Below are 71,483 nucleotides of genomic sequence, written 5' to 3'. Positions count from 1 at the left end.
ATGAAACCATTTCTACTTTAAAAGGTGTTAATGATGATTTAAATGTTAAACTAGTAGTGGCGAATAAATCTAACTCTTGTGTAGAACATGTTATGATTTGCAATAGGTGCAAAGATTTTAATATTGATGCTTGTAGTGAACACCTAGCTTGCATTTCTAAATTAAATGATGAAGTGGCTAGTCTTAATGCCCAACTTAAGACTAGCAAGAGTGAATTTGACAAGCTAAAATTTGCAAGGGATGCCTACACGATTGGTAGACATCCCTCAATTAAGGATGGTCTTGGCTTCAAGAGGGAAGTCAAGAACTTAACAAGCCATAAGGCTCCCATCTCCGCCAAGGAGAAAGGGAAGGCACCTATGGCTAGTAGTGCTCAAAAGAATCATGCTTTCATGTATCATGATAGGAGACAGTCTAGAAATGTTTATAGAAGTTATGATGCTTTTGATTCTCATGCTATGGTTGCTTCTAGTTCTTCTATTATGCATGATAGAAATTTAGCTAGGAGAAATGCTATTAATCACATGCCTAGAAGAAATGTTGTTCATGTGCCTAGGAAAACAAATAGTGAACCTTCTACAATTTATCATGCTTTAAATGCTTCCTTTGCTATTTGTAGAAAGGATAGGAAGATAGTTGCTAGAAATTTAGGGGCAAAATGCAAGGGAGATAAAACTTGCATTTGGGTCCCTAAGAATATTGTCACTAACCTTGTAGGACCCAACAAGAGTTGGGTACCTAAGACCCAAGCCTAAATTTGCCTTGCAGGTTTATGCATCCGGGGGATCAAGCTGGATTATCGACAGCGGATGCACAAACCACATGACGGGGGAGAAGAAGATGTTCACCTCCTACATCAAGAATAAAGATTCCCAAGATTCAATCATATTCGGTGACGGGAATCAAGGCAAGGTTAAAGGCTTAGGCAAGATTGCAATCTCAAATGAGCACTCTATTTCTAATGTATTTTTAGTTGAGTCACTTGGATATAATTTGTTATCCGTAAGTCAATTATGTAATATGGGATATAATTGTCTATTCACTAATGTAGATGTGTCTGTCTTTAGAAGAAGTGATGGTTCATTAGCTTTTAAGGGTGTATTAGACGGCAAACTCTATTTAGTTGATTTTGCAAAAGAGGAGGCCGGTCTAGATGCATGCTTAATTGCTAAGACTAGCATGGGCTGGCTGTGGCATCGCCGCTTAGCACATGTGGGGATGAAGAACCTTCACAAGCTTCTAAAGGGAGAACACGTGATAGGTCTAACTAATGTTACTTTCGAAAAAGATAGACCTTGTGCAGCTTGTCAAGCAGGGAAACAGGTGGGAAGCTCTCATCATGCCAAAAATGTGATGACAACATCAAGACCCCTGGAGTTACTTCATATGGACCTCTTCGAACCCGTCGCCTATCTAAGCATAGGAGGAAGTAAGTATGGTTTTGTTATAGTTGATGATTTTTCTCGCTTCACTTGGGTATTCTTTTTGCAGGATAAATCTGAAACCCAAGGGACCCTCAAGCGCTTCCTAAGGAGAGCTCAAAATGAGTTTAAGCTCAAGGTGAAGAAGATAAGGAGTGACAATGGGTCCGAATTCAAGAACCTTCAAGTGGAGGAGTATCTTGAGGAGGAAGGAATCAAGCACGAATTCTCCGCTCCCTACACACCACAGCAAAATGGTGTGGTAGAGAGGAAGAACAGGACACTTATAGACATGGCGAGGACGATGCTTGGAGAGTTCAAGACCCCCGAGCGTTTTTGGTCGGAAGCCGTGAACACGGCTTGCCACGCCATCAACCGGGTCTACCTTCATCGCCTCCTCAAGAAGACTTCGTATGAGCTACTAACCGGTAACAAACCAAATGTTTCGTATTTCCGAGTTTTTGGGAGTAAATGCTACATTCTAGTGAAGAAGGGTAGGAATTCCAAATTTGCTCCCAAAGCCGTAGAAGGGTTTTTGTTAGGTTATGACTCAAATACAAAGGCGTATAGGGTCTTCAACAAATCATCGGGTTTGGTTAAAGTCTCTAGCGACGTTGTATTTAATGAGACTAATGGCTCTCCAAGAGAGCAAGTTGTTGATCTTGATGATGTAGATGAAGAAGATGTTCCAACGGTCGCAATACGCACCATGGCGATTGGAGATGTGCGGCCACAGGAACAAAATGAGCGAGATCAACCTTCTTCCTCAACAATGGTGCATCCCACAACTCAAGATGATGAACAGGTTCATCAAGAGGAGGCGTATGATCAAGGGGGAGAACAAGATGATCATGTATTGGAGGAAGAAGCGCAACCGTCACCTCCAACCCAAGTTCGAGCAATGATTCAAAGGGATCATCCCGTCGACCAGATTTTGGGTGACATTAGCAAGGGAGTAACTACTCGGTCTCGATTAGTTAATTTTTGTGAGCATTACTCCTTTGTATCTTCTATTGAGCCTTTCAGGGTAGAGGAGGCCTTGCTAGATCCGGACTGGGTGTTGGCCATGCAAGAGGAGCTCAACAACTTCAAGAGAAATGAAGTTTGGACACTGGTGCCTCGTCCCAAGCAAAATGTTGTGGGAACCAAGTGGGTGTTCCGCAACAAACAATACAAGCATGGGGTGGTGACAAGGAACAAGGCACGACTTGTGGCAAAATGTTATGCCCAAGTCGCAGGTTTGGACTTTGAGGAGACTTTTGCTCCTGTGGCTAGGCTAGAGTCCATTCGTATTTTGCTAGCATATGCTGCTCACCATTCTTTCAGGTTGTTCCAAATGGATGTGAAGAGCGCTTTCCTCAACGGGCCAATCAAGGAGGAGGTGTACGTGGAGCAACCCCCTGGCTTCAAGGATGAACGGTACCCCGACCACGTGTGTAAGCTCTCTAAGGTGCTCTATGGACTTAAGCAAGCCCCAAGAGCATGGTATGAATGCCTTAGAGACTTTTTAATTGCTAATGCTTTCAAGGTTGGGAAAGCCGATCCAACTCTTTTTACTAAGACATGTGATGGTGATCTTTTTGTGTGCCAAATATATGTCGATGACATAATATTTGGTTCTACTAACCAAAAGTCTTGTGAAGAGTTTAGCAGGGTGATGACTCAAAAGTTTGAGATGTCGATGATGGGCGAGTTAAGCTACTTCCTTGGGTTCCAAGTGAAGCAACTCAAGGATGGGACCTTCATCTCCCAAATGAAGTACACGCAAGACTTGATCAAGAGGTTTGGGATGAAGGACGCCAAGCCCGCAAAGACTCCAATGGGAACCAACGGACACACCGACCTCAACAAAGGAGGTAAGTCCATTGATCAAAAGGCATACCAGTCTATGATAGGGTCTTTACTTTATTTATGTGCTAGTAGATCGGATATTATGCTTAGCGTATGCATGTGTGCTAGATTTCAATCTGATCCAAGGGAGTGTCACTTAGTGGTCGTGAAGCGAATTCTTAGATATTTAGTCGCTACGCCTTGTTTCGGGATCTGGTATCCAAAGGGGTCTACCTTTGACTTGATTGGATATTCAGACTCCGACTATGCTAGATGTAAGGTCGATAGGAAGAGTACATCGGGGACGTGCCAATTCTTAGGAAGGTCCCTGGTGTCATGGAGCTCTAAGAAACAAACTTCCGTTGCCCTATCCATCGCTGAGGCCGAGTACGTTGCCGCAGGACAGTGTTGCACGCAACTACTTTGGATGAGGCAAACCCTCCGGGACTTTGGCTACAATTTGAGCAAAGTCCCACTCCTGTGTGATAATGAGAGTGCTATCCGCATGGCGGATAATCCTATTGAACACAGCCGCACAAAGCACATAGACATCTGACATCACTTTTTGAGAGACCACCAGCAAAAGGGAGATATCGAAGTGTTTCATGTTAACACCGAGAACCAGCTAGCCGATATCTTTACCAAGCCTTTAGATGAGCAGACCTTTTGCAAGTTGCGTAGTGAGCTAAATGTCTTAGATTCGCGGAACTTGGATTGATTTGTAGCATACATGTGTTTATGCCTTTGATTATGTTCCTTATGCAATTTGTTGTTTATTTATGGTGCTCAAGTTGTACAAGCACTCCCCGGACCTCACAAGTCCATTCGCAAGTGATGCACAAATTTAGGGGGAGATGTGCTACAACTTGACCCTTTGAGACTAACTGTGTGCTTGAGTTTGCTTAATTTAGTCTCAAAGAAGGTTGAAAGGGAAAAGGTGGACTTGGACCATGCAAGACTTCCACTGCACTCCGATGAAAGAGTAACTTTTTCCAAGTTCATCTTTGTACTCTTATTGCCTTTTTACTCTTAGTTGGAGATTTTGGTGAGGCAATAGGGTTAGAGGGCCAAAATTGATCCCATTTTGGTGCTTGATGCCAAAGGGGGAGAAAATAAGGCCAAAGCAAAAAATGGATCAGCTATCACTTGAGCATTTTGAAAAAGTAGAGTTAGAGTTTTTGTTTGTCAAAATACTCTTGTTTGCCTCTTATTGTCAAAAGTTGGTCTCTTGTGGGGAGAAGGCTTAAGTATGGGAAAAAGGGGGAGTTTTTGAATCCTTGATCAATTTCTCATGAAATATCTCTCTTTATGTTTCAACAAGTGTGTTTGACTTAGAGATAGGAAATTGAGTTTGATTTGCAAAAACAAACCAAGTGGTGGCAAAGAATGATCCATATATGCCAAATTTGAATCAAAACAATTTTGAGTTCTTATTTGAATTGATTTTGCATTTGTTCTACTTGCTTTATGTTGTGTTGGCATAAATCACCAAAAAGGGGGAGATTGAAAGGGAAATGTGCCCTTGGGCCATTTCTAAGTATTTTGGTGATTTAGTGTCCAACACAAGTGCCTAAGTGTTAAATGGTGGACAAAGTATAAATCAAGTATAAAGGTATGTTTCTCAGACTTAGTACATTGTTTTAGAGACTAATGTATTGTGTCTAAGTGCTGGAAACAGGAAAAATCAAGTTAAAATTAAAGATGACTTAGTTCAGCCAAAGTCAGCTCTGTCTGGGTGCACCGGACTGTCCGGTGGTGCACCGAACAGTGTCCGGTGCGCCAGGCTGGCTCAGGCGAACTTGCTGCTCACGGGAAGTGATTAACGGCGTACGACTATAATTCACCAGACTGTCCGGTGTGCACCGGACTGTCCGGTGAGCCAACCGTCGGCCGGGCCAACGGTCGGCCGCGCGAGACACGTGGCCGAAGCCAACGGTCGGAAGGGGGCACCGGACTGTCCGGTGTGCACCGGACAGTGTCCGGTGCGCCAACGGCTCCAAAGCGCCAACGGTCGGCTTCACCAAAGAAGGAAAGAAATCCGCACCGGACAGTGTCCGGTGGTGCACCGGACTGTCCGGTGCGCCAGGTGACAGAAGGCAAGAATTGCCTTCCTGGAATGCTCTCAATGGCTCCTAGCTGCCTTAGGGCTATAAAAGGGACCCCTAGGCGCATGGAGGAGAACAACAAGCATTCTCTAAGCATTCCTAAGCACCAAGACTTCGATTCCGCGCATTTGATTCTTTGTGAAAGCAACTAGAGCTCCATTTGAGTTGTGAACTCGCCGGGTTGTGTTGTGAGCTCTTGTTGTGACTTGTGTGCGTGTTGGTACTCCGATTTCGTGTCTTGTGTGTGTTGCTCATCCCTCCCTTACTCCGTGCTTCTTTGTGAACTTCAAAGTGTAAGGGCGAGAGGCTCCAAGTTGTGGAGATTCCTCGCAAGCGGGATATAGTAAAGTGAAAGCAAAACACCATGGTATTCAAGTGGGTCTTTGGACCGCTTGAAAGGGGTTGATTGCAACCCTCGTCCGTTGGGACGCCACAACGTGGAGTAGGCAAGTGTTGGACTTGGCCGAACCACGGGATAAACCACTGTGCCATCTCTGTGTTGATCTCTTTGTGGTTATCGTGTTGTGCAAGTTCTCCTCTCTAGCCACTTGGCTTATTCGTGCTAACTCCTAATCAAGTTTTGCGGATTAAGTTTCAAGTTTTTTTCAGGATCACCTATTCACCCCCCCTCTAGGTGCTCTCAACACTCCCTTTGGTCGGATTGAAATCTAGCACACATGCATACGCTTAGCATAATATCCGGTCTACTAGCACATAAGTAAAGCAAAGAACCTATCATAGACCGGTATGCCTTTTGATCAACGGACTTACCTCCTTTGTTGAGGTCGACATGTCCGTCGGTTCCCATTGGAGTCTTTGCTGGCTTGGCGTCCTTCATCCCAAACCGCTTGATCAAATCTTGCGTGTACTTCGTTTGGGAGATGAAGGTGCCGTCCTTGAGTTGCTTCACTTGGAATCCAAGGAAGTAGTTCAACTCGCCCATCATCGACATCTCAAATTTTTGAGTCATCACCCTGCTAAACTCTTCACAAGACTTTTGGTTAGTAGAACCAAATATTATTCATTGACATAAATTTGGCACACAAATAAGTCACCATCACATGTCTTAGTGAATAAAGTTGGATCGGCTTTCCCAACCTTGAAAGCATTAGCAATTAGAAAGTCTCTAAGGCATTCATACCATGCTCTTGGGGCTTGCTTAAGTCCATAGAGCGCCTTAGAGAGCTTACACACGTGGTCGGGGTACCGTTCATCCTCAAAGCCAGGGGGTTGCTCTACGTACACCTCCTCCTTGATTGGCCCGTTGAGGAAAGTGCTCTTCACATCCATTTGGAACAACCTGAAAGAATGGTGAGTAGCATAGACCAGCAAAATGCGAATAGACTCTAGCCTAGCCACAAGAGCAAAAGTCTCCTCAAAGTCCAAACCTGCGACTTGGGCATAACCTTTTGCCACAAGTCGAGCCTTGTTCCTTGTCACCACTCCGTGCTCGTCTTGCTTGTTGCGGAACACCCACTTGGTTCCCACAACATTTTGCTTTGGACGAGGCACCAGGGTCCAAACTTCATTTCGCTTGAAGTTATTGAGCTCTTCCTGCATGGCCAACACCTAGTCTGGATCTAGCAAGGCCTCTTATATCCTGAAAGGCTCAATAGAAGAGACAAACGAGTAATGCTCACAGAAATTAGTTAATCTAGAGCGAGTAGTTACTCCCTTGCTAATATCACCCAATATCTGGTCGACGAGATGATTCCTTTGAATCGTTGCTCGGACTTGAGTTGGAGGGGCCTGTGGTGCTTCTTCTTCCATAACATGATCATCTTGTGTTCCCCCTTGATCACACGCCTCTTCTTGATGACCCTGTTCATCATCTTGAGTTGGGGGGTGCACCATTGTTGAGGAAGAAGGTTGATCTTGCTCTTTGTGTTCCTGTGGTCGCACATCTCCAATCGCCATGGTGCGTATTGCGGCCGTTGGAACATCTTCTTCATCTACATCATCAGGATCAAATTGCCCTCTTGGAGAGCCATTAGTCTCATCAAATACAACGTCGCTAGAGACTTCAACCAAACCCGATGATTTGTTGAAGACTCTATATGCCTTTGTATTTGAGTCATATCCTAACAAAAACCCTTCTATAGCTTTGGGAGCAAATTTGGAATTCCTACCTTTCTTCACTAGAATGTAGCATTTACTCCCAAATACACGAAAATATGAAACGTTTGGTTTGTTACCGGTTAGGAGTTCGTACGACGTCTTCTTGAGGAGGCGATGAAGGTAGACCCGGTTTCTGGTGTGGCAAGCCGTGTTCACGGCTTCCGACCAAAACCGCTCAGGCGTCTTGAACTCTCCAAGCATCGTCCTCGCCATGTCTATGAGCGTCCTGTTCTTCCTCTCTACCACACCGTTTTGTTGTGGTGTGTAGGGAGCGGAGAACTCATGCTTGATTCCTTCCTCCTCAAGGTACTCCTCCACTTGAAGGTTCTTGAACTCGGACCCGTTGTCGCTTCTTATCTTTTTCACCTTAAGCACAAATTCGTTTTGAGCTCTCCTTAGGAAGCGCTTAAGGGTCCCTTGGGTTTCCGATTTATCCTGCAAAAAGAATACCCAAGTGAAGTGGGAAAAATCATCAACAATAACAAGACCATACTTACTTCCCCCGATGCTGAGGTAGGCGACGGGTCCGAAGAGGTCCATATGAAGTAGCTCCAAAGGTCTTGATGTGGTCATCACATTTTTGCTATGATGAGTACTTCCCACCTGTTTACCTGCTTGACAAGCTGCACAAGGTCTATCTTTTTCGAAAGATACATTGGTTAGACCTAACACATGTTCCCCCTTTAGAAGTTTATGAAGGTTCTTAATCCCAACATGTGCTAGACGACGATGCCACAACCAGCCCATGCTAGTCTTAGCAATTAAGCATGCATCTAGACCGGCCTCTTCCTTCGAAAAACCAACTAAATAAAGTTTGTCGTCTAGTACACCCTTAAAAGCTAATGAATCATCACACCTTCTAAAGACGGACACATCTACATTGGTAAATAAACAATTGTAACCCATATTAAAAAGTTGACTAACGGACAACAAGTTATACCCGAGCGATTCAACTAAGAATACATTAGATATGGAATGCTTGGATGAAATAGCAATCTTCCCTAGTCCTTTAACCTTGCCTTGATTCCCGTCTCCAAAGATGATCGAATCTTGGGAATCTTTGTTCTTGACGTAGGAGGTGAACATCTCCTTCTCCTCCGTCATGTGGTTTGTGCATCCGCTGTCGATAATCTAGCTTGAGCCCCCGGATGCATAAACCTGCAAGGCAAATTAGGCTTGGGTTTTAGGTACCCAACTCTTGTTGGGTCCTACAAGGTTAGTTACAATAGCCTTAGGGACCCAAATGCAAGTCTTGTCTCCCTTGCATTTGGCCCCCACCTTTTTAGCAATCACTTTTTCATTTTTACATGAAAGAACAAACTTAGTATTGCAAGTATGAAAGACAGTGGTAGATCCATTATACACTTTCCTAGGAGCATGAGACACAGTATTCCTCCTAGATCTACCATTAAAGTTTGAACTTGAAGCAATCATGGCATGTGAGTCAAAAGCATTATAACTCCTACTATAATGAAAATTCCTAGTATATTTTCTATCATGGTACATGAAAGCATGATTCTTTTGACTACCATTGGCCATGGGGGCCTTCCCTTTCTCCTTGTTGGGAATGGGTGCCCTTTGACTTGTTAAGTTCTTGGCTTCCCTTTGATAGCCAAGCCCATCCTTAATTGAGGGATGTCTACCAATGGTGTAGGCATCCCTTGCAAATTTTAGTTTATCAAAATCACTTTTGCAAGTCTTAAGTTGGGAATTAAGACTTGCCACTTCATCATTAAGTTTTGTAATGGAAGTAAGGTGCTCAACACATGCATCAACATTGAAGTCCTTACACCTATTACAAATCACAACATGCTCTACACAAGAACTAGATTTATTTGCTACTTCTAGCTTAGCATTTAAATCATCATTAATACTTCTTAAGCTAGCCACAGTCTCATGACAAGTAGATAATTCACAAGAAAGCATTTCATTCCTTTTAACTTCTAAAACAAAAGACTTTTGCACACTTACAAATTTATCATGCTCTTCATATAAAAGATCCTCTTGCTTTTCTAAAAGTCTATTCTTTTCATTTAGAGCATCAATCAATTCATTGATCTTTTCTATTTTTGCTCTATCTAATCCTTTGAACAAGCTTGTGTAGTCTACTTCATCATCACTAGAATCCTCATCACTAGAAGTAGAGTACATAGGAATTCCTCGAGCATTTACCTTCTTTTCCTTTGCCATTAGGCAAGTATGGCGCTCGTTGGGGAAGAGTGACGACTTGTTGAAGGCCAAGGCGGCGAGTCCTTCATCGTCAGAGTCAGACGACGAACAATCCGAGTCCCACTCTTTGCCAAGGTGTGCCTCGCCTTTAGCCTTCTTGTAAACCTCCTTGTTCTCTCTCTTCCCACTCTTTTCTTGTCCCTGGTCACTATCATTATCGGAACAGTTAGCAATAAAATGACCTTGCTTACCGCACTTGAAGCAAGAACGCTTTCCCTTTGCCTTGTTCTTGTTTGAGTACTCCTTGCGTCCTCTTAGTGCGGTCTTGAAGCGCTTGATGATGAGGGCCATTTCATCTTCATTTAGTCCGGTCGCCTCAACTTGCGCCACCTTGCTAGGTAGTGCCTCCCTGCTACTTGTTGCTTTGAGAGCAACGGTTTGAGGCTCGTGGATCGGCATTGGGCCATTCAATGCCTCATCAACATATCTTGCCTCCTTGATCATCATTCGCCCGCTTACAAACTTTCCGAATATTTCCTCGGGCGTCATCTTGGTGTACCTAGGATTTTCACGGATAGAGTTTACAAGATGAGGATCAAGGACAGTGAAGGACCTTAGCATAAGCCGGACGACATCGTGGTACGTCCATCTCGTGCTTCCATAGCTCCTGATTTTGTTGACCAGGGTCTTGAGCCTGTTGTACGTTTGGGTTGGCTCCTCCCCCCTGATCATTGCGAACCTTCCTAGTTCACCTTCCACCAACTCCATCTTGGTGATCATGGTGGCGTCATTCCCCTCATGTGAGATCTTGAGGGTGTCCCAAATTTGCTTGGCATTATCCAAGCCGCTCACCTTCTGATACTCTTCCCTGCACAAGGATGCTAAAAGAACAGTGGTAGCTTGTGCATTTTTGTGAATTTGTTCATTGATAAACATGGAATTATCCGTACTATCAAATTGCATTCCATTTTCTACTATATCCCATATACTTGGATGAAGAGAGAATAAGTGGCTATGCATTTTGTGACTCCAAAATTCGTAGTCCTCTCCATCAAAGTGTGGAGGTTTACCAAGAGGAATGGAAAGCAAATGAGCATTGGAATTTTGCAAAATACGAGAATAATCAAAAGAGAAGTTTGAATTGACCGTTTTCTTTTTCTCATCGTGGTCGTCCTTAGAGGAAGAAGAAGACTCGTCGCTGTCGTAGTAGACAATCTTCTTGATGCGCTTCTTCTTCTTTCTGTCTCTTTTCTTATGGCTTGAGCCAGAGTCCGAGGGCTTATCCTCTCTTGGCTCGTTGATGATGGATTCCTTTGTCTTGTTGTTGACCACCATCCCCTTTCCCTTAGGATCCATCTCTCCGGGCGACTAGTCCCTTTCTTGAAGAGAACGGCTCTGATACCAATTGAGAGCACCTAGAGGGGGGTGAATAGGTGATCCTGTAAAAACTTAAAACTTAAAGCCACAAAACTTGATTAAGTGTTAGCACAATGAAATCAAGTGGCTAAGGACGAGCTCTTGTGAAACACAATAGTCACAGTGAGAACAAGCACAAGAGACACGATGGTTTTATCTCGTGGTTCAGCCAAGTACAACACTTGCCTACTCCACGTTGTGGCGTCCCAATGGACGAGGGTTGCACTCAATCCCTTTCAAGTGATCCAAAGATCCACTTGAATACCACGGTGTTTTTCTTTCTTTCACTATATCCCGTTTGCGAGGAATCTCCACAACTTGGAGCCTCTCGCCCTTACAAATGATGATCACAAAGAAGCACGGATGTAAGAGAGGGAAAAGCAACACACACAAGTCTCAAAAGCAACAGCACACACATGCACACTAGTCACAACTTGAGCTCTAAGTTCACACATGGAGTTCTCAACTCAAGAGGAGCTCAAATTGCTATAACAAAGAATCAAATGCGCTAGAATGAAGTCTTGGTGCTTAGAGATGATCAAAGAATGCTTGTGTATCTCCTCCATGCGCCTAGGGGTCCCTTTTATAGCCCCAAGGCAGCTAGGAGCCGTTGGAGGCAATCAGGGAAGGCAATTCTTGCCTTCTATCGGGTGGTGCATCGGACAGTCCGGTGCACCACCGGACAGGCACTGTAGCATGTCCGGTGCAGATTGCATTCCTAAACTGGCGCAGCCGACCGTTGAAGACTTGGAGCCGTTGGCGCACCGGACACTGTCCGGTGCCCCCATCTGATCGTTGGCTCGGCCACGCGTCACGCGCAGATTGCACGACCGACTTTTGGCGCAGTCGACCGTTGGCTCACCGGACAGTCCGGTGCACCACCGGACAGTCCGGTGAATTTTAGCCGTACGCCGCCGCCGAATTCCCGAGAGCGGTTAGTTGACCAGAGGCCGGCCTGGCGCACCGGACAGTCCGGTGCACCCAGACTGCACTGAGTCTTGGCTGTTCCAGCCAAGTCTTTTTCCTTTTGTATTTTCTCTGATTCTAGCACTTAGACAAATATGTTAGTACACAAAAACTAATGTACTAAGTCTAGAATCATACATTTGTGTTGATTTACACTTCATCCACCATTTGGCACAATTTAATACTTAAACCATTTGTGTTGGGCACTTAATCACCAAAATACTTAGAAATGGCCCAAGGGCACATTTCCCTTTCAGTTTGTAGTCCTTCCCCCTCCTTTGCTTGAGGATTTGGCGAAAGCTCTTGATGATGAGCGTCATTTCCTCGTTGTCGAGCTTGGAGGCGTCGATGGGGAGCCTACTTGATGTGGACTCTTCTGTCTTCTCCTCCATCGCTTTGAATGCGACGGGTTGCACCTCGGGTGTGGAGGTGCCGCCTTGCTCCAAGTTGACGATTTGTTTGGAGCCTTTGATCATCAATTCAAAGCTCACAAACTTTCCTATAACCTTCTCGGGAGACATTAGCTTATATCTTGGATCACCACGTATTAATTGAACTTGCGTAGGATTGCGAAAAACGAGTGATCTTAGAATAACCTTGACCATTTCATGTTCATCCCATTTGGTGCTCCCGAGGTTGCGCACTTGGTTGACCAAGGTCTTCAGCCGGTTGTACATCGCTTGTGGCTCCTCTCCTTGGTTGAGGACGAATCAGCCGAGCTCCCCCTCGATCGTCTCCTGTTTGGTGATCTTGGTCACCTCGTCCCCTTCGTGCGCCATCTTGAGGACGTCCCAAATTTCGTTGGCTGTCTTTGACCCTTGCATCTTATTATACTCCTCTCGACACAAGGAGGCGAGGAGTATAGTTGTGGCTTGGGAGTTAAAGTGTCGAATTTGGTCGGCCTCGTCCGAATCGTAGTCCTTGTCCCCTACCTTCGGTACCTGCGCTCCATACTCAACAATATCCCATATGCTTTTGTGGAGTGAGGTTAGGTGATGCCTCATTTTATCACTCCACATACAATAATCCTCACCATCAAAAAATGGTGGTTTGCCTAGGGAAACAGAAAGTAATGGAGTGCGTTTAGAAATGCGAGGATAGCGGAGGGGCATCTTAGTATACTTCTTGCGCTCATGGCGCTTAGAAGTAGTGGACGACGAGTCAGAGCCGGAGGTGGAGGGCGACGAAGAGTTGGTCTCATAGTAGACCACTTTCTTCATCTTCTTCTTGTCGCCTCTCCGATGAGTCTTGCTAGAGGAAGAGGATTCCTCCTTTTGCTTGTGGCCAGACTCCTTCAAATGGGTTCTCCCCGAGCTTGCGGACTTGTCGCCGCCGGTCACGATCTCCCTCTTGGCGTGATCTCCCGACATTATTCGAGTGGTTAGACTCTAATGAAGTATCGGGCTCTGATACCAATTGAAAGTCGCCTAGAGGGGGGTGGATAGGCGGAAACTGAAATTTATAACTTTAAACACACTACAAGCCGGGGTTAGCGTTAGAATAAAATCTAAGTCCAGGAGAGAGGGGAAAACAAATCAACCACGAAAGTAAAGCGGATGACATGGTGATTTGTTTTACCAAGGTTCGGTTCCAAAGAACCTAGTCCCCGTTGAGGTGGTCACAAAGATCGGGTCTCTTTCAACCCTTTCCCTCTCTCAAACGGTCACTTAGACCGAGTGAGCTTTCTCCTTAATCAAACGGATCACTTAGACCCCACAAGGACCACCACACACTTGGTGTATCTTGCTTTGATTACAAGTCACTTAGAGAACAAGAATGAGGAAGAATAAAGCCAACCAAGCAACAAAGAAACACAAGAATGATCCTCTCACAAGTCCTAAAGAATAGAATTGAATTGGGGACTTTGATCAGATCGATGGCTTTGATTTGTGTCTTGGAGTGTTGTGTTTTGCTCCTGTATTGAATGGAGTGTGATGAATGCTTGGATGGTTGGAGTGGAGGTGGTTGTGGGGTATTTATAGCCCCCAACCACCAATTCAACCGTTGGGGCAGGCTGCTGTCGATGGGCGCACTGGACAGTCCGGTGCGCCACTGGACAGTGTCCGGTGCACCAGCCACGTCACCCAACCGTTAGGGTTCTGACGGTTTTGACCGTTGGAGCTTTGTCTTCATGTGGCACCGGACAGTCCGGTGCCGCACCGGACAGGTACTGTGCACTGTCTGGTACGCCTCTGGCTCTGCGCTCTGACTCTGCCGCGCATTGTTCCTCTCATCAGGTACTTTTGCAGTCGATCGTTGCACGAAGTAGCCGTTGCTCCGCTGGCACACCGGACAGTCCGGTGAATTATAGCGGAGCGGCACTGCTGAAACCCGAAGGTGAAGAGTTCGCATCTGTATGGTCCTGGTGCACCGGACACTATCCGGTGGCACACCAGACAGTCCGGTGCGCCAGACCAAGGTGCTCTTCGGTTTCTTTTGCTCCTTTCTTTTTGAACCCTAACTTGATCTTTTTATTGGTTTGTGTTGATCCTTTAGCACCTGTAGAATATATAATCTATAGCAAACTAGTTAGTCTAATTGTTTGTGTTGGGCATTCAACCACCAAAATCATTTATAGGAAAAAGGTTTAAATCATATTTCCCTTTCATATGTCCAACGTGGATCAATGGTTGTTGATTTGTACTCTAGGGTTGGTGTTATTGGTCTAGTAGTTACTGCTTCAAGGAAATGTAGGTGAGCAGATAAATGCATGCTTAAAAGTTGTACTAATCATCAGAAAATTAAGGTGATGGGCCATACTATGAAGCTATGGGAGAGGGAGTTACTGAGGATCGTCTGAGAGGAATAACGAAGATCTCTTTGAACCAATTTGGTTTCATGTCTATAAGATCAACCATGAAAGTCATTTTCTTAATAGGACAAGTGATGGAGCGGTATAGAGAACAAAAGAAGGATCTACACATGTTTTTTATTAACTTGGAGAAGGCTTATGGAAAAATATCAAGGAATGTTATGTGGTGGGTTTTGGATAAACATAAAGTTCCAATGAAGTACATTATACTTATTAAGGACATGTACACCAATATTGTGATTAGTGTCCAAACAAGTGATGGAGACACACATGACTTCCCAATTAGAATAGGGCTACATCAGGGATTAGGTTTTTGAGCCCTCATTTTTTGCCATGGTGGTGGATTAGGTCACAAGAGACGACATACAAGGGGATATCCCTTAGTGCTGGGGACTTGTTCTCAAATGCTATGAGTTAAGAACAAGGCAACATAAAAAATGTTAAATGTTAATGCCCTTCGTCCCTCGAGACATTATTTCCCTTAGGATATAATGATCTTCAGACGAAGGTTATGAAGGACATACCTTCATCATTGCAGCGTACTATAATAAAAGGAGAATCATATGAAATGTAAGAAATAACACGAACAATTATGTATCATTATTAGCTCATTTCTATTTTATTATCATGGAAAAATAGAAATGATATCAAATTACAAATGTACCTTCGGTTTGAAAGAAGGTGAAGGTACAAGCGTGACGCAAAAGCAAATGCCAAGTCAGCGTGAACAGTACGGGGGCACTGTTCATCTATTTATAGGCATGGGACGCAGCCCATGTAAAATTACACCCATGCCTTTTACATTTGCTAATGACTCTATAGTGATCCATCGAGGTCTAAATAGCCTTTTCCCTTTTAAGTTAGTTCCCTTTTCTGCTATCATGCCGAAGCTCCCTTGCGCATAGCTTCGGCTCTGCGTCAACCTTCGTATTCTTTGTGCTTCTCACACTGTGGTTCTGATCTGAGTCCGAAGGTACCTGTTCATGTATTACACTCCAGAAACATTGTTAAATCATGTTTTGAGGACCTTTGGAAGACGAAGGCCCCCAACAGTAGCCCCTCACAATATTAATTTGTTAAAATAACGAATTTAGATTGCGATATGGTTGAAGGCCCTAAGCCGAAGGTCCGAAAAAATACCTTCCCTTTGCTAGAATAGCAACATTCAATGACAGACGGGCCCCTCCAATTTGGAGCGCACTGGGCGTATAAATAAGAACTCACCCCGAGCACATTTGGTACGCTGTCTGCCGCCTGCTTTGCTTGCTCAATTTTTTAGCTCTTGCCTACCAACGCTTGCTTGGTTTCTTAGACTTTCTAAACTTTGGCTTTAAGGACACATTTTCACCATTTCCGAAGAGAAGATGTCTCAAGACAAAAAAAAGTTGTTGCTGAGACGAAGCTAAGTGAAGAGGAGAAGCTCCTTGAGGAGAAGACTGCTGGATTTATTGAATCAATAGCAAAGACAAATACAGAAAAGATTACTAAGGAGATTCTAGAAGGCTTATCTGAAGATACTGATGACAGCGACAGTTATGATGCGGAAAGTGGGGGCGAAGACTCCGAAGATCGGCCCTGGCGACCAAGTCATGCAGTTTTCGGAAAATCAACTATTAAACAGAGTCATCTTGATAATATGAGAGGAAGGTATTTTCGAGATATGTCTATTGTGAGGGCTGACATTGGAGACAGGACTGTTCCTGTTCCCGAAGAAAATGAAGTCATGATCTACCGAAGCTTCTTCAAAGCTGGGCTTCGGTTCCCCTTAAGCAGATTTGTGGTTGAAGTTTTAAAGATATATCAGATTTTCCTTCACCAGATTACTCCCGAAGCAATTATCAAAATGGAGATCTTTGTCTGGGCCGTGAGGAGTCAAGGTTTGGATCCAAGTGCAAAATGTTTTGGCAGCATGCACGAACTTTCGTATGAGACAAAGCCCTGGGGTAAAGAACAGTATCATAACAATTTTGGTTGCTATAGCTTCATTGCTCGTTCTGGCTCAAGCTGCCCAGTGCCAACTTTTCGGAAGAGATGGCTCGGAGACTGGATGAAAGAATGGTTCTATGTGAAGAATTATTTAAAGGCAAGAGAAGACATTACAGAGATCATCATGCGCCCCCATCTGGTCTCGCTTCGGCCTTCAGAAACCGAAGGTAGAAATTGATGAACCAGCCGAAGGATGTCGAAGGGCCTTCGGCACAGTTTGCTCTTTCATCGGGATAAGGGATTTAGTCCAAGAACATGTGGCCTACAGGATATGGCCATTGATAGACAACTGGGAAATGCCAAAAGAGACCATCAGCAACCCTAACGAAGGTGGTTTAGTTCGATTGAAATATACCTTCAGGTTTGGAGACCAATTTATCGAACCAGACGATGACTGACTAAAGTGTGTTGAAAATACTAGTGATGAACTACTTGGAGCATAGTCCAAGTCTGAAGATAACACACTATCCGCGGCCTTCGGGAGCCGAAAAAAGAAAAGGCTAAATAGAGTTTTTGATGCTATTGGATTTGTGTACCCTGATTATCGCTACCCGCCGCGGGGGCAAAAAAGAAAGGGTGCAACTTCTGGGAAGGCTGCTGCTTCAGCCGCTTCAAGCGAGCCCGCGCCGAAGAGGAAAAAGGTGAAGGTTCTTACTCACCGACCGCGCTACATTGAACCGGCCATAGTGCCTGAATTTGGCGGTGAGACCTCTTTGGTATTGAAGCCAAAGGACCTGCTCTTACGTAGAGGATTGAAGAGCCGGCTGCAATGCCGAAGGCTTACAAAATTGAAGAACCGAGAACCGAAGGGACGAAAACATCAGAAGTTCTAAGCCCTTCGGCAGGAGTGGAGGCGCTAAAGACTCAAAAAGATCTAGCAGCAACCCCCAACAGAAAAAGGATGGCTAGTGTATTGGGTGTGCTGGAGACGATAAAAACTTCAAGCTCTACTCCAGGAAAAATTGCCAAGGCTTCGAAAACACAGATTGAAACCGAGACAAAGTTGACCGAAGTCGAAGCTATATTGAGCCAGGCTGACGCCGAAGCTGGGCCTTCAGTGCCCGCCAAGGAGAAATCCTCGGAAACTGGAGAAAAGGCAGCGGAAGAAGAGGGTATAGAACAGATTTTGCCTGAAAAAGCCGCCACTCCTGCTCCCGAAGCGTCTTCCGAAGTCCTTGATTATATTATTCGACACGCTTCGGGAAAAAGATTATCTGAACAAGAAATTTTTGAAGCTAAACACTATGCCCGAGAACTGAAATACCCGAAAGGGGCCTTAGTGTTTAATGGCACAGACAAAGATGACTTCTTATATTGCCTCCCAGACAACAAAGAATTATCTGTCTGCCGGGAGATGGCCAGAAGTATGGGCTTTCTGAAGCTCGAAGTTGGCCTTTGTGCCATGACGAAGGACGATCTCGCGGATAGCCTTGCGTACAACAGTCTGAAGGTACGAAAATTGTGAATTTCGAATTTTATGAATTTCGAACTAGTCTTTGGTTCTTATATCGATCCATTCATTCTTTCGTGTAGGGCTTAATACTTAGCAACGCCTTAAGGGCGCAAAAGAATGCCGAAGACGAGAGTTGCACTATTGCTCTCAATAACCTTCAAACAGAGGTTATTAAGCTGAGGATCGAAGCTTTGGAAAAAGACAAAATTCTACTTACATTGGTGGACAAAGTAAAGAGGGATGAAGCTAACTTCAAAACCCAATCTGAAGCCCAAAAAATTGAGATTGAAGACCTTCGGAAGCAACTAGCCGAAGCTAAAGAGAAGTGCGCAGTCGCAGAAGCTAAACGAGGAATTAGCGAACAGTGGACAAATCATTTAGAGAAAAACGTTGAAGAACTTCGCATATCCAAGGAAAGATGCTTTGAAAAATCTATGGACTGCGTGAAAAAGATAAAAACTAGCTTCGCCAACGTTGGCGCATATTCAAGCGAGGACAACTTCATAAGAGGCGATCCTGAGGGCCCAATTGAGTGGATCAGCAGTGAAGCCGAAGCTTTTGAGGAAATTTTGAGTGACCGCGGGGACGTCTGTGCCTTCTTTGGCGCGAGAGGAGTTGCAGCTATTTTGGAGAAAGCAGAGTGCGAACATGTTAAAACTTTGGCCCAAGCCAAAGCTGCTTTCTCTGTTGACGATACAAAGGACCCCTCGGCCGAAGCAAGCTTAATAGGCGGAAAAAATTTACTGATGTCTGGGAAAATGGCGGCCGTGGGATGGCCCATGAAATAATAAAGAAAAGTGAAAAAGATACTCATGACGCTAGAGAAGCAACGAAAGCAGCTGAAAAAGCTGCGGAACTCGAAAGGCGGATAGGTATTACTTAATGGCTTTTAACTTTGTTGTTTATTTTTATGACTTCAAACTGATTTACGTTTTCTACCGCAGTTGAACTATCTCCTCCCCCAGAGCCCTTCGAGTCATTGGCCGACCCAGAGGCAAAGGAATCAACAGAAATTATTAACATGGCCAAAATTATTGTAGATGAAGTCGTTACCCAACTGCTGACCGAAGCTGCAGATAACGTTTTGAAAGAAGAAGAGTAGCTATTGTAAAAACATTGCTAGAATATTAATGTAACATTTGCTGGACTATGCTTGTAATATTTGGTGCTCCTAGGTTTTGAATGTAATATATGAATGGTTTTGTAATTCATTTCTTTGCGATGCATGGAACTTTTATGTACATACCGTTTTTGAGCCTTCGGCGAAAAAACACCTTCCCTTCTTTTCATGCTTCGTAAAGAAGAGTCTTTATGCTTCGTAAAAAATCCTCTCATCGTGGCAAAAACATTAATGCTTCGTCAACAATAGATTTTTTCCTCCAAATCAGAGCTGATGAAGCTATATTTCTTCAAAACTTATTTTGTGCTTTAGCACAATTTCACTTTTTCGAAGCATTCTCCGAAGGTCAACATTGTATCCCCTTCTTGTGCCATTGATGCAATATGATGTATGATGTTATGTTATGCGAAATGATGTGATGATGTTATGCTATGCAAAATGATATTTGTGCCGAAGACACACACTCACATACCCATAGTGGAATACACAATGTCTTTGCCGTTTATTTTTCGGCTTCACCGCTTATTTTTCGGTGTATCAGCGCTGACTTTTCGCTGTAAGTTCTGCATTCCCTTAGGAACGTCTTTTGAACTTCTTCGCCTTCTATTTCGGCGGTATTCGCGTTGACTTTTCGTGCTTCGCCTTATATTTCGGCGGTATTTGGCTCTGCATTCCCTTTATAAACGACTTTTGAGCAGAAAACTTACACTGCGCTCCCTTGGGAACGACTTTTTGTAGCTTCGGCAAACTTACGTTGTGTTCCTTAGAACGACTTTTTGTAGCTTCGGTGATACTTGCAATGTGATTTTTAGCCTCGCATTCCCTTAGGAACGACGTTTGTGCTTCAGTGACTTTTTGAACTTCGTGAGTCTGTGGAGAAGATATATTTTACTTATGGCATGAACGAAGCTATTACAAGAAATTGAAAATGACAAAAGAACTAGGTTTTCAATAATTGTTTCTTATTAAAAAAGAAAATGACAACGAATGTAAAAACTGTTCCAGGGGTAGGATATCTCTTAGTAGATATGCTTCGATTCTGGCACAGTACTGTTGACTGTGCGAGCTTCGAACTCCTCCCTGAAATCTCGCTGTTGATGGGTCTGTTGGCTCCCTTCTAGCTGTAGGCCTCGTGAATATGCAGGTTGTAGTGGTGGCGGAGGTGGAGGCTATGGCCAGGATGCCTGTGGCTGACTAGCCAAAGCAACAGACGCTGCAGGATGGTTACCCACATACTCTGGTATGTAGGGTGAGTGATACGAAGCAGTATGCATGACCTGCTTCGGCTGGTTCTGATGAGCTGTGGCTTCTGCTATTTCCTTTTGTTTCTGAATGGTGACATGGCACATCCTTGTAGTATGGCCCTTGTCCTCACCACAGAATAAGCAATAAATTTTCCTAGGTTGATCCCCAAACCTTCCTCCGAAGCCCCTGGCGCCTCTGCCTCTTGGAGCTGGCGGCCGAAGATAGCTTTGTTGCTGCCCCGAAGCTTGCGAGGAATATTGTGGCCTCTGTTGTTGACTTCCTCTGTCGTCACCCTGGGTGGAGTGGATTGACCTGACATGCCTTGGGTGGATTCTCCCTCCGAAGCCCCTGGTCATCTCAGAGAACCTGTAGGCTGCCTCCCTTCTTTGACGAAAGTCATTGTCAGCGTGGATGTATTCATCCATCTTTTGAAGTAGCTTCTCCAAAGTCTGTGGAGGCTTTCTAGCAAAATACTGGGAAGTAGGTCCTGGACGAAGCCCCTTGGTCATGGCCTCAATGACAATTTCATTGGGCACTGTAGGCGCTTGTGCTCTCAGACGCAAGAACCTTCGGACGTATGCCTGGAGATACTCCTCATGATCTTGCGTGCATTGAAACAGAGCCTGAGCTGTGACTGGCTTCATCTGAAAGCCCTGGAAACTTGTCACCAGCATGTCCTTGAGCTTCTGCCATGAAGTGATAGTCCCTTGCCGAAGAGAAGAATACCACGTTTGAGCCACATTCTTAACTGTCATGACGAAGGACTTGGCCATGACAGCTACATTGCCTCTGTATGAAGATATAGTTGCTTCATAACTCATCAAAAACTGCTTCGGGTCTGAATGCCCATCATACATTGGAAGCTGAGGTGGCTTGTATGATGGGGGCCACGGGATAACCTGCAGTTCTGCTGCCAAGGGAGAAGCATCGTCAAAAGTAAAGGTACCATGATTACAATCATCATACCATCCATCGTCGTTGAACAAGCCCTCTTGATGATGCTCCCTGTGTTGGGGCCTTCGATCTTGCTCGTCTTGAGCAAGGTGACATACTTCTTCGGTGGCTTCGTTAATCTACCTTTGAAGGTCGGCTAGTCGGGCCATCTTCTCCTTCTTCTTTTGCACTTGCTTATGAAGCATCTCCATGTTTCTGATTTCTTGGTCCAACTCGTCCTCCTGGGGTATTGGACTAGTGGCCTTCCTCTTCTGGCTTCGGGCCTCTCGAAGAGAAAGGGTCTCTTGATTTGGGTCCAGTGGCTGCAGAGCAGCAGCCCCTAGTGCTGAAACTTTCTTTGGTGGCATGACAAAGGTCGATGCTTGCCGAAGGTGGTCGAAAAGAGTTCACCGGAGGTGGGCGCCAATGTTGGGGACTTGTTCTCAAATGCTATGAGTTAAGAACAAGGCAACACAAAAAATGTTAAATGTTAATGCCCTTCGTCCTTCGAGACATTATTTCCCTTAGGATATAATGATCTTCAGACGAAGGTTATGAAGGACATACCTTCATCATTGCAGCGTAATATAATAAAAGGAGAATCATATGAAATGTAAGAAATAACACGAACAATTATGTATCATTATTAGCTCATTTCTATTTTATTATCATGGAAAAATAGAAATGATATCAAATTACAAATGTACCTTCGGTTTGAAAGAAGGTGAAGGTACAAGCGTGACGCAAAAGAAAATGCTAAGTCAGTGTGAATAATACGGGGGCACTGTTCATTATAGGCACGGGACACAGCCCATGTAAAATTACACCCATGCCCTTTACATTTGCTAATGACTCTATAGTGATCCATCGAGGTCTAAATAGCCTTTTCCCTTTTAAGTCGGTTCCCTTTTCTGCTATCATGCCGAAGCTCCCTTGCGCATAGCTTCGGCTCTGCGTCAACCTTCGTATTCTTTGTGCTTCTCACACTGTGGTTCTGATCCGAGTCCGAAGGTACTTGTTCATGTATTACACTCCAGAAACATTGTTAAATCATGTTTTTGAGGACCTTCGGAAGACGAAGGCCCCCAGCACTTAGTGTATGTTTTTTTTGTGGACGATGTAGTGCTAGTTGATGAAAGTCAGTCAGGAACTAATAGGAAACTAGAGTTATAGTGAGAGACTCTAGAATTCAAAGGTTTTAAACTTAGTAGAACTAAGATAGAATATATGAGATGTGATTTTGACACTACACATGAGGAAGGAGATGTTAGTTTGGAAGTTAAGTAGTGCCTAGGAAGGACACATTTAGGTATATATTTAGGATCAACGTTATAGAGAGAGGGGAATATTGATGAATATGTTAGTCATAGAATCAAAGCAAGGTAGATAAAGTGGCGTCAAGTATATGGTATTCTATATGACAAGATGTTACTACATAAGCTAAAAGGTAAGTTTTATAGGACGCCAATTAGACCCGCTATGTTGTATGGTGCAAAATGTTGGCCTACAAAAAAGATATGTTCAGTAGATAAGTGTTACAGAAATGCATATGCTACATTAGATTTATGGCCATACAAGAAGGGACCTAGTCCAGAATGAAGATATATGTGATAGGCTAGGGGTAGCACCAATCAAAGAAAAGCTTGTTCAACACTGTTTGAGATGGTTCAGACATGTCCAATAATGGAGACCTCTAGAGGTGCTAGTGCGTAGTGGGATCCTAAGATGCGATAGTAATAAGAGCGAAAGAGGAAGACCAAAGTTGACATAGGAAAAGACAATAAAACAAGACTTGAAAGGATGGGACATACCTAAAGTTTTAGCCTTGAATAGGAGTGCATGGAAAACAACTATCTATGTTCCTAAAACATGACTTGTGGATTCTATTGGGGTTTTAACTCTAGTCTACCCCACTTACTTGTGGTAAAAGGTTTTTTGTTATAGTTGACCCCCGACCCAATAGATTAGGATATTTTTGATAAGCCTTTCAAAGTAAGGGCCCCTTTGGCAGGACTTCTCCCTACCAGCTTCTGATGTGGCTTCTCGTTTTTTACCATAAGGTGTATCAAACACCAATTTTGCAAATAATTTTTAGTAAAAAGCACTTCTCCCTTTTGTACTACAGAGGTGAAGCCAAAAAAACTAGCTTCCCCAGCTTTGGCTCTTGTTTTTTTTGCACAGAAAAACCTCCCACCATATACATGGAAAATACGATCTTCAACCTATGTTTCCCATCGACCAACGATGAATCCTCTATGTCGTCACGTTCCCTAGCGGTTGGTGATACCCCCGCACCTGCCCTCGTGGCCCGTGGCCAATGCTACCACGGAGCCGACCATGCACACCTTGTATCCGACTGTGGTCACGTTGAAGGAGATCGCGACATCCTACCACGCGCATGGTAGCGGGACGCCATGGCAGGCTAGGCCAAGGTGTTGCAAGGCACGGGCAAGCATGTTCCAGTGTAGATGCCCTCTCCAATGTAGATGTCCGCGGAGTTGGTCATGGTAGATCGGGTCCAACTCTCAGCGGCCAAATTCCCGCACCTATAGGGTAGAAAAATAACTTTATAAGTTTAACTATATGAGTGCACGTGCGTTGCAACGGGAACATATAATACCACGATAACTTATATACAAAATGTATGTTATAATGTTATGAGAAAAGATTTCATAATCCATTTGTGATCCTGACCATACATAAATTTTGTTATTTTAATCTAGCTATTTCACCACTACATAGCAACCATCAATACCATGCAGACTTCAATATATGCCACGATTTGCTTGGTCTCGTCATTGGAGAGCACGTCCCACACACACCAGAAGAAGTTTCCTCGTACATCGTCAATCATCAGGCACGCACCACCATACACGCTTGCTTAAACAAAAAGGCAAGTGTGTGTTTGCGAAGAGAATTAAAGTCAGACTGACACAAAAGCTATCCCCAACAGTGGCGAGGATGACGAACTGGTCATTGTCGTCGGTCTTCCTCTACGTCACCTCCAGCGCCGAGATGACGCCACAGTCCTTAATATAGTAGTCGTCAAACGCGCACGACATGGCGAGTCCCGATGACTTTTGGCTGGGCTGCCAGACGAAGTGCATCCGGGCTCATCAGTGAGGCAGTACACCTAGTCGTTGCACCACCGGATGCGCTACTCCTCTGCATACATCATGTTCGAGGACACTCACACAACGTCACCAACGGTTGTAGTCCCAGCACACAAGAATTCATGGCCGGTCAGTAGCGACTTATGTGGCAGGTCGGGCTTCAGGTGGATGATGAGCTAGACGGCGTGATGGTGTCGTCGTCGGATGTGATGCCTAGAACAACCCGGGAGTCACCAAAGTTAGCGACGACCATGAGGTCCCCTTGGTTGACAATGGACAGCACGGTGCAGCCGCTCTGGACCGCGTCCAAGCGGCGGCTATGCCGGAGCTTGTCATCCACAGCGACGCATCCTACATGCGACAACGTAGGACTGCCTTTTTGTTTACAGCGACAATGTATGTTATAATGTTATGAGAAAAGGTTTCATAATCCATTTGTGATCCTGGCCATACATAAATTTTGTTATTTTAATCTAGCTATTTCACCACTACATTGCAACCATCAATACCATGCAGACTTCAATATATGCCACGATTTGCTTGGTCTCGTCATTGGAGAGCACGTCCAACACACACTGGAAGAAGTTTCCTCGTACATCGTCAATCATCAGGCACGAACCACCATACACGCTTGCTTAAACAAAAAGGCAAGTGTGTGTTTGCGAAGAGAATTAAAGTCAGACCGACACAAAAGCTATCCCCAACGGTGGCGAGGATGACGAACTGGTCATTGTCGTCGGTCTTCCTCTGCGTCACCTCCAGCGCCGAGATGACGCCACAGTCCTTGATATAGTAGTCGTCGAACGCGCACGACATGGCGAGTCCCGATGACTTTTGGCTGGGCTGCCAGACGAAGTGCATCCGGACTCATCAGTGAGGCAGTACACCTAGTCGTTGCACCATCGGATGCGCTACTCCTCTGCATACATCATGTTCGAGGACACTCACACAACGTCAGCAACGGTTATAGTCCCAGCACACAAGAATTCATGGCCAGTCAGTAGCGGCTTACGTGGCAGGTTGGGCTTCAGGTGGACGATGAGCTGGACGGCGTGATGGTGCCGTCGTCGGATGTGATGCCTAGAACAACCCGGGAGTCGCCGAAGTTAGCGACAACCATGAGGTCCCCTGGTTGACAATGGACAGCGCGGTGCAGCCGCTCTGGACCGCGTCCAAGCGGCGGCTGTGCCGGAGCTTGTCATCCACAGCGACGCATCCTACATGCGACAACGTAGGACTGCCTTTTTGTTTACAGCGACAATGTATGTTATAATGTTATGAGAAAAGGTTTCATAATCCATTTGTGATCCTGGCCATACATAAATTTTGTTATTTTAATCTAGCTATTTCACCACTACATTGCAACCATCAATACCATGCAGACTTCAATATATGCCATGATTTGCTTGGTCTCGTCATTGGAGAGCACGTCCCACACACACCGGAAGAAGTTTCCTCGTACATCGTCAATCATCAGGCACGCACCACCATACACGCTTGCTTAAACAAAAAGGCAAGTGTGTGTTTGCGAAGAGAATTAAAGTCAGACCGACACAAAAGCTATCCCCAACAGTGGCGAGGATGACGAACTGGTCATTGTCGTCGGTCTTCCTCTGCGTCACCTCCAGCACCGAGATGACGCCATAGTCCTTAATATAGTATTCGTCGAACGCGCACGACATGGCGAGTCCCGATGACTTTTGGCTGGGCTGCCAGACAAAGTGCATCCGGGCTCATCAGTGAGGAAGTACACCTAGTCGTTGCACCACCGGATGCGCTACTCCTCTGCATACATCATGTTCGAGGACACTCACACAACGTCAGCAACGGTTGTAGTCCCAGCACACAAGAATTCATGGCCGGTCAGTAGCGACTTACGTGGCAGGTTGGGCTTCAGGTGGATGATGAGCTGGACGGCGTGATGGTGCCGTGGTCGGATGTGATGCCTAGAACAACCCGGGAGTCACCAAAGTTAGCGACGACCATGAGGTCCCCCTGGTTGAGAATGGACAGCGTGGTGCAGCCGCTCTGGACCGCGTCCAAGCGGCGGCTGTGCTAGAGCTTGTCATCCACAGCGACGCATCCTACATGCGACAACGTAAGACTGCCTTTTTGTCTACAGCGACAATGTATGTTATAATGTTATGAGAAAAGGTTTCATAATCCATTTGTGATCCTGGCCATACATAAATTTTGTTATTTTAATCTAGCTATTTCACCACTACATTGCAACCATCAATACCATGCAGACTTCAATATATGCCACGATTTGCTTGGTCTCGTCATTGGAGAGCACGTCCCACACACACTGGAAGAAGTTTCCTCGTACATCGTCAATCATCAGGCACGCACCACCATACACGCTTGCTTAAACAAAAAGGCAAGTGTGTGTTTGCGAAGAGAATTAAAGTCAGACCGACATAAAAGCTATCCCCAACGGTGGCGAGGATGACGAACTGGTCATTGTCGTCGGTCTTCCTCTGCGTCACCTCCAGCGCCGAGATGACGCCACAGTCCTTGATATAGTAGTCGTCGAACGCGCACGACATGGCGAGTCCCGATGACTTTTGGCTGGGCTGCCAGACGAAGTGCATCCGGGCTCATCAGTGAGGCAGTACACCTAGTCGTTGCACCATCGGATGCGCTACTCCTCTGCATACATCATGTTCGAGGACACTCACACAACGTCAGCAACGGTTGTAGTCCCAGCGCACAAGAATTCATGGCCGGTCAGTAGCGACTTACGTGGCAGGTTGGGCTTCAGGTGGACGATGAGCTGGACGGCGTGATGGTGCCGTCGTCGGATGTGATGCCTAGAACAACCCAGGAGTCGCCAAAGTTAGCGACGACCATGAGGTCCCCCTGGTTGACAATGGACAGCGCGGTGCAGCCGCTCTGGATCGCGTCCAAGCGGCGGCTGTGCCGGAGCTTGTCATCCACAGCGACGCATCCTACATGCGACAACGTAGGACTGCCTTTTTGTTTACAGTGACAATGTATGTTATAATGTTATGAGAAAAGGTTTCATAATCCATTTGTGATCCTGGCCATACATAAATTTTGTTATTTTAATCTAGCTATTTCACCACTACATTGCAACCATCAATACCATGCAGACTTCAATATATGCCACGATTTGCTTGGTCTCGTCATTGGAGAGCACGTCCCACACACACCGGAAGAAGTTTCCTCGTACATTGTCAATCATCAGGCACGCACCACCATACAAGCTTGCTTAAACAAAAAGGCAAGTGTGTGTTTGCGAAGAGAATTAAAGTCAGACCGACACAAAAGCTATCCCCAACGGTGGCGAGGATGACGAACTAGTCATTGTTGTCGGTCTTCCTCTGCGTCACCTCCAGCGCCGAGATGACGCCACAGTCCTTGATATAGTAGTTGTCGAACGCGCACGACATGGCGAGTCCCGATGACTTTTGGCTGGGCTGCCAGACGAAGTGCATCCGGGCTCATCAGTGAGGCAGTACACCTAGTCGTTGCACCACCGGATGCGCTACTCCTCTGCATACATCATGTTCGAGGACACTCACACAATGTCAGCACCGGTTGTAGTCCCAGCGCACAAGAATTCATGGCCGGTCAGTAGCGACTTACGTGGCAGGTTGGGCTTCAGGTGGACGATGAGCTGGACGACGTGATGGTGTCGTCGTCGAATGTGATGCCTAGAACAACCCGGGAATCGCCGAAGTTAGCGACGACCATGAGGTCCCCCTGGTTGACAATGGACAGCGCGGTGCAGCCGCTCTGGACCGCGTCCAAGCGGTAGCTGTGTCGGAGCTTGTCATCCACAGCGACGCATCCTACATGCGACAACGTAGGACTGTTTTCAGAGGTCGAACTGGTAGTCGTCAAGCTTCTTCTCGTCGTAGATGAACGACGCTAACGCGAGCGCCTCCTGCTAGTGGTGTTTGTTCGGGTTTCCAAGTAAGAAACATGGATTCGTTCTTGTTGCTAGTTTATGTAAATGACTCACAAGTTAGATCCATAGAAAAAATGTTACAGAAAAAATGTCACGCATGCAAAAAAAAAAAGTTAGTTGTGTCGGCGTTTCGAGACCGGGGGGTCCCTGGGCCGACGAGTGAAATGTCGCTGCGTGCCCCAGCCCAGATGGGTCGGCGCGAGGCCGAGCGCGAAGGGGGGAGAAAGGTGGCCAGAGACGGGCGTGAGAGAGGTGGAAATCCCGCGGCCTTCGTGTTCGTCCCGCGCCCAGGTCGGGTGCGCTTGCAGTAGGGGATTACAAGCGTCCACGCGGGAGAGGGAGCGAGCGGCCTCACGCGAGCGCCTGTCTCGTCCTCGTCCCCGCGCAGCCAACCCCCTGTAAGAGGGCCCTGGTCCTTCCTTTTATAGACGTAAGGAGAGGATCCAGGTGTACAATGGGGGGTGTAGCACAGTGCTACGTGTCTGGCGGAGGGGAGCTAGTGCCCTAAGTACACGCCGTCGTGGCAGCCGGAGAGGTTTTGGCACCCAGTTGGTGTGATGTCGTGGCTGTCGGAGGAGCGCTGGAGCCTGGCGGAAGGACAGCTATCGGGGCGGTTGAGTCCTTGCTGACGTCCTCTTGCTTCCGTAAGGGGGCCGAGAGCCACCGTCGTCAGGGAGTGTGTGGGGCGCCATCATTGTCTTTCTAGCGGAGCGAGCCAGATGGGACGCCGGTCTTATTCCCCGTAGCCTGAGTCAGCTCGGGGTAGGGTAATGATGGCGCCTCCTGTTGACGTGACTGGCCCGCGCCCTAGGTTGGGTGATGTGGAGGCTCCTCCGAGGTCGAGGTCGAGTCTGTCTTCAGTGGCCGTGGTCGAGTCCGGGCCCCTGGGTCGGGCGAGGCGGAGACCGTCGGCTGAAGCCAGGGCTGAGTCCGAGCCCTGGGGTCGGGCGAAGCGGAGTTCGTCGTCTTCTGGGGCTGAGCCCAAGTCCGAGCCTTGGGTCGAGCGGAGCGGAGTTCGCCGTCTTCCGGGGCTTAGCCCGAGTCTGAGCCCTGGGTCGGGCGGAGCGGAGTTCGCCGTCTTCCGGGGCTTAGCCCGAGTCGGAGCCCTGGGTCGGGCGGAGCGGAGTTCGCCGTCTTCCGGGGCTTAGCCCGAGTCCGAGCCCTGGGTCGGGCGGAGCGGAGTTCACCGTCTTCCGGGGCTTAGCCCGAGTCTGAGCCCTGGGTCGGGCGGAGCGGAGCTTCCTATGGCGCCTGCGGCCGGGCCTGACTGCCTGTCAGCCTCCCTCTGTCAAGTGGCACCGCAGTCGGAGCGGCGCAGGTGGCGCTGTCTTTCTGTCAGGCCGGTCAGTGGAGCGGCGAAGTGACGGCGGTCACTTCGGCTCTGTCGACTGAAGGGCGCGCGTCAGGATAAAGGTGTCAGGCCACCTTTGCATTAAATGCTCCTGCGATTTGGTTGGTCGGCGTGGCGATTTGGTCAGGGTTGCTTCTTGGCGAAGACATGGCCTCGGGCGAGCCGGAGATATGTTCGCCGCTGGAGGGGGGCCTCGGGCGAGGCGGAGATCCTCCGGGTTCGGCTGCCCTTGTCCGAGGCTAGGCTCGGGCGAGGCGTGATCGAGTCCCTCGAATGGACCGATCCCTGACTTAATCGCACCCATCAGGCCTTTGCAGCTTTATGCTGATGGGGGTTACCAGCTGAGAATTAGGAGCCTTGAGGGTACCCCTAATTATGGTCCCGGACAGTAGCCCCCGAGCCTCGAAGGGAGTGTTAGCACTCGCTTGGAGGCTTTCGTCGCACTTTTTGGCAAGGGGACCAGCCTTTCTCGGTTGCGTTTTGTTCCGGTGGGTGCGCGCGAGCGCACCCGCCGGGTGTAGCCCCTGAGGCCTCGGAGGAGTGGTTTGACTCCTCCGAGGTCTTAATGCCTCGCGTAATGCTTTGGCTGGTCTGGTCGTTCCCTCATGCGAGCTGGCCGTAGCCCGGGTGTACGGTCGGGTCCCAAGTTCTTGGGCTGGTATGTTGACGCTGTCAACGGTTTGGCCGGAGCCGGGTTTGCGAGAGCAGCCCCCGAGCCTCTGCACATGGCGAGAGGGCGATCAGGGGCAGACTCGACTTTTTTACATACGCCCCTACGTCGCCTTTCCGCAAGGAGGGGGGAAGCGCCATGTTGCCCTCGGTGGGCACCGAACATGGTGTCTCCGGTGAGCTGCAGGCGGGTAATCCGAGCGGACGTCCGTGCCCCATTTGCTAGGGGTCGGCTAGAGGCCCAGAGGCGCGCCCAAAAATACCTGCGGGTGATCTGCCGGACCCAGTCCCCTGTCGACGGGGTCCGAGGGCTCGATGCCTCCCTCTGATGGGATTCCGTTACAAGATCGTTCCCGCTGGTCTCAGAAATGTCCTAGGGTACCTCGGGAGCGCAGCCCGAGCCTTGGTTATGTATCGAACGTACCCATGGTCATCCCTCGCTCTGTGTCTGAGGCGGCTGTGAACCCTTCGGGGGCCAGCCTTCGAACCCCTGATCAGTAGTGGGCGTGGAGCCCGAGTAGCCTGAGGCGGCCGTTGAACCCTTCCGAGGGGCCGGCCTTCGAACCTTTGACCAGTAGTGGGTGTGGAGCCCACGTGCTCTGAGGCGGCTGTTGAACCCTTCCGAGGGGCCAGCCTTCGAACCTCTGATCAGTAGGGAGGCTCGGAGCCTGGTTCCTTCACGGGGAAGGATCCCTTTTGGGGTATCCCCCTTTCCCGGTCCCTATTGTAAGAGAGAGAAAGAGGAAAAAAGGAAAAGGATACGAAATCGAACGACGCGGCGTAACTTTTTTTTTGACGCGGTCATTATGGCGAAGGTGTAGCGTCGCTTGCTTCTCCTGCCAGAGGCGCCGCCTGTCCCGCCGCGGAGTTAATGCGACGGGGCGAGTGGTTCGCGGGGCGGCCGTTGCGCGTGCGCGGGCCGTTCGAGGAACGGAACACGGGCGCGTCGTCTTCACGCCATGAGAGAGGGTTCTCTCGCTGTCCTCGGATGGGACGTAAGCTTGGCTGACGACGTGACCGCTGCTCCTGCCCGCCTGCCACCGCCATTACTGCCGGTCCATTTTTGGCTGCATTGACCGTCGCGCCAGGCTGGCGCTGCCGGGTCGTGCGCTGGGTCACCTCGAGTCACGGTATCGGTTCCGCAGCCGAGGAGGCACGGTAGTGGCGCAAGTGGCGGTGCAGTTGCTTGCACGAAGCATCCGGCGCGCCGGTTGCATGACGCGTGGGCCTGGGCCTCCATGCTGGGCATGCTGGAAGTCGGAGGAGTGCGCCCACTTGGCGCGGTTGCATGCCGCCTGCACGGCTGCCCGCCCTTTCGCCCGCTGGTCTGGGCAAAAGTGGAGAGCCGCTTGTAATCCGCTGGGCGATTGCACGCACCACGCGTGGCGGTTTGGCTTCTTCTGCTCTGGGCTGGCTTGCATGACGTGTGGGACCCAGCCCCCGCGCCGTAGGGGGAGGACCTTGGAGCGTGTCGGAGAAGACTCAGCCCCCAACGGTTGAGGACGCAAGTAGGGAGAGTCGCCTTTAAAAGGAGGGTGACCCCCTTGAAAGGCGACCATGTCTTCGCGCTCCCTTATGCATCGTGCCTTTCCGCCTTCCAAGCCCCCGGATGGGGGATACCCGCAATCTTTCCGCCTTGTCGTTGGGGGAACGCAACTCCGTGGGAGTTGGTACCTTTCAGCCATCGTTCGGCTTCAAGGATTTCATCATGCAGCCCGGTTGCGCCCCTCCGCCGGCGGTCACCCAAGATGGTGACCTCCAGTTCGATGGCGGGGGAAAGCAAACCGGGTCGCGGCCTCTGCCCCTCCCTCAGCCTCAAGGATTTTCATCACCAGGGCTGAGGAGGGGAGTGTGCCGAGTTGGGGTCGACCCCTGCGTGGGCGGTGGCCCGCTCCTTCCCTCAGTGATCGGGGGGAAGGGCGGTTGTCGTCCGTGGCGCTGGCAGCTGCCGCGTGCCTGGCTCTCGGACCCGAGTGGCTTCGGAGCCGCTCTCGGCGCCGGCTTCCGCCACGGCAGCTGGAAGAGGTTCTTCCGCCGACGAGATAGCCAGGGCCGCCCACGGACCAACCTCCAATTCTACGGCCTTCTGCCCGTCCTTGCCTCACGAGTTTGGGCATGGGCGGGGGCCTCCTGGCAGCAGCATCCGCCCTGAGGTCATCGCTGCTGCTGTTCGGCCCCCCGGAGCAGAAGTCGTCGTCGTCGCCGCTGCCGGAGCGGGCGACGGTGCGCCGTTCGTCGGTCTTCCGTTGCTCTGCAGCCCCCCCCCCATCGAGTGGGGTTGTTTGTACCTGCGGAGGTGGAACCGGAGTTCCGTTTGTAATGGCACTTTGAATGCCAGTGTTTTTGTTCATTGTGGCTGTCGAGGCCTAAACATGTATGTAATTTCGGCACGGAGCCGTGTTTTTCCTTATTTTCGAGCACTAAGACTCGCCTGTTGGTTGTCCGAACTGCTTCACCAAGCGTGAGTCGCCCCGTGTAAATGTGACGAGTGAGGTATCCGTATCCCGGAGGCGTAGGAGTCCCTCGGCTCAATCGGCCTTGTTGTCCGAGGCTTCCCTTGCTTAGTTAAAGGAACCCCTCAGTCGCTCTTCGATGAGCCGAGGCTAGGGGTAGTGGTGTCAGCATGGACAGAGGCAGAGTTGGCTCAAAAGGAAGACTTGGTTGGCCGGAGCCTGGCCAGGTCGTCCGCTAGCGGGACCGACGTCGGAGTTGATCTTCCGAGGTCTCGGGCCGGGCTGATGTCTTCGGGGGACAGCTGGCCGAGGCCTCGGGGCGACCAGCCGAGGCGCCTGCCCGAGCCGGATTCTCGGAGAAGACCCTGGCGGCGATGGCCCGGGTGTGGTGATGACGCCGTCCTTCGGAGTGGAGATCCTCGGACCGTGTCGCCGTCCGAGGCTAGGTCGGACCTCGCCGAAGGTGTTGTCGACGCCGAGGGTGCTGCGGCTCCCTCAACTGTCTGGATCCGAGCCTGCAGGATCGGATTATCTTGTAGTGTGTGTTTTCTGCGGTCACCGAGGCCAGAACACACCCTCGCCTTGTTGTAAAGTTGCGTCTCTTTTCCTCTTGTTTCGAGTATCTAGACTTTTTTATCGGTAACAGAATTGTTTGTGCGGGCGAGAGTTGCTTCTCACGGAAGGTGATGAGTGAGGTATCCGTATCCCGGGGGCGTAGGAGTCCCTCGGCTCGGTCGGCCTTGCCGCTTACGCGCACTCTTACTCGTCCATGGGGTTCTGTCACCGACGCAGACGAGAAGGCTCGAAGAATCGCTCTGGCAGAAGAGCTTTCGAACGTGAAGACTTGTTCGGTCCGCGGAATCACTTATCCGAACGTGAGTTACTTATCACAGAAGGTGATGAGTGAGGTATCCGTATCCCGGAGGCGTAGAAGTCCCTCGACTCGGTCAGCCTTGGCTGCTTACGCGTACTCCGTCGTTTTCAGGATCCACTTTCGAAGTAGTCGAAAAGCACGAAAGACATTCTAGCAGAAAGGATCTTTTTTCGAGGAAAAAATTCGGCGCAGAGGGGGTTCCCCCCCTTTTAGCCCCCGAGGGAGGGTCGGGCTTTGCCGAGGCGAGGCCGACCCTTCCTTGATGACTAAACTATGCGTGGGAGCGAGGTATATGAACGACTTGAAAGCATCTTAAGGGTAGAAACGACGTAGCTGTTGGATGTTCCAAGCGTTGTTGTAGACCTTGCCTTAACTGTTGGCCAGCTTGTACGTTCCGGGCTTCAGAACTTTGGCGATGACGAACGGCCCCTCCCAAGGGGGCGTGAGCTTGTGCCGCCCTCGGGCGTCTTGTCGCAGCCGAAGCACCAGGTCGCCCACCTGGAGGTCTCGGGACCGGACCCCTCGGGCGTGGTAGCGTCGCAGGGACTGCTGGTACCGCGCCGAGTGCAGCAAGGCCTTGTCCCGAGCCTCTTCCAGCTGGTCCAGTGAGTCTTCTCGACTAACTTGGTTGCTTTGGTCAGCATAGGCCCTCGTCCTCGGGAACCGTATTCTAAGTCTGTGGGCAAGATGGCCTCGGCCCCATAGACTAGAAAGAACGGCGTGAAGCCCGTGGCCTGGCTCGGCGTTGTCCTCAGGCTCCAGACTACCGAGGGGAGTTCCTTCATCCATCGCTTGCCGAACTTGTTGAGGTCGTTGTAGATCCAAGGCTTGAGTCCTTGTAGAATCATATCGTTGGCACGCTCTACTTGCCCATTCGACATGGGGTGAGCCACGGCGGCCCAGTCCACCCGGATGTGGTGATCCTCGTAGAAGTCCTGGAACTTTCTGCCGGTGAACTGGGTGCCGTTGTCAGTGATGATGGAGTTCGGGACCTCGAAACGATGGATGATGTTGGTGAAGAACGCCACCGCCTGCTCGGACCTGATGTTGTTTAGGGGTCAGACCTCGATCCACTTGGAGAATTTGTCGATGGCGACCAACAGGTGCGTGTAGCCCCCGGGTGCCTTCTGCAAGGGGCCGACGAGGTCCAGACCCCACACAGCAAAAGGCCAGGTGATGGGTATCGTCTGCAGAGCCTGAGCGAGCAGGTGGGTCTGCCTTGCGTAGAACTGACACCCCTCGCAGGTGCGGACAATTCTAGTAGCGTCGGCCACCGCCGTCGGCCAGTAGAAGCCTTGTCGGAAAGCATTCCCGACAAGGGCTCGAGGCGCTGCGTGATGGCCGCAAGCCCCCGAGTGTATCTCTCGCAGGAGCTTCTGACCTTCGGCGATGGAGATGCATCGCTGGAGGATGCCTGAGGGGCTGCGGTGGTAGAGCTCCTTCTCATCTCCCAGCAAGACGAACGACTTGGCGCGCCGCGCCAACCGCCGAGCTTCGGCTAGGTCGGGGGTGGAGATATTGCAGGTACGGGGTCTGCCAGTTTTGATCAGGCGTGACCCCGCTTCGCTCCCCCCGACGTGCAGCGTCTCGCCCTCGGGGGCCGAGGGTACCTCGGGCTGAAACGAGGGTGCCTCAGACCGTGCCGAGGGTACCTCGGGCCGAGCCGAGGGCGCCTCAGACTGTGCCGAGGGTACCTCGGGATGGGCCGAGGGGGCCTCAGGCTCGGGCGTGTCGTCGATCTTGACGGAGGGTTGATGCAGATCTCGGGAGAAGACGTCCGGGGGAACCGTTGTCCGCCCTGAGGCTATTTTAGCCAGCTCGCCCGCAGTCTCATTGTAGCGCCGGGCGATGTGGTTGAGCTCGGGCCCGTAGAACTTGTCTTCCAGGCGCCGAACCTCATTGCAGTAGGCCTCCATCTTCAGGTCGTGGCAGTGGGAGTTCTTCATGACTTGGTCGATGACGAGCTGCGAGTCACCGCGAGCGTCGAGGCGTCGGACCCCTAGCTCGATGGCGATCCGCAACCCGTTGACCAGAGCCTCGTACTCAGCCACATTGTTGGACGCCGGGAAATGGAGGCGTAGCACGTAGCGTAGGTGCTTCCCGAGGGGCGAGATGAAGAGTAGGCCTGCGCCGGCTCCTGTCTTCATCAGCGACCCGTCGAAGAACATGGTCCAGAGCTCTGGTTGGATCGGAGTTGTTGGTAGCTGGGTGTCGACCCATTCAGCCACAAAGTCCGCCAAGACCTGGGACTTGATGGCCTTCCGAGGGGCGAACGAGATTGCTTCGCCCATGATTTCCACCGCCCACTTTGCGATTCTACCTGAGGCCTCTCGGCACTGGATGATCTCCCCTAGGGGGAAGGATGACAATGTTGGGGACTTGTTCTCAAATCCTTAGAGTTAAGAACAAGACAACATAAAAAGTGTTAAATGTTATAGTCCTTCGTCCTTCGAAGCATTATATCCCTTCGGGAAATAATGAGTTTCAGACGAAGGTCATGAGAGACATACCTTCGTAAACATAACAAGTGATGACGAAGGACTCACGTAAAGCATGGAATATAATATAAGCATCATCATTGAATCATTTCTATTTTATTAACATGGAAAAACAGAAATGGTTTCAAATTACAAATATACCTTCGGTCTTGAGAGAAGGTGAAAAGTACGAGCGAGACGCAAAAGCGAATGTCAAGTCAGCGTGAACAGTACGGGAGTACTGTTCATCTATTTATAGACGCGGGACGCAGCCCACGTAAAATTACATCCATGTCCATTACATTTGTTAATGGTTTATGGAAATCTATTGAGGACCCCGAAGTCTTTTTATCTTTAAGTCGGTTCCCCCTTGTGCTATCGCGCCGAAGCTTCCCTGCGTACAGCTTCGGCTGCCCTCGACCTTCGTCTGGCTCAGCCTTCGTCCTGGTCGTGCTCCATATCCATAATTCTGAATCCGAAAATACCTGTTCATATAATTCACTTGGAAAGCATTGTCAAATCATGTTTTTGAGGACCTTCGGAGGACGAAGGCCCCCAACAGTAGCCCCTCGCAATATTAATTTGTAAATAATAAATTCAGATTGCGATATGGACGAAGGCCTTGAGCCGAAGGTCCGAAAAAACACCTTCCCTCTGCTAGAATAGCAACATTCACTGACAAGCGGGGCCTTTTTAACTTTCAACGCCCTAGGCGTATAAATAAGAACACATCGTGAATTCATTTGGTACACACGCTTGCCTTTTGCTTCGGCCCACTAAAAATTTTTAGCTCTTGTTCATTGAGATTTGCTGGTCTTTTTGACTTCGAAGCTTCGGCCTCGGGAACAAATTTTTAGTGTTTCCGAAGATGTCTGAAGACAAGAAGATCCCTGCTGAGACGAAGCTGAGTCTCGAGGAGGAGAAGAATCTGGGGTTCCTGATAGCGATGGCAGAGACTAATACAGAGAAAATCACGAAGGAGATTCTCGAAGGTTTGTCCGAAGATACTGATGACAGCGACAGCTATGATGTAGAAAGTGATGGGGAAGAGGCCGAAGATCGACCGTGGCGACCAAGTCACTCAGTTTTTGGGAAAACAACCATCAAGCAGAGTCACATTGATAATATGAGGGGGCGATACTTCCGAGACATATCTATTGTGAGAGCTGATGCCGGGGAAAAGACTTCTCCCACCCCTGAAGAGGATGAAGTTGTGATTTTCCGAAGCTTCCTCAAGGCTGGGCTTCGATTCCCCCTGAGCAATTTTGTTGTTGAGGTACTGAAAACATTCCAAATCTACCCTCATCAACTCACTCCCGAAGCTATTATAAGAATGGGGATTTTTGTCTGGGCTGTGAGAAGCCAAGGTTTGGAGCCAAACGCTAAAAGCTTCTGCAACATACACGAGTTATTGTATGAGACAAAGCCCTGGGGAAAGGAGCAATACCACAACAACTTTGGGTGCTACAGCTTCGGCGCCCGCTCCGGGTCAAGCTACCCTGTGCCAACCTTTCGGAAGAGGTGGCCCGGAGCCTGGATGTCTGAATGGTTTTATGTGAAAAATGATCTAACAGCGCAAAATAATGTCAAAAGTATCATTATGTACCCAATTTGGCAACGCTTCGGACTTCGAAGGCCGAAGGTTGAAATGGATGAGGCAGCCGAAGAATGCCAAAGAGCCTTCGGCGCAGTCTGCTCCTTCATTGGGACAAGGGACTTGGTCCAGGAGCACATTGCCTTCAGGGTATGGCCACTTGCAGAAAAGTGGGAAATGCCGAAAGAAACCATCAAAGAGTCCGACGAAGGCGGACTAGTCAGATTAAAATACACATTCAAATATGCAGATAAATTTATTGAACCTGATGATGACTGGCTGAAAAGCATTGAAACATTAAGTGATGAATTACTTGGGGCATACTCGAAGGCTGAAAATACTGCACTATCAGCAGCCTTCGGAGGCCGAAAGAAGAAGAGACTGAACCGAGTGTTTGATGCAATCGGGTTCTTCTACCCTGATTATTGTTATCCCATCCGAAGGCAAAAAAGGAAAAATATAACCTCTGAAAAAGAAGAAGCTGAAACCGCTCCTAGCGAGCCAGAACCAAAAGGAAAAAGGTTGAAGGTCTTCACACATCGACCACGCCATATTGAACCAGCTTCGGTGCCGGAGTTTACCGGGAAAACTTCTTCAGCCACCGAAGCTGAAAAACTAATCAAGTCAGCCTTGTTGCCAGAGATCGCAGAAACGGCCGAAGTGCCACCAAAGATTGAATCAGAACAATCAAACATTTTGTTGTCAGAAACAAAAGAGAAAACCGAAGCGCCGCTCACAGAAAAAATTGAGGAAGTAAGAGAAGCAACTGAGGGCTCCAAAACATTAGAAGTTTTGAGTCCTACAGCAATCGTTGGGACAGCAAAACACCAAAAGGGGCCATTAGTGACCCCAAAAAGGAAAAGAATGGTAAATGTACTAGACGTCTTGGAGACGATTAAGTCTTCAAGTACAATTTCAAAAAAGAGTGTTGATGTTGCTGAAGGTTCTACTGAAGCTTCGGCTCAACAAGCTGAAGCTGAAGCTGGGCCTTCAGAGCCCTTCAAAGAACAACCTTTTGAAGCCGAAGCAGTAAAAATTCCGGAACCAATATTAGTTGAAGAAACGGGCACCGTCATCCCCGAAGCACCTGCCGGCATGCATGATTACATCATACGACATGCTTCGGGGAAAAAGCTATCTGAGGAAGAAGCTTATGAGGCCAACCATTATGCAAAGGAGCTGAAATATCCGAAGGGGGCAGTAATATTCAATGGAACAAACGAAGATGACTTCTTATACTGCCTGCCTGATAACAAAGAGCTATCCGTCTGCCGAGAGATGGCGAGAAGCATAGGCTTTCCGAAGCTTGAAGCTGGGTTAAGTGCCATGACGAAAGAGGATCTCGCAGACAGCCTTGCGTATAATAGCTTGAAGGTACCGGAATTAAACACTTGAAAAAACCCCCTTATTATTTTTACGCACATCATTCCTTTTTCCTTATTTGAATTCTTTTTCGTATAGGGCCTGATCCTAAGCAACGCGCTAAGAGCGCAGAAGAGCGCCGAAGATGAAAGTTATGAAATTGCGTTTAATAATTTACGCTCCGAAGTTATCAAGCTGAGAAATGAAGCTTTGGAAAAAGATAAAATTCTGTTTACATTGGTGGATAAAGTGAAAAAAGACGAAGCCGCTTCAAAGGCCCAATCCGAAGCTCAAAAACGCGAGATTAAAGATCTTCGGAAACAACTGGCTAGAGCTAAAGAGGAGCGCGCGCTTGAGGAAACGAAGCGTGAACTTAGTGATTTTATGGTCAACAAATTGGAATCAAGAGTTAAGGAGCTTCGCACATCGCAGTGGAAATGCTATGTTAAATCTATAGAATGCGTGAATAAAATTAAAAACAGCTTTGCTGGCGTCGGCGCCTTTTCCAGCGAAGAGAATTTTTCTCGAGGCAATCCCGAAGATCCGCTGGAATGGATTAGCCACGAAGCAGAGGCCTTCGAAGAAATTCTGAACAGCCGTGGCGATATATGCGCTTTTTCAGGCGCTAGAGGAATTACTTCTGTGTTAGAAAAGAAGGGTTGCGGGCACGTAAAACTTTTAGCTCAGTCCGAAGCTACCTTACCCTTCGAAGATATCAAGGACCCCTCAGCCGAAGCAAGCGTGGTTGCTGGCAAATTTTTTACTGATATCTGGAACGACGGCGGCCGAGGAATGGCACAAGAAATTATCGAAAGGAGCGAAAAAGGCATCCACGAAGCTAGGAAAGTGGCAGAGACTGCCGAAAAAAGTACGGAGCCCGAAAGACAATTAGGTATTAATTAGTCGTTCTTATTGTGTTGCAGTTTTTGTTTCACACTCTACTCACAGTTTATAATAGTAATGAAAAAATGTTCTTTTGCTCCCGAAGGTACCGCATCGACTGTCGATCCCCAAACAAAAGGGGATGATGAAATTAAACAAATGGCCGAAGCTATCATGGACAAAGTTGTTGATCAACTTTTAAATGAAGTCGCCGAAGCAGTTTTAAGAGAAGACTAGATGTTATTTAGAAAAACAGTTAAATTGTAATCTATGTAACATTTGTACATTTGAATGTAATATACAAGTTTCTTTCCATTATTCAATTCTTTACTATGCATGAAACTGTACATACATACCATTTTTTAGCCTTCGGCGAAAAAACACCTTCCCTTCTTTTCATGCTTCGTGAAGAAAACATTTTTCGTTAAAACTGTTCCGAAAAAACACATCCATGCTTCGTAAAAACAGCCACTGAAGGTAATCGTCCATGCTTCGTGAAAGCATTCTCCGAAGCTATTTTCCGAAGATTATCATTATATTCCCTTGTGACTTTGCACAATTTGCATTTTCTCAAATCATTCTTTCGAAGGTTAGTACTGTGTGCCCTTCTTTTTGCCGTATGCAACATGATGTATGATGCTTATGCTATGCGAAATGATGTGATGATGTTATGTTATGCAAATGACGTCTGTTCCGAAGATACACACAAAACACATTCGTAAGCTCTGCATTCCCTTAGGAACGTCTTTGGAGCTTCTTCGTCTTTTACTTAGACGATCTCAGCGTTGACTTTTCGCTGTAAGCCTCCCTTAGGAGCTTCTTCGCCCTTTACTTAGGTGGTATCAGCGTTGACTTTTCGCTGTAAGCCTCCCTTAGGAGCTTCTTCGCCCTTTACTTAGGCGGTATCAGCGTTGACTTTTCGCTGTAGGCTCTGCATTCCTTTAGGAACGACTTCTGAGCAGAAAACTTACACTGCGCTCCCTTTGGAACGGCTTTTTGTGACTTCACAAACTTACTCTGCGTTCCTTAGAACGACTTTTCGTTACTCCGAAGGATTTTTAATTCGAAGGTCCTCCTTGGTAACGGAAAAAAAATTTTAAGCTTCAGCAACTTAAGCTTGTGGATCAAATAGATCTTCCTCGTGGAAAACAACGACATTATTACATGAAAACTATCAATGTTTTTTTTTTTTTTGCTTGACAGAAAATAAAACTGAATAAGAAAGACTGCTATCAAAGGTAGGATATGTGTCAATAAATGTGTTTCGACTCTGGCACAGTGCTGTTGACTGTGCGAGCTTCGGACTGCTCTCTGAAGTCCCTCTGCTGTGGAGCGTATTGACTCCCTTCTGGCTGTTGACCTTGCTGCAATGGAGGTGGGGGCGGAAGCTGTTGCCAGGAAGCTTGAGGTTGACTTGCGGAAGCTACGGAAGCTGCAGGGTGGTTGTCTATGTATTGTGGGATATAAGGCGGATGACACGAAGCAGTATGCATGACCTGCTTCGGCTGAGCTTGTTGAGATGCAGCTTCGGCAATTTCCTTTTGCTTCTGGATTGTAATGTGGCACGACCTAGTGGTATGGCCCTTGCCTTCTCCACAGAACAAGCAAAACAGTCTCCTTGGCTGATCTCCGAATCTTCCGCCGAAGCCCCTGGCGCCTCTGCCTCTTGGAGCTGGTGGCCGGAAGGAAGTTTGTTGTTGTCCCGAAGCCTGTGAGGAGCATTGCGGTCTGTTCTGATTCCCCTTATCATCATTCTGAGTGTTGTGGATGGATCGGACATGCCTCGGGTAATATCTCCCTCCGAAGCCCCTGGTCATTTCAGAAAATCTGAAGGCTTCCTCCCTCCTTTGGCGAAAGTCATTATCAGCCCGAATGTACTCGTCCATCTTTTGGAGTAGCTTCTCCAGAGTCTGAGGAGGCTTCCTAGCAAAGTATTGGGCTGCAGGTCCAGGACGAAGCCCCTTGATCATAGCTTCGATAACAATTTCATTGGGCACCGTTGGTGCCTGCGCCCTCAATCGTAAAAACCTTCGGACATACGCTTGAAGGTACTCTTCGTGATCCTGAATACACTGGAACAGGGCTTGAGCTGTGACCGGCTTCGTCTGAAATCCTTGAAAGCTGGTCAGTAACATATCCTTCAGCTTCTGCCATGAGGTTATTGTTCCTGGCCGAAGGGAGGAATACCAGGTCTGAGCAACATTCCTGACGGCCATGACGAAAGACTTTGCCATGACTGCAGCATTGCCCCCGTACGAAGATACCGTTGCTTCGTAGCTCATCAAGAATTGCTTCGGGTCGGAATGACCATCAAACATGGGGAGCTGGGGTGGCTTATAGGATGGTGGCCAAGGTGTAGCCTGCAGCTCAGCAGACAGAGGAGAAGCATCATCAAAAACAAAATTTCCCTGATGGAAATTATCATACCAGTCATCTTCGTTGACGAAGCCCTCCTGATGAAGGTCTTTCTGATGAGGCCTTCTGTTCTGCTCATCGTGAGTAAGATGGCGGACTTCCTCAGAGGCTTCGTCTATCTGCCTTTGCAACTCGGCTAGGCGGGCCATCTTCTCCTTCTTCCTTTGTACTTGTTGGTGTAGCATCTCCATATCCCTGATTTCTTGGTCTAGCTCCTCTTCCTGAAGTGTCGGGCTGACAGCCTTTCTCTTCTGGCTTCGGGCCTCCCGAAGAGAGACGGTCTCCTGGTTGATGTCCAACGGTTGCAGTGTTGAAGCCCCAGTCGCTGAAGCTTTCTTCGGTGCCATAGCTTCCGAAGGTGTTCAAAAAAGCTCGAAGTGGAAGTGAGTTCACCGGAGGTGGGCGCCAATGTTGGGGACTTGTTCTCAAATCCTTAGAGTTAAGAACAAGACAACATAAAAAGTGTTAAATGTTATAGTCCTTCGTCCTTCGAAGCATTATATCCCTTCGGGAAATAATGAGTTTCAGACGAAGGTCATGAGAGACATACCTTCGTAAACATAACAAGTGATGACGAAGGACTCACGTAAAGCATGGAATATAATATAAGCATCATCATTGAATCATTTCTATTTTATTAACATGGAAAAACAGAAATGGTTTCAAATTACAAATATACCTTCGGTCTTGAGAGAAGGTGAAAAGTACGAGCGAGACGCAAAAGCGAATGTCAAGTCAGCGTGAACAGTACGGGAGTACTGTTCATCTATTTATAGACGCGGGACGCAGCCCACGTAAAATTACATCCATGTCCATTACATTTGTTAATGGTTTATGGAAATCTATTGAGGACCCCGAAGTCTTTTTATCTTTAAGTCGGTTCCCCCTTGTGCTATCGCGCCGAAGCTTCCCTGCGTACAGCTTCGGCTGCCCTCGACCTTCGTCTGGCTCAGCCTTCGTCCTGGTCGTGCTCCATATCCATAATTCTGAATCCGAAAATACCTGTTCATATAATTCACTTGGAAAGCATTGTCAAATCATGTTTTTGAGGACCTTCGGAGGACGAAGGCCCCCAACAGACACCATAGTTACCGGATGAGACTCGAAGTAGTGTCGCAGCTTCCGCCGCGTCAGGATCACCGCGTACAGCAGCTTCTGAACTTGTGGGTAGCGGATCTTGGTTTCGGACAGTACCTCGCTGATGAAGTAGACTGGCCTCTGAATGGGCAATGCATGCCCCTCTTCTTGCCTCTCAACCACAATCGCGGCGCTAACCACCTGAGTGGTCGTGGCGACGTAGATCAAGAGGGCTTCTCCGACAGCTGGGGGCACCAAGATAGGCGCATTCGTGAGAAGCGCCTTCAGGTTCCCGAGGGCTTCCTCGGCCTCGGGGGTCCAAGTGAAGCACTCGGCCTTCCTTAGGAGGCGGTACAGAGGCAGACCTCTTTCGCCAAGGCGTGAGATGAAGCGGCTCAGAGCCGCAAGACATCCCATGACCCTCTGCACGCCTTTCAAGTCCTTGATGGGCCCCATGTTGACGATGGCTGCGATCTTCTCCGGGTTGGCTTCGATGCCCCGCTCGGAGACGATGAACCCTAAGAGCATGCCTCGGGGTACCCCGAAGACACACTTTTCGGGATTGAGCTTCACGCCTTTCGCCTTGAGACATCGGAATGTCACTTCAAGGTCGGAGAGGAGGTCGGAGGCTTTCCTCGTCTTGACTACGATGTCATCGACGTAGGCCTCGACCGTCCGGCCAATGTGTTCGCCGAACACATGGTTCATGCACCGCTGGTACTTCGCGCCCGCATTCCTCAAGCCGAACGGCATGGTGACATAGCAGTACATGCCGAAGGGTGTGATGAAAGAAGTCGCGAGCTGGTCGGACTCTTTCATCCTGATTTGGTGATACCCTGAGTAGGCATCGAGGAAAGACAGGGTTTCGCACCCAGCAGTGGAATCCACAATTTGATCGATGCGAGGCAGAGGGTAGGGAACCTTCGGACATGCTTTGTTTACACCAGTGTAGTCTACACACATCCGCCATTTCCCTCCTTTCTTTCTCACAAGCACAGGGTTGGCAAGCCATTCGGGATGGGATACCTCTTTGATGAACCCTGCCTCCATTAGCTTGTGGATCTCCTCGCCTATGACTCTGCGCTTTTCTTCGTCGAATCGGTGCAGAGGCTGCTTGACGGGTCGGGCTCCGGCTCGAATGTCCAGCGAGTGCTCGGCGACATCCCTTGGTATGCCGGGCATGTTCGAGGGACTCCACGCGAAGACGTCGGCGTTCGCGCGGAGAAAGTCAACAAGCACTGCTTCCTATTTGGGATCGAGCTCGGAGCCGATCCGGACTTGCTTGGAGGCGTCGCTGCTGGGGTCGAGGGGGACGGACTTAACCGTCTCCGCTGGCTCGAAGTTGTCGGCATGACGCTTCACGTCTGGCACCTCCTTAGAGAGGCTCTCCAGGTCGGTGATGAGGGCCTCGGACTCGGCGAGGGCCTCGGCGTACTCCACGCACTCCACGTCGCATTCGAACGCGTGTTTGTACGTGGGGCCGACGGTGATGACCCCGTTGGGGCCCGGCATCTTGAGCTTCAGGTAGGTGTAGTTGGGGACAGCCATGAACTTCGCGTAGCATGGCCTTCCCAGTACCGCGTGGTAGGTTCCTCGGAACCTGACCACCTCGAACGTCAGGGTCTCCCTTCGGAAGTTGGAGGGTGTTCCGAAGCAGACGGGAAGGTCGAGTTGTCCGAGGGGCTGAACGCGCTTCCCGGGAATGATCCCATGGAAAGGCGCAGCGCCTGCCCGGACCGAGGACAGATCGACACGCAGGAGCCCGAGGGTCTCGACGTATATGATGTTGAGGCTGCTGCCTCCGTCCATGAGGACCTTGGTGAGCCTGACGTCGCCGATGACGGGGTCGACGACGAGCGGGTATTTCCCCGGGCTCGGCACATGGTCGGGGTGGTCGGCTCGGTCGAAGGTGATGGGCTCGTCGGACCAGTCTAGGTAGACTGGCGCCGCCACCTTCACCGAACAGACCTCCCGACGCTCCTGCTTGCGGTGCCGAGCCGAGGCGTTCGTCGCTTGCCCACCGTAGATCATGAAGCAGTCGCGGACCTCGGGGAACTCTCCTGCCTGTTGATCTTCCTTCTTGTCGCCGTCGTGGGCCCTGCCACCCTCCGCGGGTGGCCCGGCCCTGTGGAAGTGGCGCCGAAGCATGATGCACTCCTCAAGGGTGTGCTTGACGGGTTTCTGGTGGTAGGGGCACGGCTCCTTGAGCATCTTGTCGAAGAGGTTGGCACCTCTGGGGGGTTTCCGAGGGTTCTTGTACTCGGCGGCAGCGACAAGGTCCGCGTCAACGGCGTCGCGTTTCGCTTGCGACTTCTTCTTGCCCTTCTTCTTGGCGCCGCGCTGAGTTGATGCCTCGGGGGCATCTTCCAGTGGGCGGCCCTGGGGGCTGCTTGTCCTTCCGGAAGATAGCTTCGACCGCCTCTTGGTCAGAGGCGAACTTGGTGGCGATGTCCATCAGCTCGCTCGCCCTGGTGGGGGTCTTGCGACCCAGCTTGCTCACCAGGTCGCGGCAGGTGGTGCCGGCGAGGAACGCGCCGATGACATCCGAGTCGGTGATGTTGGGTAGCTCGGTGCGCTGCTTTGAGAATCGACGATGTAGTCCTGGAGAGACTCTCTCGGCTGCTGCCGGCAGCTTCGGAGGTCCCAGGAGTTTCCAGGGCGCACGTACGTGCCCTGGAAATTGTCGGCGAAGGCCTGGACCAGGTCGTCCCAGTTGGAGATCTGCCCCGGAGGCAGGTGCTCCAACCATGCGCGAGCGGTGTCGGAGAGGAACAGGGGGAGGTTGCGGATGATGAGGTTGTCATTGTTCGTTCCACCCAGTTGGCAGGCCAGCCGGTAGTCCGCGAGCCATAGCTCCGGTCTCGTCTCCCCCGAGTACTTTGTGATAGTAGCCGGGGGTCGGAACCGGGTCGGGAACGACGCCCGTCGTATGGCCCGGTTGAAGGCCTGCGGACCGGGCGGTTCGGGCGAGGGACTTCGATCCTCCCCGCTGTCGTAGCGTCCTCCCCGCCTGGGGTGGTAGCCTCGGCGCACCCTCTCGTCGAGGTGGGCCCGACGGTCGCGGTGATGGTGCTCGTTGCCGAGGCGACCCGGGGCCGCAGGCGCTGTGTTGCGCGTGCGCCCGGTGTGGACCGAGGCTTCCCGCACAAATCGGGAAGTCACGGCACGATGTTCCGAGGGGTACCCCTGCCTTCGGGAGGCGGAGCTCTCGGCCCGTCGGACCGCGGCGCCTTCCAGGAGATTCTTGAGCTCTCCCTGGATTCGCCGCCCCTCGGTTGTTGATGGCTCTGGCATCGCACGAAGAAGCATTGCTGCTGCTGCCAGGTTCTGGCCGACCCCACTGAATGCGGGTGGCGGCCTGACCCTGACATCATCGGCGATGCGGTGCTGGAAGCCCTGGGGTAGATGACGTATTTCTCCGGCCGGAGGCTGGCCTGCCCATTCCTGCCCGACGTCCCGGTGGATCGGCTCAAGTGCTGCTGCCCCCTCGTCGAACCTGGCCTGCACCCCGTGGATTTGCTCGAGCTGTGGGTCGTGACCCTCCGCTGGAACGGGGACCACAGCTAGCTCCCGTGGGATGTCGACGCGAGGCACCGGCCTAGGGAGATCACCGTCCTCCGGCATGCCGAGATGGTTGCCTTCGGAGAGACCCCCTAGATCGACGTGGAAACATTCGCGGCTTGGGCCGCAGTCCTCGTCGCCGAGGCTGTGGCTACCGTCGGAACAGTCGGAAAGGCAGTAGTCGCACGCGGTCATAAAGTCCCGCATGGCACTGGGGTTGCCAAATCCAGAGAAATCCCAGCAGAAGTCGGGCGCGTCGTCTTCCTCGGACCTAGAGGGCCCGTAGGTCGTGACGTCCGTCAGCCGGTCCCAGGGTGACCGCACACGATACCCCAGAGGGTTTGGACTCGCCTCTACGAGAGCGTCCGCCAAAGCGAGGTCGCTTGGCGGTTCGAGGCTGAATCTGAAAGGCGTGAGATGGGAATCGGTCGGTACCTCTAGGTCGACGGGCGGTGATGAAGTCACGTCGGGGACTGACCGCACCGTCGTCTCAGGTACGAGGGTGACGTCCAGCAAGCCTTTCGCGAGCGCGCTGGCGTCGTCCGTTTGCTCGGAATCGGCGTGTTGCGGGGAGACGGCGCTCGTCTTCGTCTCAAACGCAAGGTCGATGCCCGACGCGCCCCCCGTTGGGGCGCCGGCGCTGTCGACTCGCTCGACAGCCGACGAGGGGCTGCCTCCTGCTTGGCCTTGGTTGCCCCGCCTCTTCCTCCGTCGGCGGAGGAGAGGACGGGGTGAGCTCGAACGTTGTTCTTCCACCACGCGGGGAAGATGTCGTCGACTCCGCCGCCGGCGGGCGGGCTGTCGGCCGCCATTGTCGCTGTCGCACGGCGGTGGAAGGAGCATCATGTCGTAGCTGCCGTCGAGGGACACGAACTCAAGACTCCCGAAACGGAGCACCGTCCCGGGTTGGAGAGGTTGCTAGAGACTGCCCATCTGGAGCTTGACGAGATGTTGTTCGTCAACACGCAGCAGGCCCCTACCTGGCGCGCCAACTGTCGGCGTTTCGAGACTGGGGGGGTCTCTGGGCCGACGAGTGAAATGTCGCTGCGTGCCCCAGCCCAGATGGGTCGGCGCGAGGCCGAGCGCGAAGGGGGGAGAAAGGTGGCCGGAGACGGGCGTGAGAGAGGTGGAAATCCTGCGGCCTTCGTGTTCATCCCGCGCCCAGGTCGGGTGCGCTTGCAGTAGGAGATTACAAGCGTCCACGCGGGAGAGGGAGCGAGCGGCCTCACGCGAGCGCCTGTCTCGTCCTCGTCCCCGCGCGGCCAACCCCCTGTAAGAGGGCCCTGGTCCTTCCTTTTATAGACGTAAGGAGAGGATCCAGGTGTACAATGGGGGGTGTAGCAGAGTGCTACGTGTCTAGCGGAGGGGAGCTAGTGCCCTAAGTACACGCTGTCGTGGCAGCCGGAGAGGTTTTGGCACCCAGTTGGTGTGATGTCGTGGCTGTCGGAGGAGCGCTGGAGCCTGGCGGAAGGACAGCTATCGGGGCGGTTGAGTCCTTGCTGACGTCCTCTTGCTTCCGTAAGGGGGCCAAGAGCCGCCGTCGTCAGGGAGTGTGCGGGGCGCCATCATTGTCTTTCTGGCGGAGCGAGCCAGATGGGACGCCGGTCTTGTTCCCCGTAGCCTGAGTCAGCTCGGGGTAGGGTAATGATGGCGCCTCCTGTTGACGTGGCTGGCCTGCGCCCTAGGTTGGGTGATGTGGAGGCTCCTCCGAGGTCGAGGTCGAGTCTGTCTTCAGTGGCCGTGGTCGAGTCGGGGCCCCTGGGTCGGGCGAGGCGGAGACCGTCGGCTGAAGCCAGGGCTGAGTCCGAGCCCTGGGGTCGGGCGAAGCGGAGTTCGTCGTCTTCTGGGGCTGAGCCCAAGTACGAGCCCTGGGTCGGGCGGAGCGGAGTTCGCCGTCTTCCGGAGCTTAGCCCGAGTCCGAGCCCTGGGTCGGGCGGAGCGGAGTTCGCCGTCTTCCGGGGCTTAGCCCGAGTCCGAGCCCTGGGTCGGGCGGAGCGGAGTTCGCCGTCTTCCGGGGCTTAGCTCGAGTCCGAGCCCTGGGTCGGGCGGAGCGGAGTTCGCCGTCTTCCGGGGCTTAGCCCGAGTCCGAGCCCTGGGTCGGGCGGAGCGGAGCTTCCTATGGCGCCTGCGACCGGGCCTGACTACCTGTCAGCCTCCCTCTGTCAAGTGGCACCGCAGTCGGAGCGGCACAGGCGGCGCTGTCTTTCTGTCAGGCCGGTCAGTGGAGCGGCGAAGTGACGGCGGTCACTTCGGCTCTGTCGACTGAAGGGCGCGCGTCAGGATAAAGTTGTCAGGCCACCTTTGCATTAAATGCTCCTGCGATTTGGTCAGTCGGCGTGGCGATTTGGTCAGGGTTGCTTCTTGGCGAAGACATGGCCTCGGGTGAGCCGGAGATATGTTCGCCGCTGGAGGGGGGCCTCGGGCGAGGCAGAGATCCTCCGGGTTCGGCTGCCCTTGTCCGAGGCTAGGCTCGGGCGAGGCGTGATCGAGTCCCTCGAATGGACCGATCCCTGACTTAATCGCACTCATCAGGCCTTTGCAGCTTTATGCTGATGGGGGTTACCAGCTGAGAATTAGGAGCCTTGAGGGTACCCCTAATTATGGTCCCCGACAAGTTGAAAACATTATTCAAACAAAATAAATTACATGCAAGGCTCTTTTTTTAAATACTACTCACTCTATCCAAAAATATAATTCAAGAATCTCTACTGCACATTGTGTAAGGGTAACAGGTAGACTTAGGAAGATATATAGTAGATATTTTTCCTGTCATAGATATAGACATACACATGTAGTGTAACTGTAGCTACTGCTCACATTTATTTGAGAAGTCATGAGTTAGAGTTAGAACCTCTTGGGGCATATGTGTTTTTTTATTTTAGCTAGAGTGGGCTTGAGGGAATGAGAATAGGATGTGCGAGAATGGCAGAACAGAGAATAATAGCCTACCCTTTCAACCTTAATTAGCAGAGATTATGCAAAACAGCATATAAGCCATGTTGCCAAATGGTTTTTCATAATGGCTTTTGTTTCCTAAAAAAGCTGCTTACACGAAGAAGTCAAAGCTGTTTTTACAAAAGTTAAAGCCTTGCTAAAGAGCCCTAAATAGTTCTGGGTAGAAAAGCTCTCATAATTAAGAGGGTGTCATCAGCATATTGAATTATGGGATATTGATTCAAATCAAACAGAATGCTTATAGCAGTACTACAACAACAAAAAAAGGCAGAGAAAGAAAAAAAATATTCAGCGGTTGTTAATGCTGATTTACAAATGCATAATTATTAACAAAGGGCTATCAAATCAAATGAAAACATTAAGAAAACGAGATCAATTTTATGCCACATTTTGTTTTTGCCGCCGCCATACCAGCCATGTCTATTTTGCAAGGCAAATCCGTAACAGTCACTCAGACGCTGGGTACTGCTACACACCTAGTAGATTTTTTTCCCATTGCTTTCCCTGGGTCCGAACAAAACTATACCCATCACTTGATATCATATCATGACGAAATGACTGGGCAAAGATATATACTGTACAAAAGGCGAAACAACAAAACTCGCACCATGTTAGGCTTCATCGGCGCAGCGCTACAAAGAATTTAACTAGAAATAACATATATCTATTGGTGCCAACAAACTTGAATAAGGTGTGCTTGCTGCACATTTGGTTGGTTCCATAACCAATCTGGTTGGCCGTCTTGTAACGTAGGAGGGTGGCATCAAAAACCATTGCCACTCATATTGGGGTTGAAAGGAAGCTGCTCGCCAGAATGGTTTGACCTCCTTGACCTTGACTGCTTCGGGGTTGAATATGGTGAGCTTCCATCGTTGAATCCGTGGAGGGATGAAGAAAGCCCATGGGCCCTTGGCAGACCAATCGCATCAGAATCCAGGGAGTATCCACCCCTCTCTACTGCCTCTGCGTCAAGTGGTATCTCGTCCAAAGTCTGCATGGTGCAGAAGAAACGTGAGGTGAAAAGCTAGTGTTGGAACCAAGTGGTGCCAAGACTTCTGAACGGAAGAATTAAAGAACTGTGAAAACGTACTTTGTAAGCTTGTTGAAGGACCTTGAGATTTTCACGTATCTGCTTCCTCTTTATGGTTATCTCATCAGGTTCTTTGAGCAAGTCTTCCAAAAGATCATCTCTGAATTGGGCAATATATTTAAGAGTTTGGAGCAAAGTTGTAAAGCCATAGTGCATAAATTATCTTTTGCTTAACATGTAATAGGTTGTGTTCTAAATAAGAGCAAATAAGTATTCTCACCTATAAAGTTTTGTTATAAGGTAATTATGCAGCGCCCTTTTTGTATGATTAACCTGCAACAGAATCAATGTCACAGATAAGTGAAATGAAGCCGTAGATTTACAAGACAGTCTGCTCAGCTATCCCACTGCAGACATATAAAGCTGAGTCAAGAAAAGAAGAGTGGCATGTGGTCTATCTGCTAGCTAGAATGCAATTTTAGCACTGACGAAGAAACCAATTGTGAAGAAAGAGGAATTAATATAAATGGTTGCACGATCAATCTAGAAAAATAGTGGTGCTTGCTCAAGTGTTCGAAAAGAAATGCAGTGCTGTAGATATGTAACCATACTTGATAGTAGTTGAGGCCAAAAGAATGGTAAATCCAATGTTCATTACTCATTAGTAGTTTAGCTGTTTAGCTTTAGCACCGACATCTAAAGCCTACCATGCCATTAAAAATAGCACAAAGATTGCATACCGAAAGGACAATCGGATATGAATCACATACCAAGAAATGCATAACTGCTTTTGGTATTAAGTCCTCCACATTTTTCCTGACAATATTGTAATATGACTTCAATAGCAACTTTGTGATCGCTATTTCAAGCGCCTCCTGCTCAGACTGGTGTTCTGAAGGCTTCAGGACGACTGGTGGCTGATCAACAAGGGTGTGCGTCAAACACTCACTGCATCTGAATCACATTAATGACAAACTAATAAGATATCTCACCTCTCTTAACTGTATCGTGGAGAATGAATGTTCCAGATTGGGTGCAGGCACAGCATAAGATTTGTTTGTTGTGTTATCTCTTGCAGGAGGATGTGTTCGGTCCTCATTGGAAGTAAATATTTGATTCCAGAAAGATGTGCTTCCACTACCTAAAAATATCAGTTTATTGGACTGAGATGCATGGTTTCAGAAACACTAGGCCAAAAAAGACACAAGGCAATTGGACTGAGATACATTGTTTGATAAACACTAAGCCGATAAAAGGCACCCTCCATTTTTAAGTTTAGGGCAAGCTAATGAGTTTTGAACTTATTACCTTGTCATAAACATCATATATTCAAAAACAGAAGCAGTATCAGGTAACTGGATTTACACATGGTTTCAAAAACATCATATGGGTAAAAATGCACAGGGATCACAACAAAAACCAAACAAAACTCAACGATGGAATTCTCTTATAAATAGTAATTCTCTAATGTTTAAATATAAACTGTTACAAATGCATTTGCAGTAAAATGCATTACCAGAAGATCCTGGTCTCTCTGCCTCAGCAGCAGGCCGTACCCCCTGGTAAACAATGTACGACAAAAAAAACAGAGGAAGGGTAAAGCCAGAGTGCCCAAAAATTCCACCAAATGGACTTCCAATCACACTAAAAGAAGGTGATGAGAAAAACCTGGATGTGGTCAGTAACTACTCCATTTACACCACTTCTACCCAAGATCGCGCGTGATTTTTGAGTTTTCTCAGAAGCCTGTGCATCCACTCCGTCCTGCGATCCAATATTATTACATATACTTCATACTTATGTACAATCAGTATTCAGTAAGATGTGGACCAAATTAACAAACTATGTGAGAAAAACTATTTTCCCTCAAAATAAAATGCCAGAATTACATGTGAAATACTCCCTCCGTCCCAAAATAATATTTGTTTTAGCCCTTGGTTTTTATATCTATATTCAAATAGATAATGATGAATCTAGACATATATAAAACACATGCATCAAGTATTGTATGAATCTATTAATTTTCTAAACCGAATTTTAATTTGGGACACAGGGAGTAAGTAATAGCAGACCAAGAGGATCAAAATGTCCATACAAGTAATACAACTTGCTGGAAGCATCCCAAAGATAAAACAGTAAGCATACCCAATAAACAAGAAACTGCAAGGAGTCATAATTCTAATTCCTCCTCCTGCTCTAGCATCACAAGTTCTAGTATGGCCCTACTAATAGAGTTTGCTTAGCCATTGCCCAAACAAACCCCAAAGGTTAAAATTATGGACATCAGTATATATACGTCCATTATGATTTGAAGCACGAGAGACTATCCTTGTCCTCATTTGAATGAACTGTTCCCAAAATGTTTACAAGAGAAGTCATAGACTGCAAAAAAATGTGAGGTAAATAAATACTAGCCAAGACGCATTCTACCATCCATAGTTATTAAGGATTTAAGGCGGTACGGCATCCGACCCATTTTTATCTTTTAGGCGGTAAAGCTTAAGGCGAGGTGGCGCCTTAATAATATAGATAAATATATAAATTAGACCAAAAATTATATTTGTATATCACTAACTTAAATTTAATAAGCAAGCTAGCATAATTGTAAAACCTATTAGGTCTATTTCAGCCTAGTAGAAGAGAGAAACAGAAAAAAAAAGGCCACAATAGCCCAACCCAACCCAACACAGTAGAAAACCAATAACCTGTCACTGCCACAGCCGCTCTCCTCTCCCTCAGCCGCCAGCAGCCCAGCACAGCTGAAAGCTCTCCTCTCTCTCCCTCCCCCACGCCGCCGCTCTCCTCTCTCCCTTGCCTCTCCGTCAGGAGACCAGCGCCGCCGCTGCCAGGAGACCAGCGTTGCCGCCTCCAGGAATCAGGATCTGGAGTTCTGGACCGTTTCAAAATGCAGCGTGCACAGGTCAGGGTTCCAGGCTTCCAGCCCCTTAACCCACCCTTGCATTTTTTTATGGTTGGCAATAAGGAATAAATATTGGACAGCTGATAGACTGCAAAAGAGAGGGTTGGATCATCCAGAGGTCTGTCCTTTATGTGATCAGGAGCCGGAGAATATCCAACATCTCCTTTGCAGTTGCATTTTTGCTAGATAGTTTTGGAATTGCATTCTATCACCGTTGGGGCTTGCTAATCTTTCTCCTGCTTCTGATGAGATTTCTTTTGTTGAGTGGTGGAGGAAGGTGTGTAAGCAAGTGCACAAATTCAAAAGAAGAGGCATTAACAGTGTTATCATCTTGGGGGCTTGGTGTTTATGGCTTCATCGTAATAAGGCGGTTTTTGATAGTGTCAGTCCTTCCATAAGCAGAAATAAAAGAGTTTTCTTGGAAGAGTTAGATTGTTGGGGTTTAGCCGGTGCCAAGCATCTTGAGGGCTTAGGTCTAGGTGCTGCCATTATTAGATCCAGGGAGTTTCTGTGTAAGTAGTGGAGATGTGTGTGTGGAGACTGCTGGCACTTTTGCTGTTTGCCTCCTCTTGTTTCGTGCTGTTTTTCTTTTTCATGCGCAGGAGAAGGCTGGGGCACTGTGCTCAACAGGAAGTTGATGGGTCTGTCTGTTCTGCCTTTTGGGCTTTGTACTTTGGTCCATTTTGGACTCTTTTCTTCTCTTAATTTAATAATGTGCATTGCGCAGCTCTCATGCGCGTTCAAGAAAAAAACCACACTTGCAGACCTTCAAGGCGTCCTCATAGCGACGCCTTAGCAAGCTTCAAGGCGCTAGGGCGATACCTTACTGGGCAAAGCGGACGCTTTAGTCTTAGGTCTAAGGCGACAGGGACGCCTTGCATCTGCTGCACGCCTTAACGCCTAAGCGTCGCCTAAGTGATGCTTTAAGGACGCCTTAACAACTATGCTACCATCAGGTCACATCCATTACCATACAGATTGTTATTATAACGGTTGACAATAACATTCATACCTTTCTTACCACCGCTGCTGACATTTTGGCAGACCTAACTTGCTGCTGTGCTTGCTCAACAGCCTTGCTGCCACCAATAAAATTTGGGTGTGACGTGTTTATGTAATCTTCCTGCACAATTAACATTGTTGCTAGTGAATGAATAAGGAAAACAAGAAAGGTCAATGCAAGCAAACAATTATACAGATGACCAAATAAACTTATAGCCGGTTTGAAAAGAAGGTTTTAAGATCCAACTTCCTAGGATTCAGTATAAAACTGAACTAAACCCCAAAAATTCCTACAACAATCCATCTCATTCAAACAGGACACAGGATAGCTGAAATCACACAGATTTGTCCCTATTCTTAAATTAGTCACAAAATTTTGTTAGGATTGGCAGCACATCAGCCCTAAAAAAATCAGCTAGTTGTTTAGATGGATAAGCGTCAGTCGTAGTCTAGGGATAAAGTTTGATTAGATGAATGAGAATAAACAGAGTTTGTTTAGAAGGAGAAGGAATTGGTTTGATAAGATATTAGATAAGGACCTATCTCAGCCCTATAAATGTACCCTTCGATCAATGAAAGAGTAAGTAGGCAAGTATCTTGCCAATGCTTCCCCAATCCATCTACTGTTCACCACACTCTACTCATCCGAGCTACTGTTCATCCACGACCCTATTCACCCACCTCTTTTCACGGTGGTACCATGTCCCTTCCATCCAGCAGCCCTAACCCTAGGACGACGGCGCCCAAGCGTCGGGGTCCTGGTCCTAGACCTCAAACCTACCACTCGTACTACCTCCATAACCCTAATCCCAACAATCTGGTATCAGTGATGTCAAGTTCCGAAGAAGTGCCACCGGGATCAACTCCACCCACCACCTCCGCTGTCAACACATCTGTCGCAGCAACATCTGTTGCTGTCTCCCAGGCTGATTTCATGGCTTTCCAGCGGATGATGCTGCACCAGTTTGCTGCCCTCACCACCGCCATCGACCGCATGTCCAGCAGGTCGCCAACACCACCACCGCCCCAAGCACCCACCGTCACCAGCACTACTTCTTTCCCATATGGCATGCCAGGCTATGGTGGCATACCTGCCCTTCCAACCCACACCGCGCCATCCATACCATCACCACCAGCGTCGCTCCGCTCCCATCTACCGCCACCACTCTTCCATCGCCAACCTCCGCCTTGCTGCCACCCACATCGACCATACCCATACCCATCCATCAGATACCCTTAACCCTTCCCACACTCCCTATCACCAATCACATGCTTTTCCGAACCCCACCATAGCGCATACCCCCCGCAGCAACACCTTCATCGTGTGAACAGTACCGCGTCTCTTCCAACCCTCAGCCCTAGCCCTAGGACCACGTCACGGCGTCGCCCAAGCGCCGGGGTCCTGGTCCTAGACCTCAAACCTACCGCTCGTACTACCTCCGTAACCCTAATCCCAACAATTTGATGTGTACAAGATTAGCTTGGTAGGTTTGGAACTTCGGATCAGGGATCGGTAAGCAAGTTCAGATGTCAAACATCTACCAACAAAATAATAAGAACCACAAAGAAAGAGGATGTGTACCTCCATCTCAATAATGTGTGCTATCATATTTTCTGCTGGCTTAAGTCCATCCCGCAAAAACTTCCCAATGACTTCATCCATGCTTCTGCGGAGTATAGGAAACTGCTGCAACTCCATTGCAAGGCAGCGATGGCTCATCTACACAGAAAGAGTGAAATCATGAGAAATAGCAATAGAAATAGTATGGCAATAAAGTTATATAATGTTGTAGATAAAATGATCAAACAAGCACATATTTCAGTTTCCAACAATTTACAGCTGGAGGTGAAGATGATCCCTGAATCACTCAAACACTCACAAAACTCAACACAAACACTAGGACACACTGAGGTTTTGACGCTGCCAAACTACACCACTACTTAGGTGCATTCTATTGATCTGTTTATACACACAATTATAAAGGCTCACAGACATAAATCATGGCACCAATCAGCAATCAATTAGCTAAGAAAGGGAACTAACCAATCAATTATCAATTAGATAGAAAGGAAACTAATCAATCAACTAAGAAGGAAATGAAAACTGGACTATGCAACAGGTGTGGCCCATATTGGAAATTTTCACGCCATCTAGATACATTGAGACTTAAGAAATAAAGAAATGATAGTGTGTAAGGGCGGGCCTGGTGCAACGGTAGAGCCTACCGTCTGTAACCGGAAGGTCCCGGGTTCGAGAACCAGCCTCTGCATATTATGCAGGTAAGGCTTGGCGCTTAAAGATACCCTTCCCCAGACCCCGCACAGTGCGGGAAGCCTACGGCACTGGGTACGCCCTAAGTTCTGTACTCCAAGACAGACTGACAGACTGCTCGAGAAAGACCAAAAAATAATTAAGAGAGTATATACCTTTACAAGTTCATCATATATGAATTGTGCACACTGAAGACTTGGATCAAGCAATCTGCTGATCTGCCTACGTACAAGGACTTCAAATGGAACCTTTAAGTGATTGTTAGCAAAGAATTATCAGCTAAAAGTTCCAACGATGATTGCTATGTGCCTCAATAATGCACGCAATAAGAGGCAGGTGCATCTTACTTCAGGTACAAACAGAGCACTTCTAGGACCAGTTGCATTTTGAATAGCCATGCGGATATCTTCATCTGTAACATCCTCACAAGGATCAACCTCCTGTAATGATATATATTTAATAGACTCGTGACAACGCTTATCAACATATGATGAAAACCACTGTCCAGTTACGCACCTCTAAACTTTTGACAAAGATAGACTGGAAAATGTAATGGATCCTTGCTCCACCAGAGAGTTCAATTGTCGATATATCTTCATTTTTTCCTTCCACCATTGAGGAGAAAGCTACAGTATACACAGGTTATTTAATGCTCAAAATATAAAAGCACAACACAGGAAAGTAATAGGCAATTCTAGCAATTATAGGGCATAAATATAGTTTCCTTAACAAAAGTGTCATAGTTCAATATTTACCTTCACAGTATTTAGCTAGTATGTTCAAAAGCTTAGCACCTTGGCCAGCCTGCAACCATGAAACATATAGATGGACCATCAGAAGGAATAAAGGAAACAAAAACAATAAGAACACTGATGAACCAGACTGGCTTTAACACGCATCAAACAAGAAGTGTCAGGTTATACAGTTTATCTCTTTATTATCCAAATGGAAATAAATGCAAAACAGACCTTTGAATCAACAGGATCACCATACACAGCAAGCTCCTTAGCAACAGCAGTCAACTGACTGCTTATGCGTGACTTAAGCCCCGGCAAAACTGTTTTTATATGTTGGACCAGGATCTGAAACCGTATAAATAGATTAGATTCAAATCATAAGTCATAACACAACTAGAACCTGGATTACAATGGACATCTCAGTCACAACCATACCTGGTTTAGCTTCTTTGCTAATTGTGGTATCCCACAGTACTGAGCAATACCATGATATGCCTAAGGGGAGAAAACAAATTCCATTATTATGGAAAAGGAATCTGGACAAAAAAAGGTTTAGATCTACATACTGGCTGAGTACGGAAGAATTTTTCTTCACGAGCCAGAGCATCCTTGATACTGAGGTCAGAGTTGATATCCTGCATTATTAGAAAGGATATAGATTGGTGAAATAAAAAGCTTTTGCAAACCAAATAAATGCATGTATTTTATTGTTATTAAGCATGATGTGGATAATGATTGTTCGTCTGATTTAACCAAATATACATAATTCTCTGATATTCTTATGTTGTGTTGGATTTGTGGCCATACAAAAAGGGATCGACTCTAGAACGATGATATATGTGATAGCCTTTTTTAGCAAATTAAAGAAGTTTGTACAACACCGGTTGAGATGATTTGGACATGTCCAACGGATACCTCTAGAGGTACCAATGCGTAGTGGGGTCCTAAGTTGTGAAAGCAATGGAAATGGAGGTGGAAGGATGAATTTGACATGGGAAGAGACAGTAAAATGAGACTTGAAAGGATGAAATATACCTAGCTTTGAATAGTACATGGAATCCAGATACCTATAACCTATGTGCTTGAACCTTCGCTCGTGGTTTCTGTTGGGTTTCAACTATAGCATACCGTCAGACCCCCAATGTGCTTGGGACTAAAAGGCTTTATTGTTGTTGTTGTCGTATACAGAATTCTCTGATAGTTTAATAAAGCTATCGCTAGTTTGCTCTAAATCAGCAGCCAAGAGGCAGCAATGCAACAAACAGCCATCTCAATGTTACAATTATATAAGTTATGAACCACTTGAACAATAAATTTATACCATAAAATGAATTATCTCAACAAGATGGAAACACAATTCTTGTTGATGCAGATGAAGCCTTAAGTTCGACAAACTTGTGCAAACCAATAACCTTAACCAAGATAGAGAGAGAGAAAAGTACCTGCTGGCTGCGGTTGACGACACCAACATAGCCAAGCTTTAAGGGGATCACATTTCCCAGCAGAAAGTTCCGGGCATCAGTGCCCCTGTCCATTATGTCCAACTGGAAGAAACAGAACATCAGAATAGATTGCAATCAGTGGCACAGGAGAGATAGGATGGCCAAAATGTAACTTGGAAATTAAGGTGAAGGAAAGAAAGAAAAAACCTTTGTGATAACACCAATTGTTCGAGAACCTATGAAAATAATAAATCATCATGATAAGATAATATTTCTGAACTGAAATGTTATAGTGGACAGGACGTAGATTATGCAGGGCACACATACCATCAGGATCAGCAACCCGAGCCATTTGAAGAGCATCAGAGTTTGCTAAATCTGCATTTGCTGGCGAAACAGCTAAGATGATGCATGTCTTGTGCCTGATGTATGACATTATCATAGTCCTTATTCTGGCTTCAATATCAGTTGGCTGGTCACCAACTGGCACCTTAGTGATTCCAGGCAAATCGACTAAAGTAATGTTAAGGACATTCGGAGAAAAGATCTTCAACCGTATCTGCCTATCCGATACACCTTTGTTACCACCTGCCTCACGATCTGTTTCAGCCTGCATAGATGCAGAGAGTCGTTTAAGAATGGTCTGTGCAGCACTAATCTCAACTCCAGCCCACACTAACAAAACAAAACATCGTAATTGAAGTGAAACAAAATACCAAACACTCAAGACAGATAATATTGTTGTTCTATCAAATACTAGGATGTTGGGTCCCAACTAAAACTTATGTACACCTTACTTTCCACTTCGAAATTCTGGTTCACAAATATACTTTCCACAAATCATCCTGACAACCACTAATACCACCTGAATTGGTTTTTTTTTCAAATGTAACCAAGTTGTATTGGGGACAACATCGAAACCACTATATTAACAAGAAACTACGTGATAACCCATATAGAATTTCAATATCCAAGCAACTCGTTAACTCATGTGGAGAACAATAAACCTGCAAGGGCCAACCTGAAGACAACCAAGTAAATTATGGCATTCTGTACTCTGTAGTCGTTAACAACCACATGCCCACATCGTCACCACAGGAAGCAGCAACGAAATAACATCATCACTAGCACTGAACACCAGAGACAACACCACCTAACCTAGCATTTACCATCGTTCCAATCTCAGAGCCCAACTGTGCTGACCCATGAACACACCAGAAACCACCGCGAAGAATGATTCCTCGAAACCAACAGGAGTATTCCTAAACAGTCATCTGCAGCCCTAGCGAGCAGCCACAGCACAATATTACTACTACTAGTAAAGTCCCGACCAATAATAATTATCCATTGAATGTACACGCACAGTCAAGTAAAAGTGTTTATTCCAGCCAAATAACCGCACGAGGGATTAAGGCAAAGGGATGGGGACCTGGATCTCGCGTCGGATTTCGCGGAAGTCGTAGAAGCGACGCCCCGAGAGGTGCAGGAACTCGCCCCACTCATCGGCCTCTGCGTCGGCGGGGCGGCGCGGCTGGTGCACGAGCTGGAGCACGAGGGGGCGGCGCGTGCAGATGTCGGAGCCCCGCGGGAGGAAGTCGCGGCCGACGAGCGCCTCGAGGACGCTGGACTTGCCGCTGCTCTGGCTCCCGACCACGGCCACCTGCGGCAGGTCGATCGTGGAGCTGCTCCCCAGCTGCGCGAAGATGTCCTGCAGCTTGTTGACGATTGGGATCACCGAGGACCCGACCGCCGCCGCGGCCGCGGCCGCCGCCGCCGATGGGGCGGACGGCGCGGAGGAGAGGTGGTCTTCGGCCATGGTCCGGGGGGCGGGGGCGTGCAGGCTGCGCCGCTAGGCTGGCCTGGGGATTTGGACGAGGAGAGCAACGAGACCCGGGAAGGGAATCCCTAGATCGAGAGCTCTTCGTTCTTTTTTTTTTTCCTCTCCTAATCTTTTTTCCCCGGTCTTGAGGTGGGGATTTCAAATCGAGAGGCCTCGAGCTCGAGGGGACCGGACCGGGGTTCCGAACACCGGGGAAGGAGACGCGCGGGGAAATTACCATTATAACCCCCACCTTCTTGGCTTAGGGAACAAGACGAACGTGCTCGGTTTGCACGCATGGAGAGTGGATTCTGTCGTGCTTAAGGAGCACTGTTTACAACTTGACCTGATGTTGCCGTGTTTCTTTGGTGAAGAAGAAATGCAAGGTAAGTAAATATGCAATCTACCTTACTTTACCAGGAGGAGTACAAGCAGTGGCGAAGCTAGAGCAAATATATTGGGGTGCAACTCCCTTGCGGGTGCATAAGGATGAGATATGAGTGATGCATATATGGTGAAAATTTAACTATTATAACTAAATTCTGAATTTTAGGGAGGTGCATGTGCATCCACGAGCTAACATGTAGCTTCGCCCCTGAGTACAGGATCAAGATTTTCGATGAAGGGTAAGCTCCACTTGTTTCTTGCCTGGGACGGGCGTGGTAGACTGGTAGCCTAGCCCGAGACTCGCCGGAGCAACAAGCAGCACAAGGAGTCAAGGACGCACGAGCAAACACCACCAGCCAGTCCCCTGATCGCGGGTGACCGCGACGTCCCCGCGCCGCACGGGGAGCAGGGCCGGGTCGCGACATCGTGGCTAGCTGAGAAAGGCAACAGTATGGGCCGTCCACTGACAGAAGCCCAGTACGAGGGCGGCGCTTGACTTGGGAGCAGCTGCTCCCAAGCAGGACAGCAGGGCGGTGACGGTCTGAGGCCCTATATAGATTTTGAAATGAGATTCTATCCACGTGAACATTCACGAGGAAGGTTTTTCTCTCGTCTACATCTCTGTTGGAAAATTTATCTTTACGAAAAATTCATCTCCATTAAAAAGTGCAATATTTAAAGATAATTTAAATTAATTATATCAAATAAATATAAATTGAGAAACAAGATTTAAAGTTACAAGAGACATATACTGTTGGAGAGCAAATCTCCGATCGGGTGGCAGAGTGCACCCGCCTTAAATCCTAAGATGAGGAGGGGCGTAGGCGTTTTGCTCGTTAGTCGGGAAAACGGGAAGAATACAGGAACACACAAGGGTTTAGAGTGGTTTGGGCCGCCGGAGCGTAACACCCTACTCCACTGTGTGATGTATTGCTTGTGAGCTTGTATGAACTTGTGAGTGTCTGAGGTTGGGTCTGAAAGATTAAGCTTGTGTGTAACGTCGCATACCTCCCCTTTTATAGCTGAAGGGGGGCATGCACAAAGATACTGGGCCCCGACAGGTGGGCCCAGGGACATAAAGAATATAGCGCTTGGAGCCACAAATGTTTGCTGCTTGGGGCAATCTTCTTGTGCCCTGACGCCCGAGATCTCCGTATCCTCGACGTGCAGGGGAAGCTTCTTGTAGAAGGGATGATGAGTATTGTGCGCCACTCGGCACAAGCGCACTGTTCACCAACAGACTGGTCAGGCGCGCCGTCTGCTGGGTGACCCTGACGCCGCCTGCCGGTGGATTGGACAGGACGCATTAAATGCTGAGAGGGCGCGTCGCCTGACAGCGTGGTGGCAGGCGGCGCGTCCTCTCCGCAATAAATGCAAAGGTTGCACAGCCGTATGTGCCTTACGTCAGGCTCGGCCTATTGGCTTATGTCACAAGCCTCAAGCGTCGCGGCCGCTGCGGGTCTCCGCCTGAGCGGGGAGCGTAGGGTAAGGCCTGGACACGTGTCGGCACCGGACCCCTGCCTGTGCGAGGGTCCTCCCCGTCCCGGGACCTCGCTAAGGCCCGGACCTCACTCGAGGGGGACCTGGGATCCACTTGTGGGACCCGGCATGTCTCCTCGGGAGCTCCAGACTCGTATTTCACAGGGGTCCGGTGTTCCTCTGCGAAGGTCCGGACCCAACGGTGTTTCCCGGGATGTATTATCCTTCCTCGCCACGTGGCACCCTTAGGCCTGCTCATGTGGTGGAGTCGGGTGCCACTCTCCGTGTGACCTGAAGGTCTCGTACGTGTGCAGCGTCTTCATATTGTAGAAGAGGGTACCCCTGATTCAGGGTACCAACAGTGGCTCCCGGGCCCGCCTCAGGGGAGGATGCGAGCCTGTAGGTGGGGCCAGAGTCTGATTTGCGCTTGGCCTTTTTAACCGCTGGTTACAGCGAAGATGAAGGGGCGTGTTGGGGGCCTTCGTCCTCCGAAGGTCCTCAAAAACATAATTTAACAATGTTTCCCAAGTATGATTTATGGACAAGTATCTTCGGATTCATGGTAAAAGCAGATACGATGAAGAGCTGGATCGTGACGAAGGTTGTCGTCGCTCCGAAGCTGTGCGGAAGGGAGCTTCGGCTAAATTGCAGAAAAGGGAACCGACTTAAAAGGGAAAAGGTTGTTCAGTCCTCATAGATTTTTTCATAAGTCAATAGCGAATGTAAAGGGCATAATTGTAATCTCTCATAGGCTGTGTCCTGTGCCTATAAATAGGTGAATAGTGCCCTTGTACTGTTCACGCTGACTTGTACTTGCTTTTGCGTCACGCTTGTACTTTTTTGCCTTATATCAAGTCGAAGGTACATTTGTAATTCAATATTGTTTCTGTCTTTCCAGGATAATACAATAAATTAATAAGGTTATGTGATTGTTTATCTTGTCTCTTATATTACATATACTTCTTCTTTCATTAACATATATCGCATTTATGAAGGTACATCCTTCATAACCTTCGTCTGAAGATCATTATATCCTAAGGGAAATAATGCTTCGAAGGACGAAGGACATTAATATTTAACATTTTGTGTTGCCTTGTTTTTAACTCATAGCATTTGAGAACAAGTCCCCAACATTTGCGCCCACCTCCGGTGAACCCTCTTTTCGACCACCTTCGGCAAGCACTGATCTTCATCATGCCGCCGAAGAAAGCTTCAGCGACAAGGGCTGTCGCACTGCAGCCACTAGACCCAAACCAGGAGACCCTCTCTCTTCGAGAGGCCCGAAGCTAGAAGAGGAAGGTCACTAGTCCAACACTCCAGGAGGAAGAGTTGGACCAAGAAATCAGAAACATGGAGATAATCCATCAGCAAGTGCAAAGGAAGAAGGAGAAGATGGCCCGACTGGCTGATCTTCAGAGGCAGATCGATGAAGCCACCGAAGAAGTACGCCATCTTGTTCAAGATGAACAAGATCGAAGGCCCCAACACAGGGAGCTTCATCAAGAAGGCTTGTTCAACAACGATGGATGGTATGATGATTTTAATCATGATACCTTTACTTTTGATGATGCTTCTCCCTTGGCAGCAGAACTGTAGGCTATCCCATGGCCCCCTTCATACAAACCACCTCAGCTTCCCATGTATGATGGGCATTCAGAGCCGAAGCAGTTTTTGATGAGTTATGAAGCAACTATATCTTCATATGGAGGCAATGCAGCTGTCATGGTCAAGTTCTTCGTCATGGCAGTTCGGAATGTGGCCCAAACATGGTATTCTTATCTTTGGCCAGGGACCATTACTTCGTGGCAGAAGCTCAAGGATATGCTGGTGACAAGCTTCCAAGGCTTCCAGACGAAGACAGTCACAGCTCAGGTCTTGTTTCAGTGCACGCAAGATCATGAGGAGTACCTCCAGGCATATGTCTGAAGGTTCTTGCGTCTCAGAGCACAAGCGCCTACAGTGCCTAATGAAATTGTTGTTGAAGCCATGATTAAGGGGCTTCGTCCAGGACCTACCGCTCAGTATTTCGCTAGAAAGCCTCCACAGACTCTGGAGAAGCTGCTTTAGAAGATGGATGAGTATATCCGGGCCGACAATGACTTCTGCCAAAGAAGGGAGGAAGCATATAGGTTCTCTGAAATGACCAGGGGCTTCGGAGGAAGAATCCACCCGAGGCATGTCAGGTCAATTCACAACTCCATCCAGAGTGATGACAGAGGAAGTCAACAGCAGAGACCGCAGTATTCTTCGCAAGTTTCGGGACAGCAACAAAGCTCTTTCTGGCCGCCAGCTCCAAGAGGTAGAGGCGCCAGGGGCTTCGGAGGAAGATATGGGGACCAGCCCAGGAAAATCTACTGCCTATTCTGTGGTGAAGACAAGGGCCACAATACAAGAACGTGTCAAATCACCATCCAAAAGCAAAAAGAAATTGCTGAAGCCGAAGCCCAGAAAAAATCAGCCGAAGCAGGTCCTGCACACTGCTTCGTGTCATTCACCCTACATACCAGAATATGTGGGTAATCATCCCGCAACTTCTGTTGCTTCGGCTAGTCAGCCGCAAGTTTCTTGGCCACAGCTTCCACTTCCGCCGCCACTACAGCCTGCCTACTCACGAGGTCAGCAGCCAGAAGGGAGCCAATAGACCCATCAGCAGCGAGATTTCAGGGAAGGGTCCGAAGCTCGCACAGTTAACAGCATTGTGCCAGAATCAAAACACATATATTGAGAGATATCCTACATTTGGCACAATTTTACATTCACTGTTGTTTTCTTTTTAATAAGGAACAATCAATGTAAACCTAGTTTTCTTGCTATTTTTTAATTCTCTGTACTAGCTTCGTTTATGTCAAAATGAAATATACCTTCGTCACAGACTTACGAGAATGCCGAAGCTACAAAGAGATATTCCTTCAAGAATGCAGAGCTAAAAATCGCATTAAGAATTTCACCGAAGCTACAGAAAGTCGTTCTTAAAGAGCGCAATATAAGTTTGTTGAAGCTTCAAGAAGCCGTTCCTAAGGGAGCGCAACGTAAGTTTTCTGCTCAAAGGTCGTTCCTTAGGGAATGCAGAGCCAAATATCACCGAAATATAAGGCGAAGCGCGAAAAGTCAACGTGAATACCGCCGAAATAGAAGGCGAAGAAGTTCAAAATACGTTCATTAGGGAATGCAGAGCTTACACCGAAAAATAAACGGTGCAGCCGAAAAATAAACGGCAAAGAGATTTCAGTCATTCCTTAGGGAATGAAGGTTATGGATGAAGCTTCGGATGTGTGTGTTTGGGCATTTATTGGCACGATACATTAGCATTATTCTTTGCATCATATCATCACATCATATCGCATAGCATCACATCATATATCATGTCACATCAATGACATCAATTGAAAACGAGGCCGATCTTCGGGCAAAGCTTTACAAAAAATGAAAAGACGCCAATGCACAAAGTAAGATGAGAATCACAACTTCATCAGTTCTAATGCGGAAAAAGGGATTTATTATATACGAAGCATTGATGTTTTAAAAAGTATGGATGATTTTTACGAAGCATAAAAGATCTTCTTTACGAAGCATGAAAAGAAGAGAAGGTGTTTTTTCGCCGCAGGCTCAAAAACGGTATGTATAAAAAGTTTCATGCATCGCAAAGAACTGAATTACAAGCCACTCATATATTACATTCAAATCCATAAGCACTGAATATTACAAATATAGTTCAGCAAATGTTACATTAACATTCTAGAAAATGTTTTTACTATAGCTACTCTTCCTTCAGAACTTTTTCTGAAGCTTCGGTTAGCAGCTTAGTAACAACTTCATCTACAATAGCTTCGGCCATGTTAATATTTTCTATTGTTTTCCTTGTCTCTGGGTCGGCCAGTGGGTCGAATGGCTCTAGGGGAGGGGATAGTTCAGCTGCGGTAGAAGACATAAATTAGTTCGAAGTCACAAAAAATAAACAACAAAGCTAAAAGTCATTAAGTGATACCTATTCGTCTTTCGAGTTCTGCAGCTCTTTCAGTTTCTTTTGTTGCTTCTCGAGCGTCATGAATATCTTTTTCGCTCTTCTTCATTATTTCATGTGCCATCCCTCGGCCATCATTTTCCCAGATATCAGTAAAAAAATTTCCACCTATTGAGCTTGCTTCGGCCGAGGGGTCCTTCGTATCGTCGATAGAGAAGGCAGCTTCGGCCTGGGCCAAAGTTTTAACATGTTCACACCCCACCTTCTCTAAAATAGCTGCAACTCCCCTCGCGCCAGAGAAGGCACAGACGTCCCCGCGGTCACTCAAAATCTCTTCAAAGGCTTCAGCCTCGCCGCTGATCCACTCGATTACGCCTTCAGGATCGCCCCGTATGAAGTTATCTTCGCTTGAGTACGCGCCCACGTTGGCGAAGGTAGTTTTTATCTTTTTAAAGCATTCCACATATTTCTCAAAGCATATTTCTTTTGATGCGCGAAGTTCTACAAGTGTTTTTTTAAATAGTTTTTCCAGTACTCACTGGCATCTCGATCAGCTTCGGCAACAGCGCATTTTAATTTAGCCTCGGCTAGCTGTTTCCGAAGGTCTTCAATTTTATTTTTCTGGGCCTCAGCTTGTGCTTTGGAGCTAGCCTCGTCTTCTTTTATTTTGCTTACCAATGAAATTAATATTTTATCTTTTTCAAGACCTTCGTTCCTTAGTTCAATTACTTCTGAACAAAGGTTGTTCAGGGCTATAGTGCATCCTTTGTCTTTGATATTTTTCTGTGCACTGAGGGCATTGCTAAGGATCAAGCTCTGCGCAAGGAGCATAGTATTAGGCATAAACAAATTTAAAAAATCGTTTTTAAGTACAAAAATTGATTTTCACACCTTTATACTATTATATGCCAAACTGTCGGCCAATTCATCCTTCAACAGTACTGAAAGTCCATCTTCTAATGTTGGGAATCCGAAGCTTGTGCTCATCTCCTGGCAGACAGATATCTCCTTGCTATCTTGAAGACAGTACAAGAAATCCTCTTCTCCGCTGCCGTTGAACACTAATGCCCCTTTTGGATATTTCAGCTCATGGGCATAGTGTTGAGCTTCTCGTTCTTCTTCTTTAGAGAGTTTCTTTCTCGAAGCATGACAGATGATATATTCAATATTTTCTTTTAAAGCTTCGGGAGCAGGCCTGGGAGTTTTTTCAGGCAAACTCTGTTCTATAGCCTCTTCCCCTGCCGCCTTCTCTTCAAATCCCGAAGGTTCTTTATCAGCAAGCTCTGAAGTCCTAACTTCGACGCTGGCCTGGCTCACCGTAGCTTCAACTTCAGCCGGTTTTGCTTCAGCTTCGATTTGTATTTTTGAGGACTCGGCAATTTTCCCTGAAGGAATAGAACTTGAAGCCTTTACTGACTCTAGCACATCTAGAACATTTGCCATCCTTTTTCTTTTTGGAGTCACCGCAAGATCTTTTTGTGCCTTCGGCACCGTCACTTCTGCCGAAGGGCTTAAAACTTCCAATATTTTTGTCCCTTTGATTCTTGGCTCATCAGTCTTACCAGTCTTCGGCTCAGCCAATTTGGCTGAGGGTGCCTTCAGCATTGCAGCCGACCCTTCAATCTTCTGCTCAGGAGGAGCAGGCCCTTTCGCTTCAGTAGCTGAAGAAGTCTCCCCGCTAAACTCAGGCACTATGGACAGTTCAATATAGCGGGGCCGGTGGGTGAGGACTTTTAATTTTTTACTCTTCGGTGCAGGCTCGCTTAGAGCAGCCGAAGCGGCAACCTTTTCGGAAGTTGCACCCTTTCTCTTCTGCCCCCGTGGCGGGTAGCGATAGTCAGGGTACACAAATCCAATAGCATAAAAACCATATTTAATCTTTTCTTTTTTCGGCTCCCGAAGGCCGCAGATAGTGCATTGTCTTCGGACTTGGAATATGCTCCAAGTAGCTCATCACTAGTATTTTCAACACACTTCAGCCAGTCATCATCTGGTTCAACAAACTGGTCTCCAAACCTGAAGGTGTATTTCAATCGAACCAGACCGCCTTCGCTAGGGTTAGTGATGGTTTCTTTCGGCATTTCCTAGCTGTCTATCAGTGGCCATATCCTGTAGGCTACATGTTCCTGAACTAAGTCTCTTGTCCCAATAAAAGAGCAAACTGTGCTAAAGGCCCTTCGGCATGCTTCGGCTGCCTCATCAATTTCCACCTTCGGCTTTCGGAGGCCGAAGCGGGACCAGATGGGGCGCATGATGATTTCTTTAATGTCTTATCTCGCCTTCAATTCATTTTTCACGTAAAACCACTCTTCCATCCAGGCCCCGAGCCATCTCTTCCGAAACGTTGGCACTGGGTAGCTTGCGCCAGAGCGAGCAACGAAGCTATAGCAACTGAAATTGTTATGATATTGTTCTTTACCCTAGGGCTTTGTCTCATATGAAAGTTCATGCATACTGCAAAAGCATCTGGCACTTGGCTCTAGACCTTGACTTCTCACAGCCCAGACAAAGATCCCCATTCTGATAATTGCTTCGAGAGTAATCTGGTGAAGGAAAATCTGGTATGTCCTTAAAACTTCAACCACAAATTGGCTCAACGGGAACCGAAGTCCAGCTTTGAAGAAGCTTCGGAAGATTACAACTTCGTTTTCTTCGGGAGCAGGAACGGCTCTGTCTGCGTCAGCCCTCACAATAGACATGGGGGTTGGCATTCTTCTGCCATTGCTTGGCTTCAAGGATTTTCATCGCGCAATCTGGCTACACTCTCCCACCAGTGGTCATCTAGAGGGATGATCACCAGCCTTGTGGTGGGGAGAAGCAAGCCGGGCTGCGGCCTCCCTCCTGCCCTCAGCTTCAAGGATGTTCATCATCCGTGCTGGGGAGGAGGGTGTGCCGAGTTAGGGCCTCGCCTTCCGCATGGGCTGGCGGCCCGCTTCTTCCCTCAGTGTCCGGGGGAGAAGGGTGTTTGCCAGTCTTGCGAAGGAGGCGCACTTCGGGTACACGGAGGGGGGTTGTGTTCTTGGATGTCCTCACTCCCTTAGTAAGGACGAGAGCGAGGACCTTTCCGCACGTTGAGGCAGTTGTCGCCCACCGGTGCAGAGGTGGTTGCAGCCGCTGGTGAGACTATCAGCGCCACCTGCCGCCGAGCCTCCAACTCTTTGGCTTTAATGGCCTCGTTGTCGCCCCCCGTAGGGAGACGGGGACGAGGACCTTTCCACAGCGGCGTACATGCTGAGGTGGTCGCCGCTGCTGGCGAGTTGTCGGTGCAGAGGTGGCCACCACCGTCGGTGCTGATGTGGTCACTAGGGCTGGACAAAAAAACTCGTGGCTCGGTTATATAATTATATGACATGTAGATGTAGTCATGTTTGTAGAAAAACATGGTGTTGTACTGCTGTCCCTGATTTATAAGTGGTTCTGATTTATGTGTTGCTGATTTTCTGATGACTTGTAGAGGCACATGGTCACATACTCACATGGAGGAGAGGGAGTGAGAGCACCTAGAGGGGGGTGAATAGGTGATCCTGTAAAAACTTGAAACTTAATCCACAAAACTTGATTAGGAGTTAGCACAATTAAGCCAAGTGGCTAGAGAGGAGAGCTTGCACAACACGATAACCACAAAGAGATCAACACAGAGATGGCACAGTGGTTTATCCCGTGGTTCGGCCAAGTCCAACACTTGCCTACTCAACGTTATGGCGTCCCAACGGACGAGGGTTGCAATCAACCCCTTTCAAGCGGTCCAAAGACCCACTTGAATACCACGATGTTTTGTTTTCACTTTACTATGTCCCACTTGCGAGGAATCTCCACGACTTGGAGCCTCTCGCCCTTACACTTTGATGTTCACAAAGAAGCACAGAGTAAGGAAGGGATGAGCAACGCACACAAGACACGAAATCAGAGTACCAACACGCACACAAGTCACAACAAGAGCTCACAACACAACCCGGCGAGTTCACAACTCAAATGGAGCTCTAGTTGCTATCACAAAGAATCAAATGCGCGGAATCGAATTCTTGGTGCTTAGGAATGCTTAGAGAATGCTTGGTGTGCTCCTCCATGCGCCTAGGGGTCCCTTTTATAGCCCCAAGGCAGCTAGGAGCCGTTGAGAGCATTTCAAGAAGGCAATTCTTG

At 48.4% G+C, this 71,483-nt stretch overlaps 1 protein-coding gene across 2 annotated transcripts; it reads right to left on the bottom strand.

The window, feature by feature from the left end:
* Positions 1–50,492: 50,492 nt before the first annotated feature.
* Positions 50,493–61,854, bottom strand: LOC100383931 (uncharacterized). 2 transcript variants are annotated; one of them, XM_020549923.3, is made up of 20 exons: positions 61,127–61,854; positions 60,025–60,307; positions 59,905–59,933; positions 59,698–59,799; positions 58,822–58,890; positions 58,691–58,750; positions 58,487–58,600; positions 58,274–58,322; positions 58,035–58,144; positions 57,866–57,958; positions 57,674–57,766; positions 56,829–56,966; positions 55,257–55,367; positions 52,993–53,088; positions 52,841–52,901; positions 52,317–52,465; positions 52,095–52,241; positions 51,605–51,657; positions 51,385–51,484; positions 50,493–51,285 (listed from the first exon to the last, which is right to left on the bottom strand). In XM_020549923.3, the coding sequence occupies exons 1-20, from the start codon at positions 61,511–61,513 to the stop codon at positions 51,058–51,060; spliced, it is 2,472 nt and encodes an 823-aa protein (XP_020405512.1). In that variant the 5' UTR covers positions 61,514–61,854; the 3' UTR covers positions 50,493–51,057. The 2 variants fall into 2 exon arrangements, with proteins under 2 accessions (XP_020405512.1, NP_001349162.1); NM_001362233.1 differs by having other exon boundaries at positions 50,675–51,285; positions 52,841–52,883; positions 61,127–61,660.
* Between the last annotated feature and the right edge of the window lie 9,629 nt (positions 61,855–71,483).

Source organism: Zea mays, chromosome 3, assembly GCF_902167145.1.
Source record: "Zea mays cultivar B73 chromosome 3, Zm-B73-REFERENCE-NAM-5.0, whole genome shotgun sequence".
Taxonomy (NCBI): Eukaryota; Viridiplantae; Streptophyta; class Magnoliopsida; order Poales; family Poaceae; genus Zea; species Zea mays.
Note: the sequence above shows the minus strand (reverse complement) of the source record. Positions and strands in the feature narration are given on the sequence as shown.

Coding starts and splice junctions, on each gene's coding strand:
- LOC100383931 (XM_020549923.3), bottom strand. CDS start 61,513: ATGGCCGAAGACCACCTCTCCTCCGCGCCGTCCGCCCCATCGGCGGCG. Junction 59,800..59,904: donor CAATTGGTGTTATCACAAAG/GTTTTTTCTTTC, acceptor TGTTTCTTCCAG/TTGGACATAATGGACAGGGG. Junction 51,658..52,094: donor AAGCAGTTATGCATTTCTTG/GTATGTGATTCA, acceptor ATTCTGTTGCAG/GTTAATCATACAAAAAGGGC.